This window comes from Hemitrygon akajei, unplaced genomic scaffold, assembly GCF_048418815.1.
Source record: "Hemitrygon akajei unplaced genomic scaffold, sHemAka1.3 Scf000118, whole genome shotgun sequence".
Taxonomy (NCBI): domain Eukaryota; kingdom Metazoa; phylum Chordata; class Chondrichthyes; order Myliobatiformes; family Dasyatidae; genus Hemitrygon; species Hemitrygon akajei.
Window position 1 is genome coordinate 34,284 of NW_027332004.1, and position 72,089 is coordinate 106,372.

The 72,089-nt window shown below is 44.3% G+C and overlaps 1 protein-coding gene across 2 annotated transcripts; it reads right to left on the bottom strand.

Annotated features, from left to right (window-relative positions):
- Positions 1-15,386: 15,386 nt before the first annotated feature.
- On the bottom strand, positions 15,387-48,033 carry LOC140723537 (uncharacterized). 2 transcript variants are annotated; one of them, XM_073038110.1, is made up of 4 exons: positions 48,016-48,033; positions 41,450-42,912; positions 17,574-17,863; positions 15,387-17,237 (listed from the first exon to the last, which is right to left on the bottom strand). In XM_073038110.1, the coding sequence occupies exons 2-4, from the start codon at positions 42,507-42,509 to the stop codon at positions 16,104-16,106; spliced, it is 2,484 nt and encodes an 827-aa protein (XP_072894211.1). In that variant the 5' UTR covers positions 42,510-42,912; positions 48,016-48,033; the 3' UTR covers positions 15,387-16,103. The 2 variants fall into 2 exon arrangements, with proteins under 2 accessions (XP_072894211.1, XP_072894212.1); XM_073038111.1 differs by lacking the exons at positions 41,450-42,912; positions 48,016-48,033 and adding an exon at positions 19,694-19,751 and having other exon boundaries at positions 15,387-18,235.
- Positions 48,034-72,089: the final 24,056 nt, after the last annotated feature.

The following is a 72,089-nucleotide window of genomic DNA, read 5'->3' on the forward strand; positions in this document are numbered from 1 at the left end:
CATGCCTAGTGCAGAGTAGAGAGTCAACTCAGGCTAGCTGGATCCTGCCAGTGATTCTGTTCCAGGACAGTCCTTTAAATCCTCCCCTGTTGTTCCACTCTCTCTCTCTCCCTGTGGGATGGGTTCCAGTCACCACTCTGTGGGTGAAGAGGCTTCCCTTGAATTCCCTGCTGACTGAAGAAGACGAGCTTACTGCAGTTCTGTCTGAGATGTTCTTCACCCCTCTCATCTCTGGACTGAAGAAGAATGACTTTGGTAGTTAACCTCCTTATTCACGACTGATTTCCACATTATGTGTCATTTTCCCTGCTTCTAAAAGTTGTTGAAAACACCCCTGTCCTTTAAAGACTGAAAGCAGAATGGAAAACCATCTGTTGGATGTTCAACGAAGCAGGGTCAGAAACCCGAGGGGTGTCTGCACAGGGCAGAGTTTGGGGCCCTGGATTATGAACGTACGATGATGAGAAGGGAAGCAGCAGCGGGGCGTGGCAACGAATGACAGAGTAGCAACATTTGGAAGCTGATTGATAGAGAAAATCTTTTGGTGGTTTGACTGATGACACAAACTATACCCGTGTGACATCTGTGTGTTGGGAATGGTTTCATCTATTGAGGGTGTTATTCCCGCTTGTTTATCCTGTAATATTATATCCGGATGGTTATTATGGATTGTCCTATCTGAAACATTGTATTGATAATCATATAATTTGTAATATTTTGACTCTAAAACCGGATCAGGCTTGAATTTCTGGAGCCTTTAAGAAGTGATAGAGGGCATTCATGAGTTTGTATTTTAAAGATTTTGGTAAATGATATTTGCCACTTGATTGTACTTTTGTAAGTAATCAGATTGAATTAAACTGCTGCAGGAGCCTGGAATGTCTTCGATTGTCTTTGGTTTCTCTTGGCATTTTCTGCACTTACTGCTTTGTTTGTTTGTTGGTAGAATGAAGGGATAGTAAATGTAAAAACAAACCCCCTGATGGGAATTGTATAGAGACCTCCAAACAGTAGTAAGTATGTGGTCCACAAATTACAAAGGGAGATAGAAAATGCGTACCAAAAGGGCAATATTACAAGATCACAAGACAAAGGAGCAGAAGTAGGTGAGTCTGCTCCGCCACTCCACCTTATGTTAATAAGAGGGTTAAAAATGGACCCAAGGCAAATTCATGTTTGATAGAGCTATTTAGAAAAAAGAAAAGTATAATTCAGATAATGGTAGTAGAGTAATTTCGAGCGTGTACATTAAAACAAAATGGGACAAGGAATGAGGAATATTTATATCTGAGGAAGAATGGACAATATTATGGAGTTATCAATTGAGGTGTACCAGTTCACAGAAATGGACGGAGTTTGGATGGAAAACCTTGATAAGATATTTTATTACACCCTCTCAGAAATCCCATTATGATAGTTAACTTCCTGTTTGCTGGAGTAATTGTGGAAATGAAAATGCAAACCATTATCATATGTTCTGGGATTGCCCTGTTGTCAAAGACTATAGGAGTGGGATACACACTGCCCTGAAAGACATTTTAAATGTGACGTCCCCATAGAAAGTAAGACCATATATTTTGGGTATACACCTCAAGAATGCTAACAAAGAGATAAATATTTAATGAATTTTCTGCTGGTTGCTGGTAAAAAGATTTTTTTTACCAAGAAATTGTTATCACAGGACAGCCCCACCTTAAACGCATGAATGGAAGTTATAATGGACATTTACAAAATGGAGAAGATAACAGCATCTGTTAGTCATAAGTTGGAACAATTTGATTCATACTGGAAAAAATGGTTTAACTACATAACACCTCATAGACCTGATTTTATTCTCACAAATGAATGAAAATATTGTAAAAAGGATCACTGCCTACTTGTACATAGTTTTCTCCTTTCGCTTGTTCTTTCTTTCCTCTCTTTTCTATAAGTGTATACCTCAGATGAATATTATGTGGAGATTCGTGGCAAATATATATGTAAAGTACCTGAAATACATCTTATGGAAATGTTTGTTGATGATGAACATCATTAAAAAAATAAATTACAATAAAAAGAGTCCCGAGGAAGGATCTTGGCCCGAAATGTTGATTCCCATCCATATATGCTGCCTGACATGCTGAGCTCCTTCAGTACTTTGTGTGTAGTTCTCTAGATTTCTAGCATCTGCAGGCCCTCTTGCTTCCCAGATACTTATATGTTTCTTGAGAGAACAAGCTGGTAGTGGGGTTTGTGGCTCTGTTGGTAAAATATTAAATAAAATAATTAGAAAGAGGCGGCATAGGGTCTGAACGTGTAGAATCAGTGGGTAGAATGAAGGAATAGCAAATGTAAAAAAAAACTCCTTGATGGGAATTGTATAGAGATTTCCAAACAGTAGTAAGTATGTGGTCCACAAATTACAATGAGAGATAGAAAATGCGTGCCAACAGGGCAATGTTACAATAGTCATGGGGGATTGTCATGCAAGTGATTAGGAAAATCAGGATGGTGTTGGTCTCAAGAGGAGGAATTCCTAGAATGCCTACAAGATGCATTTTTAGAGCAGCTCATGATTGAGACCACTTGCGGATCAGCTATTCTGGATTGGGTGATGTAACGAACCGGAATCAATTAGGTCACTTAATTTCAAAGAACCCTTAGGGACAAGAGATCTTAATACGATTAAATTCACCCTGACATTAGAGAAGGAGAAGCAAAAGTCTGATGCGGAATAATTAGAGAGGCATGAGAAAAAATTGGTCAAAATTGATTTGAAAAGAACACGGGCAGGGATGAAAACAGAGCAGCAATGGCTGGAATTTCTGGAAGCAATTCGGAAGGCACAGGATATATACATCACAACGAGGAAGTAGTATTGCAAAGGGAAGGTGACAAAACCGTGGCTGATAAGAGAAACCAAAGAAAACGTAAAACCCAAGGAGAGGGCATAGAGCAAAAATTACTAGGAAGTTAGAGGATTGGAAAGCTTTTAAAAACAAACAGAATGTAACTAAAATAATTAAGAAAGAAAAGATGTAATACATCGGTGTGCTAGCTAGTAATATTAAAGAGGATACCAAATTTTTCTTCAGCTACATATAGTGCAAAAGAGAGGCGGAAGTGGTCGGGACAACTGGGGACTGCAGAAGATGGAAATTAACTCCTTAGAAGATTAGCAAAGAGGTTAGAGAGTATTTGTTAGAGAGAGTGCAATGAAGATTCATCAGACTGATCCCTGGAGTGGTGGGGTCATCATATGAAGAAAGATCAAATATGATAACCCTTTCATTTAGAGAATCGAGGAGTGAGAGGAGAACACATTGAAATGCATAACATCCTTACTGGTTCAACCAGGGATCCCAGTCTCTGAAAAAGGGGTGGACTGAAGGATGATGCTGAACAGGTAATAATGGGGTTGTGGTGCAAAGTGATGGCAGAAGAACTGAGTAAGTATTGTACGTCAATCTTATCTCTCGAAGGCACCAGCAGGAATATGGAAGTCCCAGATGTTAGTGCTCAGAATGTGTAAAGTTACATTACACGAGAGAAGATTCTTCGGAAACAGAGAGGGTCTGAAGGTAAATAGGTCACCTGGACCAGATGGTGTACACCCCAGAAATCTGAAAGAGGTGACTGAGGAGATGTGGAGGCATTAGCAATTGATTTTTTCAAGAATCGTTAAGGAAATAAAATCCTAATAAGTTTTTTCCTTCACTACTCCCCCTCTCGCAGTTTTACCTATCACCGACCACTTCTTCCACCCCTTCACCCTCACACTTCTTCCACCCCTCTCATCCTCACACTTCACTACTCCCCCTCTCGCGGATTCACCTGTCACCGACCACTTCGTCCACCCCTTCACTTCCACACTTCTTCCTCTGACGTCTCATCTTTTGTTTTCCCAGTCCTGATGAAGGGTCTCGGCCCGAAACATCGACTGTTTACTATTTCCCATATGTGCTACCTGGCCTCCTAGGTTCCTTCGGCATTTTGTGTTTGTGTTGCTTGGATTTCCAGCATCCACAGATTTTCTCCTGTTTTGGATAAAACCAAAAGCGGGGTCACGTAATACAGCAAGAAAACTGTGGGAAGTTAGGGATTGGAAAGCTTTTTGATAACTAACAGGAGACAACAAAAAACACACACAGGAGAGACAAGATGATAAATTAAGGTAAGTGAGCCAATAATATCAAGTATCAAAAGTTGCTCAGATATATAAAGAGTAAAAGAGAGGCAAGAGTTGATATTGTACCGCTGGAAGATGATAGAGCAGTTAGTAATAGAGCAAAGAAATAGCGGCCGAATGTAACAGGTATTTCGTGTCAATCATCACCGTGCAAGACACTCGCAGTATAAGACAATAAGACATAGGAGCAGAATTAGGCCATTCAGCCCATCAATCTGCTCCGCCGTTCTATAATGGCTGATCCCGGTTCTCACTCAACCCCATTCACCTGCCTCCTCGGCATATCCTGTAATGCCCTGACTGATCTGTAAACTATTAGCTTCTGCCTTAAATGTACCCACAGACTTGGACCCCACCACCGTCTGTGTCAGGGACTTCCACAGGTTCACTGCTCTCTGACTAAATAAAATCCTCTTTAACTACTCTAAAAGGTCGCGGCTCAGTTTTGACGTTGTGCCCTCCGTTATGGCTACCCCCACCATATGAAAAGTCCTTTCCTCATCCACGCTATCCAGACCTTTCCACATTCGGTGGGTTTCAGTGAGATTTAACACCCCCCCCCCCACATTTATTAAACATAGGTCAGTGCAGGAGTACAGGCCCAAGGCTGGAAACGCTCCTCATGCCTTAAACCCTTCATTCCCGGAATCATCTTCTTGAACATCCTCTGGACTCTTTCCAACGACAACACACCTTTTCTGAGATCTGGGTCCCAAATATTCTAAGTGCGGCGTAAGTAGTGTCTTATAAACACCAGTATTATCTCCTTGCTTAGATATTCTACATCACTTTAAGTAAATGCCAGCATTGCATTTGCTTTCTTTACCACAGGCTCAACCTGTAAATTAACCTTCTGGGAGTCTTGCCCGAAGACTCACATTTCCTTCTGTACTTCCGTTTTTGAAGTTTCTCCCAATCAGATTCACCATTGTTCCTTTTCCCAAAATGCATTATCGTACATTTCGAAATATTGTATTACATCAGCCACTTTTTGCCCGTTCGTCAAATTTGTCTGTGTCCTGCTGCAATCGCATTGTTTCCTCAGCACTACCAACGCCTCCACCTACCTTTGTATCATCCGCAATCCTTGCCACAAAGCCATAAGGTCCATTATCCAAATCATTGACAAATAATGTAAAAAGTAGCGGACCGAATACTGACCCCTGAAGACCACAAGTCACTGCCAGCCAACCAGAATGGGCTCCTTTTATTCCCACTCGCTGCCTCTTGGCTGTCAGCCATTCCTCGGTCCATGCCAGTATTTATTCTGATTTTTATCCTATCCAGCAGTCTTATGTGTGACACCTTATCAGATGCTTTCTGAAAATCCAAGTAAATGATATCCACCGCCTCTCGTTTGTCCATCCTGCTTATGACTTCCTCGAAGATCTGTAACAGACTTGTCAGGCAAGATTTCCCTGTACAGAACCTATGAGGTTAAGCTAACTGGACTATAATTTGCTTTCTTTTGCCTTCCTCCCTCATCAAAGAGTAAAATGACTTTTGCATTCTTCTGGTCCTCCGGGACCATGCCAGGATCCAGTGATTCTTGAGAAGTCATGACCACTGCGCCTGTTATCTCTTCAGAAACCTCTCTCAAGACTCTGGGATGTAGTCCATCTGGTCCAGGTGACTTATCCATTTAAGAAACTGAGTTTGCCTAACACTTTTCTGTTTGTAATAGCAATGACACTCTTTCTGGCACACTACTAGTGTCTTCCACGGAGAAGACGGATGCAAAATACCTACCAAGTTCATCTGCCATCTCTTCCCCATTTCTACCAGATGAGCATCATTTCCCAGTGGTCCAATATCAACTCTCGCCTCCCTTTCGCATTTTTATAATGGTTTATTGAATTGTCTAGTTTGCTCTCATATTTCACCTTTCCCTTCATATAGCATTTTTTTTAGTTGCCTGTTCTAGATTTTAAAAGCTACCCAAGCGCAGACGCCAAGTCATTGAATGTATTTTAAAGGGATGTTCAAAGATTATGGGGAGAAGGCAGGAGAATGGGGTTGCGAGAGGTAATCAATTGGACAGGAAGGAATGGCGGAGCAGACTCGATTGGCTGAGCAGCCTCTGTCTCATATCTCATGGCTCATGGTCTGAATAAGAGGCCAGTGAGGTTGCATTAGGGTTAGGGTATTGCTCGGGTATCCACGCCTGGATTATTGTATTCAGTTTTGGTCGTTCTGCTATAGGAAAGAGGACGCTAAGCTAGAATAAGTGCAGAAAAGATTTACGAGAATGCTGCCGATACTCGAGGGACTGAGTTCTGGAGAGAGGTCGGGCAGGTTGGGACTTCCACCTTGAAGTGCAGGAGATTGAGGTGACATTATGCAGGTGTTCCAAACTATCAGTGTATAGAAATATGGAATGTGCGCAGTTGAGTGAACTCAGCCTTGTCTCCTTGTAGCGACTGAGGATGAGAGGTGACCTGATAGAGGTGTATAAGCTAACGAGAGGCATTGATCGTGTGGATAGTCAGCGGTGTTTTCCAAGGGCTAAAATGGCTGCCCCAGTGGGCACAGTTTTAAGGTGTTTGGAAATAGGTACAGAGGAGATGTCGGGGTACGTTTTTACACAGCGAGTGATAAGTGCATGGAATGGGCTCCGGCAGTGTTCGTGCAGGGGGAAACGACAGGGTCTTTTAACAGCCTCCTGGATAGGTGCATGGAGCTTAGAAAAATAGAGGGCTACGGGTAACCCCAGTAATTTATAATGTAGGGACATGCTCAGCACAACTTTGTGGGCTGAAGGGCCTGTATGGTGCTGTAGGTTTTATATGTTTTTCTGTTTATTTTTCTTCCGCCCCATTTTTGTAGAATCAACAACCAGAGAGCACCGCTTTTAAGGTGAGGGAGGATTGATTTAATAGGGATCCCAGGGGAAAATTATTAATCCACTCTCCCTACCGTTTCATTGTTTAACTAAGACGATGAGTGCACTCTCAGGTTGGAGGAGCAACACCTCATATTACATCCGGTTAGCATGAGCATCGATATCTTTAACTTCTATCTCCACCTTTTCATTTCATTAACCCACACGCCAGTCTCCTCCATTCTGTCTCATCACTTCTCTCTTCTCCACTGCGGATCGTCTCCCTCTGGTTCCCCTTTACTTTCTTCCCCATTGTCCGCTCTCCTCTCCTATCAGTTTCCTCCTTTTCAGCCCTGTGCATTTTCCACCTACCACCTCACAGCGTCTCACTTCATCTCCCACCTCGCCCACCCACTCACATTCACTCTTATCTGGCTTCACCTATCACCTACCAGCTTGGACTCTTTCCACTCCCCGCACCATCTTATTCCGGCTCCTCCCCACTTCCAGTCCCGATGAAGGGTCTCGGCAGGGAATCTCTGTTTTGCTTTATCCCCTCTATAGAAGCTACCTGACCTCCTGACTTCCTCCAACATGTTGTGTCTGTTACTCTGCATCTCCAACATCTGCAGAATCTCATTGGGACAGAGAGCAGAATGCAGAGACTACATCGGGTCTCTCTAATGTCGAGGAGGCCACACCTGCAAAAGTGGAAACAGTAGATGACCCCAACAAGCACGATGTTGAAAAGTTGCCTCATATGGAAGGACTGTTTGGGACCCTGACTAGTGGTGAGGAGAGTGGTTAGGGGCAGGTCTGGAACTTCATCGACTTGCAGTCCCTGGACTCCTTCTAACCGTTGTAAACCTTTCCTTTTTGTGGACAACACTGCCGCTTGATGGTGATTTACCACAATAACCCCCTGATTTGTGGACTCCATTGTCACCAGGTGGCGCTCTGCCGCATTAACGCTGAGAGACAGAAATGTGACGCTGCAGCCTGCTGAAATATTAATTCAAGATTCAGGGTTGTTTAATTCCATTTCCAGCAGACACATGTAAATGATGTCGAAATAATTATTACTCCGGCTCCAATACAGCACAAAAACACAATAGTAACAACATATATCCACAGTTTATATACTGTGCACGGACTGATTGTATTTTCATAAAGTGACACTCGGCATAGGATGCCTGCATATAAGATGACAGACAGGAAATGATAAAGTAGAGGTGTTTGGTGGTGTGGAAGGGTGGGTTAGAGGGTAGAGATATTTATCAGCTTTACTGCTTGGGAAAAGTAGCTGTCTCAGAGGCTGGTAATCCTGGTGAGGATCCTGCGCATCTACCCACCAATGAGAGTGAGATGAATAGTCCATGAGTGGGATGGGTGGAGGTATATTGTGAAAATTAGATTGGTGCTTGATCTCAAGAGAGGGCATTTGGAAAATACTAATGAGATGCTTTTAGAATACCTTGCAATTGTGCCCTCTTGAGAAATGTTGATTCTGGATTGGGTGTTGTCCAAAGAACCAAATTTGATTAGGGAACTTATGGTAAAGGAACCATGTTGACGTTGTGATCATAACATGTTACAATTCACCCTACACTTTGAGAGGGAAAAGGTACAACAAGATGCATCTTTATTAGTGGAGTGAGGGGAACTACGGAGGCACTGGAGAGGAGATTACTAAAGTTGATTGGAAGGGGACACTAGCAGGGATGATGGCAGAATAGCAATGGCTGGAGTTGCTCCACTTGACAGCCTCAAAGTTGAAGAGAAACACATATTATTCCAACTGCATAGCTCCAACCTGAAGGCATGAATATCCATTTCTCCTTCCAGTAAAAAAATCACTGCCCATCGCCTTTCCTTCTACTTTCTCCCGAGTAACGTAACTTTACACATTCTGACCATTGACATCTGGGACTTCCATATTCCTGCCGGTGTCTTCGAGAGATAAGAGTGATGTACAGTACTTATTCAGTTCATCAGCCATCACCTTTCACTCTCACCCCATTACTACATCTCCAGCATCATTTTCCATTGGTTTGATATCCGCTTCTGTCTCTCTTTTACACTGTATGTACCTGAAGAAAAAATAGTACCCTCTTTAATATTGCTGGCTAGCTCACCTAAGTATTCCAACTTTTCCTTCTTAATGATTTTAGTTGCATTCTGTTTGGTTTTAAAAGCTTCCCAATTCTCCAACTTCTAGTAATTTTTGTTCTGTGCCCTCTCTTTGTTTTAGATGTTGTCTTTGGTTTCTCTTATCAGCCACGGTTGTCAGCTTACCTTTAGCATACCACTTCCTCCCTGTGACTTCCGAATTGCTTCCAGAAATTCCAGCCATTGTTGCTCTGTTTTCATTCCTGCCCGTGTTCTTTTCAAATCAATTTTGACTATTTTTTCTCTCATGCCTCTCTAATTCTCTTTATTCCACATCTGTATTTAGTTTCTCCTTCTCTAATGTCGTGGTGAATTTGATCAAATTAAGATCACTTGTCCCGAAGGGTTCCTTGAACTCAAATGACCTAATTAATTCCGGTTCATTACAGCACCCAATCCAGAATAGCTGATCCCCAAGTGGGCTCAACCACGAGCTGCTCTAAAAAAGCATCTTGTAGGCATTCTAGGAATTCCTCCTCTTGAGACCAACACCATCCTGATTTTCCTAATCTCCTGCATGGCAATCCCCCATGTCTATTGTAACATTGCCCTTTTGGCACTCATTTTCTATCTCTCATTGTAATTTGTGGACCACATACTTACTACTGTTTTGGGGTCACTATACAATTCCCATCAGGGATTTTTTTGTACATTTGCTGTTCCTTAATTCTACCCACAGATTCCACACTGCCCAACCCTATGCCACCTCTTATCTAATGATTTTATTTAATATTTTACCAACAGAGCCACACAACCCCACGACCGGCTTGTTATTTCACTAAACATACAAATATCTGGGAAACAGGAGGACCTGCAGATGCAAGAAATCAAGAGAAATTCACACAAAGTGCTGGAGAAGCTCAGCAGGTCAGGCAGCATCTATGGATGGGAAACAACATTTCCGGCCATGACCCTTCACCGGGACTCGTGATAACCACGTATCTGAAAAATCAACAAGCAAAAGCAACAGAAAGTAGTGCAATATTGGGAAAACCTTTGACAAAATTTATTTCAAGGCTTTAGAAAACTGCCGAACAGAGCTCAATAGTTAACAAATACAACAACGGCAATAAACACTTCCATCAATACCGACATTGACTTTTTTAATGAAAATATCTTAGTCCCATTTCAATCAGTAAAATGTACAAAGATAAGTAAGAACTGAAATGACAAGTTTAGAAAAGACTATTTACACTCAAACCCATTGAGATTAACACTACCTTGGACAGAAGGAGGAAGATGAATAACGCACATGAGAAGAAAAAAAATCTCATAAGACCATAAGACACAGGAGCAGAATCGGCCATTTGGCCCATCGAGTCTGCTCCACCATTTCATCATGAGCTGATCCAATCTGCCCTTTAGTCCCATTCCCCCGCCTTCTCACCATAACCTTTGATGCCCTGACTACTCAGATACCTATCAATCTCTGCCTTAAACACACTCAATGACTTGGCCTCCACTGCTGCCCGGGGGAGCAAATTCCACAGATTCACCACTCTCTGACTAAAAAAAATTCATCGCATCTCTGTTCTGAATGGGCGCCCTGTAAACCTTAAGTCATGCCCTCTTGTACTAGACTCCCCCAGTCACTCTCGAAATTGCATTCAGCAACGGGGATGGACAAATATCCAGCCTACAGCTTATTGAAACTTTCTCTCCAATGTGAACCCAGTCGTGTGTTACAAGGTTAGATTACTGAGTGAATGCCTTCCCATATTCACAGCAGGTGAATGGCCTCTCCCCAGTGGAACACAATGATGCAGCCTTGGTGGAGACGGTTGAGAGAATCTCTTCCCAAAGTCTGAGCGGACGATCGGCCTCTAAGTGGTGTGAACTCCCTGGCGTTTAATAGATGAGATGATCGTGTGAATGCCTTCCCACATTCACAGGTCGAAGGCCTCTCCCCAGTGGAACTCACTGGTGTGCCAGCAGATCAGATGACTGAGTGAATCACTTCTCACAATCTGAGCGGGTGAAATCCCTCTCTGCTGTGTGAACTGACTGGTGAGTCACTAGGTGAGATGATTTGGTGAATCCCTTTCCACAGTCTGAGTAGGTGAACGGCCGCTCCCCAGTGTGAACTCGCTGGTGTCTCTGTAGGTTAGATGACTGAGTGAATGTCTTCCCACAGTCTGAGCAGGTGAACAGCTTCTCCCCAGTGTGAAATTGCTGGTGTCTCTGTAGGTTAGATGACTGAGTGAATCTCTTCCCACAGACTGAACAGGTGAAATCCCTCACTGCAGTGTGAACTGACTGGTGAGTCACTAGGTGAGATGATGTGGTGAATCTCTTCCCACAGTCTGAGCCACACAACCCCATCAGTTCTATTATCCAGATCACTGACAAACCATGTGAGAAGTAGCGGACCGAATACTGACCCCTGAAGACCACAAGTCACTGCTGGCCAACCAGAAAAGTCCCCTTTTATTCCCACTCACTGCCTCTTGGCTGTCAGCCATTCCTCTATCCATGCCAGTATTACTTCTGACTTTTATCCTGTTAAGCAGTTTCATGTGTGACACCTTATCAGATGCTTTCTGAAAATCCAAATAAATGATATCCAATGCCTCTCGTTTGTCCTTCCTGCTTATGACTTCCTCGAAGATCTGTAACAGACTTGTCAGGCAAGATTTCCCTGTACAGAACCTATGCTGGCTTTGACTTATTATATCATTAGTCTCCTAGTACCCCAAAACCTCAACTGTTATCATGACTCCACGCTTTCCCAGCCACTGAGGTTAGGCCTACTGGACTAGAATTTGCTTTACTTTGCCTTCCTCCCTTCTCAAAGAGTGGATTGACATTTGCAATCTTCCTGTCCCCCAGGACTATGCCAGGATCAAGTGATTCTTGACAGGTCATGACCGATGCATCTGTTATCTCTCCAGCAACCTCTCTCAATACTCTGGGATATAGTCCATCTGGTCCAGGTGACTTATCCACTTTAAGAACCTGAGTTTGCCTAGCACGTTTTCCTTTGTAATAGCAATGACACTCACTCCTGTTCCCTGACACTCACGGATCTCTGGCACACTGGTGGTGTCTTCCACAGACAAGACGGATGCAAAGTACCAATCAAGTTCATCTACCATCTCTTCCCCATTTGTACCCCATGAGCATCATTTTCCAGTGGTCCAATATCAACTCTCGCCTCCCTTTCGTATATTTTTATAACTGGCTTATATTATTGTATAGTTTGCTGTCATATTTCACCTTTCCCCTTATAGCTTTTATTTTAAATTTGCCGGTTGTTGGATGTTAAAAGCTACCCAATTATCCAACCTACTACTCACTTTTAATACCTTATATGCTTTTATACAGTCCTTAACTTCCTTTGTCAGCCACGATAGCCTAGCCCCGCTGTTTGAGAACTATGTCTGTGGGACATATCTATCCTGTACATTATGAACTATTCCCAGAAACGTCAGCAATTTCTGCTCTAGCGTCATCTCCACCAGCATCCTTCTCCAATCCACCTGGGGAATCACCTCTCTCACGCCTCTGAAATTCCCTTTCATTCCATTGAGATACTATGCATCTTGCCTGTGCTTCTCCCTCACAAATTGCAGTAGGAATTCAATCATATTATGATCACTGCCTTCTAATGGTTCCTTTACATTAACCCCCCTCATAAGATCTGGGTTATTACACAACACCCAATCTAAGATAGCAGTTCCCCGAGTAGGCTCAACCATCAGCTGCTCTAAAAAGCCATTTCGTTTGCATTCAATACATTCCCTCTTTTGCGATCTCACGCCAATCTGACTTTCCCAATCCTCCTGCAGATTGAAGTCAGCCACTACAATTGTGTCGTTAAATTTATTACATAAATGCCAAACATTCAGCAGTACCTGGGGCAGAAGTGAGGATACATGCTTTTACCAAGGAGAGAAGGTGTTTTTGAAGCTGAAAGGCCTGAAGGTAGATAAGACACCGCAGAGTTCAGAAAGAAGTAGCTGAAGAGATTGTGAAGGCATTAGAGTCATAAAACACTACAACACAGGAAAATGCCATTCGGCCAGTCTAGTCCGTGATAAAGCATTAATCTTCCGAGTTCCAACAACTTCCACCTGGACCATAGCCCTCTATATGCTTCTCATCCAGTCACCTAAGCAAACTTCTCTTAGATTACAATCGTCCCTGCCACTTGCTCTGGCAGCTCGGTGCAGTCAGCCGGATTCTTTCGAGGAAATCTTGACTGACAAATCTTTTGGAATACTTTGCGGAAATAACAGGCAAGATAGATAAAGCAGAGGCAGTGTATGTTGTTTGCTTGGATTTTCAGATGATCTTCAACAAGGTACCCCATGCAAGGCTGATTGAGAAAGTAAGGAGGCCTGGGATCCAAGGGCACATTGCTTTGTGGATCCAGAACTGGCTTGCTCACAGAAGACAAAGAGTGGTTGTAGACTGGCCATATTCTGCATGGAGGTCGGTGACCAGTGGTCTGCTTCAGGGATCTGTTCTGGGGCCCCTACCGTTCGTGACTTTTATAAATGGCCTGGATGAGGAAGTGGAGGTACGGGTTAGTAAATTTGCTGATGACGCAAAGGTTGGGTTAGGTTGCGGGGAGATATTGATAGTCTGCAAACCTGGGCTGAGAAATGGCAAATGAAGTTCAACCCAAAGAAGTGTGATGTGGTTCATTTTCTTCGGTCAAATATGATATAGTATTAATGGTAAGCCTCTTGGCAGTGGAGGAACAGAGGGATCTTGGGGACGGAGTCCATAGGACGCTCAAAGCTGCTATGTAGGTTGGCTCTGTGGTTAAGAAGCCATACTGTGCATTGGCCTTAATCAACTGCAGGCTTGAGTTTAAAAGCCGAGGTGTAATGTTGCAGCTATATAGGACTTTGGTCAGACCCCACTTGGAGTACTGAGCTCAGTTCTGGTCGCCAAACTACAGGAAGGATGTGGAAGCCATAGAAAGGGTGCTGAGGAGATTAACGAGGATGTTGTTTGGATAGGGGAGCATGCCTTTTGAGAATAGGTTGAGTGAACTTAGTCTTTTCTCCTTGGAGTGATGGAGGTTGAGAAGTGACCTGATAGAGGTGTACAAGAAAATGAGACATTGATCGTGTGGATAGTCAGAGGCTTTCCCACCTATCGTGGTGGAGGCGGACACGATAGGGTCTTTTAAGAGACTCCTGGATAGGTACACGGAGCTGAGAAAAATAGAGAACTGTAGGTAACCCTTGGCATTTCTAGAGCAAGGACATGTTCGGCATCGCTTTGTGAGCCAAAGGGCCTGTAACGTGCTGCAGGTTTTCTATGTTTCTAAGGTGCTGCACGTGAGGCTGCTGAACGGGATCACAGCTCATGGAATTACAGGAAAGATACTTGTACTGACAAGGGAGAAGGAGTCAGAATAATGTGGGCATTTCTGTTTTGCTGTCGGTAACTAATGCTGTTCTGCAGGGGTCAGTATTGAGACCGCATCATTTCATGTTAAATCTGAATGATATGGATGACGGAATTGATACCTTGGTGACGAACATTGCAGTTGATACAAAGATAGGTACGGGACAGGTAGTTTAGAGCAAAGCGGTAGTCTGCAGAAGGACTTCGATAGGTCTGGAGAATGCCAGCAAAGTAGCAGTTGAAATACAGTGTATGCAAGTCATGTACATTTGGTAGAAGTAATTGGGCGTAGAAAAAAACAATAAATGGGAGAAACTTGAAAAAATTAGAGGTGCATAAGTGCTTGTGAGTCCTTGAGCAAGAGGCCCTAAAGGTTTGCTTGCAGATGGAGTTGATTAAGGATGACAACTGCAATGTTAGCAATATAAGAGCAAGGATGTGATACTATAGCTTTATAACGCATTGGGCAGATCACTGTTGGTGTATTGTGAGCAGATTCTGACCTGTACTTCCGACTTATTATCTGAGCAAAGGATGTGCTCGTATTGGAGTGGGTCCGGAGAAGTTTCAAAGAATGATTCCAGGAAGACCAAGAGTGGATGACCTGGATGAGGAAGTACGTGGGAAGGGATTCACTCAGTCATCCAACCTACAGAAATTTATCAATATCCACTGCTGCTGATTTCCACACACAAATAAATCAAAAGGGATTTCCCCAATCAAATCGATAGTTAATCGATCGATAGCCCCCAAATTTGTTCAAATCCCAGACGCAGGCCCCAAATCTGTTACGAACCATAATGCTTTAGAAACAAGCCAGCAGCAATTGTCTACACCTGGAGTCTGGTTTTGATGTTAAATCTATCTTTATTAGAATCTACTTGTAATATTGCAACTTAAACAAGATAAACAGAAGTTAACAGTGTTAAGTTTATAAATGTGTGTAAATATAACTCCCAAACTATTGAGCTCGGGGGAAACAAGGCTTAGAGTCTTGAGATGGTAAAGTATGAAAGTTCAGTTCAACTACAGAATAGGCGATGAGAGAGAGAGATTTGTAATCCAGGGTAAATGGCGAGAGAATGCAAATATGTAGAATTCCACAGGTTCCACGGTGGTAAAACGAGAGAACAGTCACTGTAGATTTTATCCATCATCGTTTCAAATCCACATACAAATTATCACCGAAAGTGACTTGTCACAAGGTGTATCGTCTTCAAGTGAATTACCCCAGGCAAGGGCTAACACATAAGTGGTCTCCACAGGATTCCCCAAATCCGATCCACTCCTATGGATCAAACGAGGTGACAATCACATATTCGATGTACGGTGAACGATAATTAACCCACCCTTGTGGGCATAGGAAAGTTCCAAACAGTGACCCTTGGCCACTAGTTCCCTGGTTTCGATCCTTCCATTTTTCCTCCTTTGTCTCCATCTGACGCTGAGTGTCTGTGTCCTCGGTTAAAACTAAACAAGCTACGAGCGATGTAAACAAGCTGCAAGTCAGACTGAGTCAGCATCCTGATCTCTGTCTCTCTCTCTTAAAATGACAGTCCACAGCAAAGGAAACCCAGGGATTCATAACAACGGCCAGTCCCCACTGTGAACCGACTGGTGTGCCAGTAGTTGTGATGACTGAGTGAATCCCTTCCCATAGACCGAGCAGGTGAATGGCTTTTCCCCAGTGTGAACTCGCTGATGATTCTGTAGGTGGGATGACTGAGTGAATCCCTTCCCACAGACTGAGCAGGTGAATGGCCTCTCCCCAGTGTGAACTCGCTGATGACTCAGTAACGTGGATGACTCAGAGAATCCCTTCCCACAGACTGAGCAGGTGAACGGCTTCTCCCCATTGTGAACTCGCTTATGACTCTGTAGGGTGGATGACCGAGTGAATCCCTTCCCACTGACTGAGCAGCTGAACGGCTTCTCTCCAGTGTGAACTCGCTGGTGACTCAGTAGAGTGGATGACTGAGTGAATCCCTTCCCACAGTCTGAGCAGATAAATGGCTTCTCCCCAGTGTGAACTCGCTGATGATTCTGTAGGTGGGATGACCGAGTGAATCCCTTCCCACAGACTGAGCAGGTGAACGGCTTCTCCCCAGTGTGAACTCTCTGATGATTCTGTAGGTTGGATGACTGAGTGAATCCCTTCCCACAGTCTGAGCAGGTGAATGGCTTCTCCCCAGTATGAACTTGCTGATGACTCAGTAGTCTGCATGACTCAGAGAATCCCTTCCCACAGACTGAGCAGGTGAACGGCTTCTCCCCAGTATGAACTGACTGGTGTGCCAGTAGTTGGGATGACCGAGTGAAACTCTTCCCACAGTCTGAGCAGGTGAACGGCTTCTCCCCAGTGTGAACTCGCTGATGACTCTGTAGGCTGGATAACTGAGTGAATCCCTTCCCACAGACTGAGCAGGTGAATGGCTTCTCCCCAGTGTGAACTCGCTGATGACTCTGTAGGATGGATGATCGAGTGAATCCCTTCCCACAGACTGAGCAGGTGAACGGCTTCTCCCCAGTGTGAACTCGCTGATGACTCTGTAGGCTGGATAACTGAGTGAATCCCTTCCCACAGGCTGAGCAGGTGAACGGCTTCTCCCCAGTGTGAACTCGCTGATGACTCTGTAGGATGGATGACTGAGCGAATCCCTTCCCACAGACTGAGCAGTTGAACGGCCTCTCCCCAGTGTGAACTCGCTGATGTCTCTGTAGGGTGGATGAGTGAGCGAACCTCTTCCCACAGACTGAGCAGGTGAATGGCCTCTCCCCAGTGTGAACTCGCTGATGACTCAGTAGGGTGGATGACTGAATGAATCTCTTCCCACATTCTGAGCAGGTGAACGGCCTCTCCCCAGTGTGAACTCGCTGATGATTCTGTAGTTGGGATGACTGAGTGAATCCCTTCCCACAGGCTGAGCAGGTGAACGGCCTCTCCTTAGTGTGAACTCGCTTATGACTCTGTAGGTGGGATGACTGAGTGAATCCCTTCCCACATACGGAGCAGGTGAATGGCCACTCCCCATTATGAACTGACTGGTGTGCCAGTAGTTGGGATGACTGAGTGAATCCTATCCCACATTCTGAGCAGATGAATGGCTTCTCCCCAGTGTGAACTCGCTGATGATTCTGTAGGTTGGATGACTGAGAGAATCCCTTCCCACAGACTTTGCAGGTGAACGGCTTCTCCCCAGTGTGAACTCGCTGATGACTCTGTAGGTGGGATGACTGAGTGAATCCCTTCCCACAGTCTGAGCAGGTGAACGGCTTCTCCCCAGTGTGAACTCGCTGATGTCTCTGTAGGTTGGATGATGCAGTGAATCCCTTCCCGCAGACTGTGCAGGTGAATGGCTGCCCCCTGGTGTGAACACGCTGGTGTGCCATTAGGTCAGATGACCGAGAGAATCCCTTCCCCGAAATTCAGCAGATGACCAGCCTCTGCCCAGTGTGATCTGACTGGTTTCTCCACAGGTGGGATGCCCGACAGAATCCTTTCTCACACACAGAACAGGTGAATGGCCTTGCCCAGTGTGAACTTGCTGATGTACCTTCAATTGAAATGACCGAGTGAATCCATTCCCACTGTCTGAGCAGGAAGGATGGTCGATTGAATCACTTGCTCCACTTCTTAAATATCTAGACAGAGACAACAAAACTGTTGTGCCGTGTTTGAGATTCCTGGAGACAAATTCCTTCCCGTTTTTAACCTGTAAAAGATTTACAAAATCCATCAATGGGTGTAGGACAATATTTTGGATGAGATTTCTTGAGTTGCCAAGGTTTGATTTGGTATCACACTGTTACACTGAGGTTAAACCCAAGTTGGACAGAGAAATCATCTCCTGACTCGGCAGAGTGCTGGTATCTGGAATGACCATCAATCACCATATGCGTTTCAAGTTCCAACTCCTTAAAGTGCAGGGTTACAAGCTGCAGCTGGATGCATTTCTTGTAAGTGAGGGCATCAGGGACACTACAGGTCTCCCCATCTTCCCTCCAATACCCCCTCTAATTTGTAATAACCAGTGTGTACATAAGTCTTGCACTGCATTTTTTTTTACCCAGTGACAAGATGTGCACAGTGAATTTTATATAGAGAGGTATTCATTTTCACAGCTAGTAAATCACTGTCAATAGGAACTTTGATCTCCTCTGGGTTCGATCCAGTTCATCTGCACTCTCACACAACCTATGTAGCAGGCCTGTAATGGGTAATGAAGGATTTTCTCACCAAAGATTTTGTATATTGTCCATATGTGGTTAGCTTGCTAAGTTACACTAAAAAAAGTCAGATTTCCAAATATCACTCCACTTCTTCCCACTTGCAAATTCTCCAGCAACTTTTGCAACACCAGAATACACACAAGTATCACCAGTTTCTATATTCTACATAAATATTTACCCTGAACCCTCCCCCCACTCAATGACTGACAGTGGTGAACTCAGTTTCTATATTCCCCTGAAGCCTCCCCCAATTCTCCAGCAATGTTTGCATCGCCACAATACACACATCAGACAACGACTGACAGTGGTGAACTCAGTGATGGTAATGCCAATGAATACGAAGGGAAGGGCAGTAGTCTTTCTGTCTCACTGGCGTCTGGCACATTTGAGATGTGAAGGCTACTTGCTGCCCAAGGCAAAGGTGCTTGATATCATTATGTACCCAGAGAGAATGGGTCAAAACATGTTCTCGCGGGTAGAAAAGTGCAGAACGAGAGGAGGGAGCTCAAGCAACACACACAAAATGCTGGAGGAATTCAACAGGCCAGGCAGCATCTATGGAAAAGAGTACTAATGCTGAATTCCGCCGGCATTTTGTGCGTGTTGCTTGGATTTCCAGCATCTTCAGATTTTCTCATATTAGTGATTGGGGGTAGAACAAAGGTGATTTTCTCAACTGGTGATGTAAAAGATTTTGTTCCCTTTCTCCGAGTTCCTAATCCTTGTATTTGGATAGCTGGAGCTCAGCTCTGTCTGAGAGATCCATCGGTTCCCATTCCCTTATCAACCGGAAGCTCCCCGGGGCCCGTGTACGGATCGTGGGGCTGAGAGAGAGGGACGAGAGCAGGACTGTGCCGGGATTGTTGGCCACGGTGTCCGGATTTCACAGGAATCGTTCTGAAGTCGGTGTTTAAGATAAAAACACAGAGAATCGTTCTTACCTGCACCCGACATTTTCAAGGCCTTCAGTGTACTGCGCGCGTGCGTGATAGTCGGGGATGTCCTCAGACTGACGCCTGCGCATTTCATCGGCGCTTCAGCGCCGGCGAAATTCTTAACGCATGGCCTTATGGGTAATCACGGTGCCATTAAACATTTCTGCAAGCACCTGTTCAATGTCCATACCTCATTTTTTTCGTGTGTATAGAAAAATCTGCAGCTGTTTTAACGCAGAAAGCGGCTCCTATAAGCAATATACTCAATATCAACCTGTATCTAATGCCAAAGTAAAATGCAGTTATAAAACACAGGAGATTCTGCAGTTGCTGGGAATACAGAGACGCACGCACACAAAATGCTGGAGGAACTCTGCAGTTCAGGCAGCAACTAAGCAGCGGAGTACACAGTCTAGGCATGCTGAAGGGGCTCGGCCTAAACGTTGTCTATTTATTCCTCTCCACATTTGCTGCCTGACTGTTGATTTCCACCAGTATTTTGCAGAAATTAACCAGCATTTTTTTTTCGATCAACCAGTTTCCAAATGCTTCTGATCTTTCTTTTGCAGCTTTTCCTGCTGGTCTGATTCCTCCTCCTCGTCGTAAACTCTGGACCCCATCTCTCTTTGCAGCCCCAACGCCCTGACTCAATCTGGCAACTCTTTGGTTTCTGACTCTGCACTATCAAAGATTCACTCGCTAGTCTGCTGTCAGACTTTAGAGGTGCATTGTGTTACGAGACCGCAGGTTCGTTTACTGTGAGTGTCCCTTTAAGTGCCTGAGTGAGGCGGGGTCTGTGACGTGAAACACAAAGGAGAGGGGGAAGAAAAGAGAGAGAGAGAGAGAGAGAGAGGAGGAGAGAGGAGAGAGAGAGAGAGAGAGAGGAGGAGAGAGAGAGAGAGAGAGAGGAGAGGAGAGAGAGGAGAGAGAGAGAGAGAGAGAGAGAGAGGGGAGAGAGGGGGGAGAGAAGGGGAGGGGAGAGGGGAGGAGAGAGGGGAGGGCTGATGGGGAGGGGAGGAGGGGAAGGGAGGACAGGAGGAGAGGAGGGGAGGGGGAGGCGTGAGAGGGTTGGAGGGGAGGAGGGGGAGGGTGGGGGGATAGGGGAGGAGGAGGTTAGTGGGGGGATGAAGGAAGGAGGGGAGGGGGAGAGGGGGGAGAGTGGGGAGTGGGGGAGGGGAGGGGAGTACGGGAGGGGAGGAGAGGAGGGGAGGAGTGGAGGGGGAGAGGGGAGGAGGGGGAGAGGGGACGGGGGGAGAGGGGAGGAGGGGTAGAGGGGAGGAGGTGGAGAGGGGGGAGGGGAGGAAGGAAGGATTTAGAGGGGGAGAGGGGGAGAGAGGGAGGGGGAGAGGGGGAGGGGCAGAGGGGGAGAGGGGCGAGGGGGGGAGATGCGGGAGAGGGGAGAGAACGTCAAAACCACAGTGAGCTTATCGTCTTATTCAGACCGGAGAAAATCATGCAGGTGTATAAGATGATGAGAGGCATTGGTCGTGTGGATAGACAGAGGCTTTTTCCCCAGGGCAGAAACGGCTAACACGAGGGGGAATAGGTTTAAGCTGCTTGGAAGTAGGTACAGAGGAGATGTCAGAGCTAAGCTTTGTTTAAGCAAAGAGTGGTGTGTGTGTGGAACGCACTGCCAGCGACGGTGGTAGAGGCGGATACAATAGGGTCTTTTAAGAGACTCTTAGATAGGTACACGGAGCTTAGGAAAATATGTGGCTATGCGGTAGGGTAATTCTAAGCAGTTTCTAGAGTAAGATACATGGTCGGCACAACATTGTGGGCCAAAGGGTCTGTAATGTGTTGTAGATTTCTATGATTCTATGAAATTAACGGGAAATCTCTCCTCCCACAGAGTGGTGACTAGTTGCAACCTGTCATTTCAGGGTGAGTGCGAAGGGAATGGCAGGGGTAGATTTTGATATTCTGATATGGAACAGAAACATCGGCAGGGACCTCTCTAGTGAGACACGGAATTTGATACAGAAGTGATTTCATCTGTCACAGCTCCACAATATTAAACACCAGTCTAGTTTAAGGCTAACATCAGCAGAACAGACTCCTCCAATGCTCAGTGACCAGGGTTCAGTCCTGGGTGCGATGAGCAGCCGCAAGAACTGCAGAATCTGACAGTAACAGTCCCTCATGAACCTGCAGCTGCCTTCAGTCACCGTGATGGTTAAACATTTAACACGGAGCTGATTTGAACTTCCTCCCTGATGTGAAGTTGCTGGTGTTGCAGCAGCTGGGATGATTGAGTAAAACTCTTTGCTCACTCCGGACAGAAATGTGGCCTCTATTTATTGTGAACTCACCGGAGCATCACAAGGTGGGTTAACTGAATGAGTCTCTTCGCACACACGGAGCAGGTGAACGGCCGCTTCCCAGTGCGAAGCTGTTGGTGTATCTGCGATGGCCGACTGAATCCCTTCCAAAATGAGAGCCAGTAACTGATATCTCACTGCTATCAACGTCCTGGCGATGTATCCAATCATTTCACGGACATGAGCACGTGTTCGGGCGCTCCTTGTAGCGAGTGGGACGCTGTCTTCTCCAACATCTCAGCCTCCACATTCAAGGGTCGGTGGCATTCAAGCGCTAGTGAACTGACACATACAGCGGAGTGAGTGTCGCTTTAAAGTGCCTGAGGGAGGCGGGGCTGTGACGTCACAAACGCGCTGCAGCAGAGTCAGAGAGACAGAGGGGAGAGTGGGAGGAGAGGGAAGAAAGAGAGAGAGGAGAGGGAGAGGGAGAGGAAGAGAGAGAGAGTGTGTGTGAGAGAGACTTCAGCTTGTGTCACTGCTATGCCCAAAATATTGGTTGATCATCGGCACGCAGTGCACAACGGATGTGTGACTGTCACTTCGTATCATCCATATGTGTGGATTTGCTGGAGTATCCTGTGGTATCACTTTTGTTGGCCCTTACGTGGAATCGGGGTGTTCTGTGGTAACCACTTGAAGACGATATTCCTGTCACTGTCACCTGGTGATATTTCTAAGAGGATTTCGGAACTGATCGACGGATCAGATCTTCGGCGACTGTTATTTCGTTTACCCCAGCGTGGAATGTGTGTGGAATTCTTCGTAATTGCCTTCTCTCTACATGTTTCTGTGGATTTACAAATCTCTCCTCTCACTCACTTATTCCGTGGATTTACTGAACTTTTCCACTTTACCATCTGAAGACTTTAAGCATTGTTTTCCCAAGCTTGATAGTTTGGGAGCTATATATACGCATTACACTGTTAACTTCTGTTTATTTCCTTTAATGTTTTATATTTGGAGTAGATACTGTTACGTACCCCGTGACGGGTCAAAGAACCAGCAGAAATAGAAAACACCGTGGGAGTCTGGTATTGCTATAAACTAATGCTATTTATTAGTAACTACGCGATACAGCAATATAAATGCAGATATATCAAACAGGTTAGCAATGATTATATGTGTGTGTGTGTGTGTGTGTGTGTGTGTGTGTGTGTGTGTGTGTGTGTGTGTGTGTGTGTGTGTGTGTGTGTGTGTGTGTGTGTGTGTGTGTGTGTGTGTGTGTGTGTCTTTCATATTTGGAGTAGATACTAATATAGTGGTTATAACATCCAAACCAAACTCCATTAGTATCTATTGCTGCTGGTACGCAACAATTGCAACAACCCAGCTGCCTGAGGCACAGTCCTTTAAAATTGGTGAAAATGACCCAAAACGTTGAAAAGAGGGGGGAAGAAGGAGTTTAACCAACTTCGTCCAGAGCCCTGAAGAACGTCACAACCACAGTGAGCTCATCGTCTTATTCAGCCTGGAGAAAATCATGCAGGAAATTCATGCAGATGTATAAGATGATGAGAGGCATTGGTCGTGTGAATAGCCAGAGGCTTTTTCCCAGTGCAGAAACGGCTAACACGAGGGGGAATAGGTTTAAGCTGCTTGGAAGTAGGTACAGAGGAGATGTCAGAGCTAAGATTTTTAAGCAAAGAGTGGTGTGTGTGTGTGGAATGCACTGCCAGCGACGGTGGTAGAGGCGGATACAATAGGGTCTTTTAAGAGACTCTTAGATAGGTACATGGAGCTTAGGAAAATAGGTGGCTATGCGGTAGAGTAATTCTAAGCAGTTTCTAGAGTAAGATACATGGTCGGTACAACATTGTGGGCCAAAGCATCGGTAATATGTTGTAGATTTCGATGATTCTATGAAATTCAAGAGAAATCTCCTATCCCACGGAGTGGAGACTAGTTGCAACCTGTCATCTCAGGGAGAGTGAGAGAGGAACGGCAGGGGTAGATTTTGATATACTGATATGAAACAGACTGCAGGAGCCAGTTGGGCCGAGTGGCCTTTCTAGTGTACATTGTGAGTGTGGTAGAGACAGTAAGTACCTGAGACACAGGACCTGATACAGAACTGATTTATCTTTCACAGATCCACAATATTAAACACCAGTCTAGTTTAAGGCTAACATCAGCAGAACAGACTCCTCCAATGCTCAGTGACCAGGGTTCAGTCCTGGGTGCGATGAGCAGCCGCAAGAACTGCAGAATCTGACAGTAACAGTCCCTCATGAACCTGCAGCTGCCTTCAGTCACCGTGATGGTGAAACATTTAACACGGAGCTGATTTGAACTTCCTCCCCTGATGTGAAGTTGCTGGTGTTGCAGCAGCTGGGATGATTGAGTAAAACTCTTTGCTCACTCCGGACAGAAATGTGGCCTCTATTTATTGTGAACTAACCGGAGCATCACAAGGTGGGTTAACTGAATGAGTCTCTTCGCACACACGGAGCAGGTGAACGGCCACTTCCCAGTGCGAAGCTGTTGGTGTATCTGCGATGGCCGACTGAATCCCTTCCAAAATGAGAGCCAGTGAATGATGTCACACTGCTATAAGGTCATGACAATGTATCCAATCAGATCACGGACATGGTCACGTGTTCGAGCTCTCCTTGTCGCAAGAGGGACCGTTGTCTTCTCCGCCATCTCCGCCTCCACTTTCAAGGATCGGCGACATTCAAGCGCTGGTGAACTGACAGATACAGCGGAACTAACGTGCTGTTGAGTTTGTGATTCCCGGACACAAATCCTTTGAGTTTTCTAAACTGTTAAAAGTTTACAAACCACGTCAGCGGGTGAAGGACAACATTTCCACTCAGATTATTTAGTTTCCACGGTGCCTTCTGAGAAAAACACTGTCACAACTCAAAACAATTTGGGGAGACAAGACTTCATCTTCTAACTGGCCACAGTTCCGGAATCAGGAACAATATCAAACTCTCCCGCTTCCCCTCTCTGTATAAAAATGGATCATTCCTCCCCTTCATCAGTCTGTGACTTGGTTCAGTTTGTCTGTCTCCTTCGCATTCTGAGCATGCGCCACACTCCGACTGAGATCACATTTTATTTACACGGCTGTGACTAGAGACTTTCTGATTATTATGTCCCTCCCCGGCATTTGACGGTGGTAAACTCAGAGTCAGCAATGGTATTGAACCTCAGGAGTAGGTGATTAGGCTTTTCCGTTGGAGATCGATAAACTGCGGGTAGTGTGTGGCTGGATGAGTGGGTCGTTTTCCAGACTGGAAGGAGGTAGCGTTTGGAGTACCCCAGAGATCAGTCCCTGACCACAGTTGTTCACAGTTTAATGTCCTGGGCGGAGGCAGCGAGATGAGAGATGTTCCAGTCTGCTGGTGACGCAGAAAGTGTGGAGTTGGGGAGAGGGAAGGCGATTCACATGCAATTTCGTAGCTTTGCAATCAGTGCACTGTGGGGCTGCAGTGGCGGGTTCCAATCTGCTAATTGGATTTGCTGACGGCACTGCATTGATCGACCGAATCCCAAATAATAACGAGGCATCGTATAGAGAAGAGCATCGTATAACTTGTGTTCCGTGCGTTATCTGAATGTACTTGCCCGTGATGCTGCCACAAGTCAGTGTTTCTCTGTACCTGTACCTTCCCGTCCGTGTGCACTTGGCAATAAATTCAACAGGACCTGAGAAATCTCAGTGAGATTTCATTAGTGATGATCATCTTGGCAGCTCGGTAGGTCGAATGTATGAGACAGTACACTGTTAAATGCAAAAACCCTGAACAGTGTTGATGATCAGAGGGATCTTAGACTCCAAGTTCATCGCTCCCCTGAAAGAGACTGCACAGATTGATCGGGTGGTTAAGAAGGCAAATGGCGTGGTTGTCTTTATTAGTTGAAGCATTGAGTTCAAAAGTCGGGAAGTTGTGTTGCCGGCTGTTCCGAGACTGCGGTCGTACTGTGACTGTTTCTTTAAGAGCGCCGGCGTGAGGAGGCGGGGCTATGACGTCAGTCACAGGCTGACAGCGCTGACTGTGGACTGAACCATAAGAGAGAGAGAGCGATCTGCAGACGGGCAGTCGGCCAATCTAAAGAGAGAGAGAGAGAGACTGGAAAAGCTGATCGCTTCAGTTAGTCGCAGCTGAGGCTTGGAACTCTCCTATGCCCACAAGAGTGGGTTGATCATCGGTACACACGGAACCACAACGAACGTGTGTGGCTGTCACTTCGTATAATCCATAGGAGTGGATTTTGGAATATCTTGTGTTAACCCTTGCCTGGGTATGTTGTGTGGTAACCCCTGGAAGACAGTATTCCTGTGACAGATCACTTTCGCTGAGAACTCGTCTGTGACGGATTCAACGGATAAGAACTTCGTCAGCGGTTATTTTGAAGTAACGGCCTTTTCTCTACGTTTCACCCCTGGATTACAACTATCTCACTCCCATAATTTATTCCGTGGATTACTGAACTTTCCTAATTTACCATCTCAAGACTCTAAGCTTTGTTCCCTCAGTCTCGATAGTCGGGGAGTTATATTTACACATATACACACATAACACTGTTAACCTTTCCTTTATTTCGTTAAGTTACTATATTATAAGTAGATACTAATAAAGAGAGTGGTTTTAACATCTAAACCAGACTCCAGTGTGAACTCGATTGTTGTTGGTTCGTTTCTAAAACGTTACGGTTCGTGACACAGTTTTATAAAACTAGTTAGACCACATCTGGAGTGTTTCATACAGTTCTGGTCGCCCCCATTCTCGGAAGGATGTCGGGGCTTTGGACAAGGCGCAGAAGTGGTTTACCAGGATACTGCCTGGATTAGAGGGCATGAGCTATAACGAGAGGCTGGACAAACTTGTGTTGTTTTCTCCAGAGCGGCGCAGGCTGGGGTGGGACTGGATGGACGTTTATAAGATTACGAGAGGACAGACGATATATTTTTCCCGGGGTTGAAATGTCTAATACATTTGAGGTGAGAGGAGATATGAGCGACAAGTTTGCTTCTTTCCACAGAGTAGTGGGCAGCTGGAGTCACTGCCTGGGGTGGGAGACCCTCCACCGTCACGTGATCCCGTTTCCTGTTCATGTTTTTCTGCAGATCTGCAGCATCTGCGGGTCACTGCTCTACGTGTCCGTGTAGCTTCACCTTTCCCCGTTCAGACAAGGCAGTGAGATCCGGATCTGTCACGTCCTCTCGTTGTGGTGGACAATTTTTTTTTCCCTGCAATATTTTCACCATGTTTCATTCCACTGTTTTTACCTGCTGAAGTGCAGCCAATGTTTCTGGGTTTCTGACCCATTTATGTGAGAATTCAGCCTTTTCTATTTCTCTGCGCTTCTCATAAATGTGTACAGTTCAGTTAAGCTTCACTCCACAATTTCCAAAGCATCAACCCAGTCAGTCAAATAGTTCTACACAATTAAAATAGTTTGTTACATTTAAAAAATATATATTTTTGTACTATTTATATAATTTAACTACATAATATGTATATTCTTATTTTAATCCACAATTGTTAAAATCTATTGTTATTGATTAGGTTCTACTGCTGTGGCAGAGACAATGAATTTCATGACATATGCCGGTGCTATTAAACCTGATTCTGATATTGATATGGGAGACCCAACACCGGTCACCTGATCCCAGTTACCGCAGATCGTAATGTGAGATTGAAGCCCTTTCCATTTATTTGCTTTCCACAGAAATGACAACAGTTCAGTTTCCTTCTGTGGTTCAAAAGCAGAAGCTCAGTCTGTCTAATATTTCCACGTAATTAAGATGGAAAATTTGTTTATTCTCTTAATGTACTGAGCTACAGTGAAAATCTTGCCTGACGTACCATCCACACAGATCGATACATTACAACAGTACATTGAGCTGATATATGACCGAACAATAACTGTAACAAAGCATTATGGCTGCAGAGAAAGTGCAGTGCAGATAGACATATGGTGCAGGGTCACGTCGAGTTACATTGTGAGGCCGAGACCATGTTATCATTCATTTGGCTTATAACCACAGACAGGAAGCCACCCTTGAGCTTGTTATTACTAAGTGATTTAGATGCATATCATATTTTGACTGAGTTAAGTATTGTATGTAATTAGTTTTTGCTACAACAAGTGTATGGGACAATGGAAAAATATTTTGAATTTCCCCATGGGGATGAATAAATCTATCTATCTATCTATCTATCTATCTATCTATCTATCTATCTATCTATCTATCTATCTATCTATCTATCTATCTATCTATCTATCTAAGAACTGCAGGTCTTCTTTTTTTCTCACTTTCTCGTGGAACTAGACAGGGATGTCCATTAAGCCCATTATTATTTAATCTTGTATTGGAACCTTTAGCTATAACACTACGTGAAGCTAAAAATATTCTTGGTATCTCTATGAATGGAACCATACATAAGATTTCTCTTTATGCAGATGATCTTTTGGTTTTTATTTCAAATTTTGAGGAATCAATTCCTAATCTTTTGGAAACACTTAAAGATTTCGCTAAATTTTCTGGATATAAACTTAACTTGAATAAAAGTGAATTGTTTCCATTAAATGTCCCTGTTAGTATATATAATGATATTCCTTTTAGAACTGTTAATACATTTAGATATTTGGGTATTATAATTACTAAAAAATATAAAGATCTCTATAAAGGGAAAATAGTTCCTTTAATGGACTCCATGAAACAACAATTTTCTAGATGGAATCCACTTACTTTTTCTTTAATAGGTCGTATTCATGCTGGTAAAATTATTTTACTTAGATTTTTATATATTTTCCAAAATATACCTATCTTTTTAACTAAAAAAATTTCGATCAAATTGACTCACTTATTTCTTCCTTTATTTGGAACCATAAGAGTCCAAGAATTAATAAGTATCATTTACAAAAATCTGAAAAAGATGGTGGACTTGCACTTCCTGCTTTAAGACTGTATTATTGGGCTGAGAACATTAGACAATTCTGTTTTTGGTTATATTGTCTTAATAAGAACCAAAATCCATTATGGGTTGATTTGGAATTAAAAGCAGTTAAACAATTTCATTTAACTTCAATATTAGGAGCTCCATTACTTTTACAGCTCTCTAAAATTCCAAATTTAAATCTTTACCCGGTTATTAAACAATCCCTACGGATTTGGGTTCAGTTTCGTTTTTTAAAAAATTTTAAACAATTTAAGATGACTAGTTTTTTACATCGAAACTTCTCATTTATACCTTCAACAACTGACCCCATTTTTCTCCTATGGAAAAATAAAGGGATCCATTCTTTTACAGATTTATTTTGTGATGGTCCATTATGATCTTTGAAGAGTTAATTAACACACTTTCTCTCGCCCATACACATTTTTTTGCAATATGTTCAGTTTAGACATTTTTTACAATATTTACCTAAGATTCCATGTTTACAAGAATCTGATTTGTTGGATACCATTTTGAAATTGAATCCCTTAGTGAAAGGTTCCATTGGCAGAATTTATAATTTATTTTTGTTACAAAACGAGAACCTATCACTAAAGATTAAACAGGATTGGGAGAGAGAACTTAATATGACCTTTGTTAATGAAGATTGGCTTCGAGTTTTGAAAAATGTAAATTCTTCTTCTGTATGTGCCAACAATTGTTTAATTCAATTTAAAACTGTTCACCGTTATTATTTAACAAAGGAGAGACTATCTAAAATATTTCCTAGTATAGACAAATGCTGTGATAGATGTAAAACTGAAGTAGCTACTTTTCACATATGTTCTGTTCATGTTTTTCATTAAAATCGTTTTGGAAATCTTTATTTTCAGCAATTTCTAAAGCTCTGAAAATTAATTTACAACCTAATAGATTGACTGTTCTATTTGGAATACCTCCACATCAGATTCAGGGTATTTCATCTTCAGATCAACATGTAATTGCATTTGTTACACTACTGACAAGAAGGACTATTTTATTAAAATGGAAAAATATTTCTTCCCCTACATTAATTGAATCGTTTTCTCAAGGAATGTTATGTCTTAGTTTGGAAAAAATAGAAGTAGAACTTTTGATCCTCGATTCGATTTTGAGAGAAGATGGGGTTCTTTTGCCAAATATTATCATTTAATTTGAATTATGCTATATGGTTTCCATCCAATTTTTTTTTATAAATAGGAAATGGCGGTTGATGATTCTTTTTTAAAAAATTTAGATGATGGTCAAACGTATTGCTCCGGAGGGTTCATTCCAAATGGGTTCCCCCCCCCCCCCTTTTTTGTGGTTACTGGGTTCTTTTCCGAGTTAGATGGTGTATTTTTTCCCTTTATATATATATATATTTCCATTGTTATATTTTACGATCAGTTTTTTCAGCTTTATTAATTGTATACATATTAATCTATTGACGTTTTGTATCAATTTATAGCTGTAGAACAGGGGTGTCAAACTCATTTTAGGTCACGGGCCGGATTGAGCAAAATGCAGCTTCATGCAGGCCGGATCTGTCGGACGCGTGCGAACACAGCTTTCGTTGCCTCCGTTTTTTCAGCCTGCTCTCATGTGTCTCAGTCTCTGCTATAACTACAAAGTGTTTCACTTTACAAATTCCGTTTCTTATGAAGAAGACTGCCGAGCAAGACTGCCGAATAAACACAAAAAAACCCTGAAAACCTGGTACCTGAATAAACTCAGCATTAGCCATATCATACGCCATAGGCGCTTCGATTACTGGGGCCAGCTTGAATAGTAATTAGATATTATCTCGCGGGCCAAAGATAATTCCACCGCGGGTTGGATTTGGCCTGCGGGCCTTGAGTTTGACATATATCCTGTAGAAGATTATGTATCAATAAAAAAGATTCTAAAAATTAAAAATGAAACTGGCAAAACAATCACTAGACATATGGTGCAGAGTCACGTCGAGTTACATTGTGAGGTCGAGTCCATTTTATCATTCAATTGGCTTGTAACTGTAGACAGGAAACCGACCTTGAGTCTGGTGTTACGCGCTTCAAGGCTTTTGTGTCTCTTCCCCGATGGGGGAGCGGGTTTGCAGCAAGTATGTCCAGGTTGTGAGGATCTTTGAGTACATGACCTGCTTTTCCGAGGCAGGGGAAGTGTAGGAAGAGTCCATGGAGGGGAGGCTTGTTTCTCTGATGTTCTCTGTTCTCCAAAGTTCTCTGCAGTTCCTTGCAGTCATGGGCAGAGCAGTAGCCGTACGAAGGATTAAAGTATCAACAAGAAGCTCAGAGACCTCGGCCTTCACCCTGCCTTGTGTAGCTGGATCCTGGACTTCCTGTCACATTGCCGGCAGGTGGTAACAGTGGGCTCCCTCACCTCTGTCCCTCTGACCCTCAGCACACAGGGGTGTCTCCTTGCCGCCTCCTTTACTCTCTGTATTCCCATGACGTGTCGCCACCCACAGCACCAATCTGCTAATTAAATTTGCTGACGACAATACACTGACTGGCCTGATCTCAAATAATAACGAGGCAGCCTACAGAGAAGAAGTCATCACCCCGACACAGTGGTGTCAAGAAAACAACCTCTCCCTCATTGTGACAAAAACAAAGGAGCTGGTTGTGGATTATACGAGGAATGGAGACAGGAACCAAATTCAACATTTCCAACTCTGTTATTGACAAAATTGACATTTTAATATTGATCATGACACAGTGTATTTTATATATCGTTATTAACATAAAACATATTTATAGATTGTTTCTGACAAAGAATCGTATAATTTATGTTCCGTGTGTTATCTGAATGTACTTGCCTGTGATGCTGCCACAAGTCAGTGTTTCTCTGTACCTGTACCTTCCCGTACTTGTGCACTTGGCAATAAATTCAACAGGACCTGAGAAATCTCAGTGAGATTTCATTAGTGATGATCATCTTGGCAGCTCGGTAGGTCGAATGTATGAGACAGTACACTGTTAAATGCAAAACCCTGAACAGTGTTGATGATCAGAGGGATCTTAGACTCCCTGAAAGAGACTGCACAGATTGATCGGGTGGTTAAGAAGGCAAATGGCATGGTTGTCTTTATTAGTTGAAACATTGAGTTCAAAAGTCGGGAAGTTGTGTTGCGGTTGTTCCGAGCCTGCGGTCGTACTGTGACTGTTTCTTTAAGAGCGCCGGCGTGAGGAGGCGGGGCTATGACGTCAGTCACAGGCTGACAGCGCTGACTGTGGACTGAACCATAAGAGAGAGAGAGCGATCTGCAGACTAAAGAGAGAGAGAGAGAGAGAGAGAGAGAGAGAGAGAGAGAGACTGGAAAAGCTGATCGCTTCAGTTAGTCGCAGCTGAGGCTTGGAACTCTCCTATGCCCACAAGAGTGGGTTGATAATCGGTACACAGAACCACAACGAATGTGTGTGGCTGTCACTTCGTATAATCCATAGGAGTGGATTTTGGAATATCTTGTGTTAACCCTTGCCTGGGTATGTTGTGTGTAACCCCTGGAAGACGGTATTCCTGTGACAGGTCACTTTCGCTGAGAACTCGTATGTGGACGATTCAACGGATAAGAACTTCGTCGACGGTTATTTTGAAGTAACGGCCTTTTCTCTACGTTCCACCCTGGATCACAAATATCTCCCGACGATCATTTATTCCGTGGATTACTGAACATTCGTACTTTACCATCTCAAGACTCTGAGCTTTGTTCCCTCAGGCTCGATAGTCTGGGAGTTATATTTACACATATAGGCACTTAACACTGTTAACTTTATTTCGTTTAAGTTTCTATATTATAAGTAGATACTAATAGAGAGTGGTTTTAACATCAAAACCAGAGTCTACTGTGAACTCTATTGCTGCTGGTTCGTTTCTAAAACGTTACAGTTCGTAACACAGCTTTATAAAACTAGTTAGACCACAACTGGAGTGTTTCATACAGTTCTGGTCACCCCCATTCTCGGAAGGATGTCGGGGCTTTGGACAGGGCGCAGAAGAGGTTTATCAGGACACTGCCTGGTTTAGACGGCATGAGCTATAACGAGAGGCTGGACAATCTTGTGTTGTTTTCTCCAGAGCGGAACAGGCTGGGGTGAGACTGGATGGACGTTTATAAGATTACGAGAGAAATAGATAGAGTGGACATACGATATATTTGTTCTGGGGGTTGAAATGTCTGATACATTTAAGGTGAGAGGAGATGTGAGAGCCAAGTTTGCTTCTTTCCACAGAGTAGTGGGTAGCTCGAGTCACTGCCTGGGGTGGGGAGGGGGGGGGGGGGGGAGACATCAATCCTGTCACGTGATCCCGTTTCCTGTTCACGTTTTCCGCAGATCTGCAGCATCTGCGGGTCACTGCTCTACGTGCACGTGTACCTTCATCTTTCCCCGTTCTGACAAGGCAGTGAGATCCGGATCGGTCACGTCCTCTGGTTGTGGGTGGACAATATGTTTTTATCTGCAATATTTTCACCATGTTTCATTTCACTGTTTTTATCTGCTGAAGTGCTGCCAATGTTTCTGGGTGTCTGACCCATTTATGTGAGAATTTAGCCTTTTCTATTTCTCTGCGCTTCTCATAAATGTGTAGAGTTTAATTAAGCTTCACTCCACTACTTCCAAAGCAACAACCCAGTCAGTCAAATAGTTCCACACAATTAAAATAGTTTATTACATCGTTTTTTTTTCATTTCGTACTATTTATATAATTTAACTATGTAATATTTATATTATTATATTAAATCACAATTGTTAAAATCTATGGTTATGAATTAGGTTCTACTGTTGCCGCAGAGACAACAAATTTCATGACACATGCTGGTGCTATTAAACCTGATTCTGATATTGATATGCGAGACCCACCACCGGTCACCTGATCCCAGTTACCGCAGATCGTAATGTGAGATTGAAGCCTTTTCTATTTTTTTGCATTCCACAGAAATGACAACAGTTCAGTTTCCTTCTGAAGTTCCAGAGCAGAAGCTCAGTCTGTCTAATATTTCCACACAATTAAAACGGGGTATTTGTTTATTCTTATTACGTACTGAGACACAGTGAAAATCTTGACTGACGTACCATCTACACAGATCGATACATTACAACAGTACATTGAGCTGATATACGACAAAACACTCACTGTAACAAAGCATTATGGCTGCAGAGAAAGTGCAGTGCAGATAGACATATGATGCAGGGTCACATCGAATTACATTGTGAGGCCGAGTCCATTTTATCATTCATTTGGCTTATAACTGCAGACAGGAAGCCGTCCTTGAGCCTGGTGTCACGCACTTTAAGGCTTTTGTATCTCTCCGCCAATGTGGGAGCAGGTTTGCTGCAAAAATGTCCAGGTTGTGAGGTTACTTGAGTACATGGCCTGCTTTTCCGAGGGAGGGGAAGTGTAGGAAGAGTCCACGGACTGGAGGCTTGTTTCTCTGATGTTCTCTGCCCTGCAAAGTTTTCTGCAGTTCCTTGCAGTCATGGGCAGAGCAGTAGCCATACAAAGGCATGAAGTATCCACAAGGAGCTCAGAGACCTCGGCCTTCACCCTGCCTTGTGTAGCTGGATCCTGTCAGATCGCCGGCAGGTGGTAAGAGTGGGCTCCATCTCCTCTGTCTCTCTGACCCTCAGGACACATAACCCACAGGGTTGTCTCTTTGGCCCTCTCCTTTACTTTCTGTGCACCCATGACTTGTGTTGCCACCCACAGCTCCAATCTGCTAATTAAATTTGCTGACAGCACTACATTGATTGGCCTAATCTGAAATACTGATAACAATCGATCAAATGCCTCCTGACAAGGCTCGGTCCAAACAAAGTTTTCACCCTTCTTCAGGAGATTAGTCAGAGGAAGAGCGATAGCATCAAAGTTCTGACAGAACTTACAATAATATCCATCCATTCCCAGAAACCTTCTAAGAGCCTTCTTAGCAGTCAGAATAGGAACTTAAGAAATTGCCTGGACTTTTGCCCGAACAGGAGCCAACTTGCTTTGACCTACAACATAGCCAAGACAGGTCACCGTGTCATAGCCAAATTCACTCTCAGACAAGTTAACTGTAAGGCTGGCCTGGGAAAACCTGTCAAACAGCTTTTCTACTGCAGAGATATGCTCTTCCCAAGTGTCACTCCCTGTGACTAAGTCATCAATATAGGCATCTGTGTGTTCTAACTCTCGAATTTCAAAATCATTCTCTGGGATGTTCCTGGAGCATTTTTATATTAAGATATTGTATTCACACAAACCAGATAGTGTCACAAATGCAGAAATTTCTCTACATCTGTCCATCAATAGAACACACCAATACCCTAACAACAGATCAATCTTTGTAAGAAATTAGCTATTCCAACCTTATCATTGTTTTTGTTACTGCATTTTCCTTCCTATAATCAGTGCAAAATCTAACACTACCATTAGGTTTGGGCACAATAACGCATGGTGACTCCAATCTGATGCTGAAGGACTAATAATACCATTTTCCAGCATATATTCAATTTCTTCCTCAGCCAATTTACACTTTTTTACGTTCATGCGATATTGGTGTTGTTTTATCGGTTTAACCAATATCTACATCATGTATTGCGACCGTGGTTTGCTTGGGAATATCGGGAAATAATTCTTTAAACTGCAGAATTAATTCCTTCAGCTGTTGTTTTTGCTTTGGCTGCAGATGAGCCAACTTGTTATCAATGTTTTCTGAAACAACCGAGTTCATTAGCCTAACTGGGACCACGTTTGGCTTGTGAAAATTCTCCGACGAGTCAAATGCTTCATTCTCAGGCTTGCCAGTTTCCTTTGTTATACCATATAACCATATAACAATCACAGCACGGAAACAGGCCATTCCGGCCCTCCTAGTCCATGCCGAACTCTTAATCTCACCTAGTCCCACCTACCCGCACTCAGCCCATAACCCTCCACTCCTTTCCTATCCAATTTTACCTTAAATGACACAACTGAACTGGCCTCTACTACTTCTACAGGAAGCTCATTCCACACAGCTATCACTCTCTGAGTAAAGAAATACCCCCTCGTGTTTCCCTTAAACTTTTGCCCCCTAACTCTCAAATCATGTCCTCTCGTTTGAATCTCCCCTACTCTCAATGGAAACAGCCTATTCACGTCAACTCTATCTATCCCTTTCAACATTTTAAATACCTCGATCAAATCCCGCCTCAACCTTCTACGCTCCAATGAATAGAGACCTAACTTGTTCAACCTTTCTCTGTAACTTAAGTGCTGAAACCCAGGTAACATCCTAGTAAATCGTCTCTGCACTCTCTCTAATTTATTGATATCTTTCCTATAATTCGGTGACCAGAACTGTACACAATATTCCAAATTTGGCCTTACCAGTGCCTTGTACAATTTTAACATTACATCCCAACTTCTGTACTCAATGCTCTGATTTATAAAGGCCAGCGTTCCAAAAGCCTTCTTCACCACCCTATCTACATGAGACTCCACCTTCAGGGAACTATGCACTGTTATTCCTAGATCTCTCTGTTCCACTGCATTTCTCAATGCCCTACCATTTACCCTGTATGTTCTATTTGGATTATTCCTGCCAAAATGTAGAACCTCACACTTCTCAGCATTAAACTCCATCTGCCAACGTTCAGCCCATTCTTCTAACCGGCATAAATCTCCCTGCAGGCTTTGAAAACCCACCTCATTATCCACAACACCTCCTTCTTTTCTTTTCAAATCTTTTTATTGATTTTTAAGAAGAAACATAAGTAATATATAAGTACAAAACATTTGAGAGTACACAATTAATAGATTCATTAACAATCAGTTATGTATTAATCAATATATAAAGTCTCCCAAACTTACAGTATTAATGTAAAGGATTTAAAAAGAAAAAGAAACCCCCCCCCCCAAAAAAAAAAGAATTGGAAAAAAAACACAACTAAGGAGAAAAAAAAACAACTAAATGGGCAATTGTATAATGTTAAATACATACAGTGGTGCCAATGACTCCAAACCTCCATTTATACAATTCAGGATAGTAACAATAAGGTTCAGGATCAGACCATTTAATTCGTATGAAAATGTTGAATAAATGGTCTCCAAGTTTCCTCAAATTTAACTGAAGAGTTAAAAACCACGCTTCTAATTTTTTCTAAACTCAAACAGGAAATGGTTTGAGAGAACCACTGAAATACAGTTGGAGGATTAATTTCTTTCCAGTTCAGTAAAATAGATCTTCTAGCCATTAGTGTGACAAATGCAATCATTCGTTGGGATGAAGCGGATAGACACATATTATCTATCATTGGTAGACCAAAAATTGCAGTAAAAGGATGTGGTTGAAGATTAATATTTAAAACTCTTGAAATGATATTGAAAATATCCTTCCAATAGTTTTGTAAACAAGGACAAGACCAAAACATGGGTCAATGAAACAATATCAGAATGACATCTATCACAGGTTGGATTAACACAAGAATAAAATCGAGCAAGTTTATTTTTAGACATGTGAGCTCTATGCACAACCTTAAATTGTATTAGAGCATGTTTAGCACAAATAGAGGATGAGTTTACCAATGATAAAATTTTTACCCATTGCTCAGTAGATATAGGACAATGCAATTCTTCCTGCCATTCCTTCTTAATTTTTTCTGATATATCTGGCTGTACATTCATAATCATATTATAAATGATAGCTACTAAACCCTTTTGATAAGGATTAAAAGTTAAAATTCTTTCTGTAATGTCCAATGGACATTCTTTCGAAAAAGACTTATATAGAAAATTTCTAACTTGTAAGTATCTAAAGAAATGGGTTTTAGATAAATTATATTTATTAGATAACTGTTCAAAGGACATAATGTTATCATCCAAAAACAGATCACGAAAACATGTTATACCTTTTGTTTTCCATAAGAGAAAAGCTTGATCTATAGATGATGGTCGGAAGAAGTAGTTAGATATTATAGGACTTGACAGCATAAACTTATTCAAGCCAAAAGATTTACGAAATTGAAACCAGATTCGTAATGTATACTTAACTATGGGATTAGTTATCTGTTTATTCATTTTGAGTAACGAGAAAGGAAGTGAAGATCCTAAGATTGAGATCAATGAGAAATCTTGCACAGATTTACATTCCAAATTTACCCATTGTGGGCCAGCAACTGTAGTCAATTCTTGTGTCCAAAATATCAAATACCGTATATTAACTGCCCAATAGTAAAATCTTAAGTTTGGTAGAGCCAAGCCGCCCTCCTTCTTAGGCTTCTGTAAATATTTTTTACCTAATCTAGGATTTTTGTTCTGCCACAAATACGCAGATATTTTAGAGTCAACCATATCAAAAAAAGATTTAGGGATAAAAATTGGTAATGCTTGAAATAAATATAGAAATTTAGGTAGTATCATCATCTTAATGGCATTAACTCTGCCTACCAAAGACAAAGATAGTGGGGACCATCTATTAGCAAGTTGCTTAATTTGATCTATTAAGGGTAAAAAATTAGTTTTAAACAAATCTTTATGTTTTTTAGTAATTTTAATACCTAAATAAGTAAAATTATCTGTAACGATTCTATATGGTACATGATTATAGATTGAAATATGCATATTTAATGGAAAGAGTTCACTCTTATTAAAATTCAATTTATAACCAGAAAAATTACTAAATTGAGCAAGCAAAGAAGAAATAGCAGGAATAGATCTTTCAGGGTCAGATATATATAATAACAAATCATACGCATATAATGATACCTTATACATCGTCTCTCCACAGGTAATGCCTAAAATATTGGGTGATTCACGAATGGCTATAGCCAAGGGTTCTAAAGCAATGTCAAATAATAAAGGGCTCAAAGGACAACCTTGCCTTGTACCCCGAAATAACTGAAAAAAAGGGGATCTTTGATTATTGGTAAAGACCGAAGCTAAAGGTTTATGATATATTAATTTGATCCATGATATAAATTTTGAACTAAAATTAAAATGTTGCAATGTATTAAATAAATATGACCATTCGACTCTATCAAATGCTTTTTCAGCATCTAAAGAGATAACACATTCTGGGATTTTAGATGCAGAGGTATAAACAATATTAATTAATTTTCTAATGTTAAAAGATGAATAGCGATTTTTAATAAATCCAGTCTGATCCTCAGAAATAATCCGAGGCAATATATTTTCTAATCTAATAGCCAAAATTTTACTAAAAATCTTAAAATCCGTATTCAGCAAAGATATAGGTCGATAGCATGCACATTCAGTAGGGTCTTTATCTTTTTTAAGAATTAAAGAAATAGAAGCTTCATAAAAAGATTGTGGTAGTTTACCTATACTTAATGCATCTTTAAAAATTTTACAAAGCCAAGGAGAAAGTATAGAAGAAAGGGATTTAAAAAATTCTACAGAAAAATCATCTGGACCTGAAGCTTTACCCGAGTTCATTGAAAAAATAGCCTTTTCTATTTCAGACTCCGTAATAGGTGTATCCAAAAATACACTATCTTCAACAGTTACTTTTGGAATATTCAATTTCCCTAAAAATTCGTTCATTATAGAAGAGTCCTTAGTACATTCTGATTGATATAAGGAATTATAAAAATCTTGAAAGGCTTTATTTATCTCTTTATGATCAATCGTCAAAGTACCATCTTGTTTACGAATCCTAGCAATTTGTCGCTTATCCGAAGCAATTTTCAATTGATTAGCTAGTAGTTTACCTGACTTATCTCCATATGTATAAAATTGAGCTTTCGATTTAATTAACTGACTTTCAATCGAGGAGGTTAATAATAAACTATGCTCCATTTGAAGTTCCACTCTTTCTTTATAAAGTTCTTTACCAGGAGTTGATGAATAGATCTTGTCAATTGCCTTAATTTTATCAACTAATGTTAATATTTTGGAATTAGTTCGTTTCCTAACTCCGGCAGAATATGAAATAATCTGTCCACGAATATATGCCTTAAAAGTGTCCCACAAAATTCCACTAGAGATCTCTGCTGTAGAATTTATTGAGAAAAACAAATCAATTTGCTGTTTAATAAAGTTAACAAACTCAGAGTCCTGCAGTAAAACAGGATTAAGCCTCCAACTTTTAGTACTAATATATGAATCCGTCACCTTAATAGATAACTTCAAAGGTGCATGATCAGATATAGTAATGGAGTCATATTTACAATCCATAACATCTGTAAGTAAATGCTGATCAATGAAAAAGTAATCAATTCTTGAATAACTGTGATACACATGGGAAAAGTATGAAAACTCTTTGTCATTAGGGTGTAAAAAACGCCAAATTTCACAAATAGCTGAATCAATCATAAAGGAATTAATAAGAGAAGCCGATTTATTCGGAAAAGTTTGAATGGGCTTGGATCTATCCATCACAGGGTTTAAACAACAATTAAAGTCCCCGCCCATTATCAATCTATATTGGTTCAGATTGGGAAAGGAAGTAAATAAGCATTTAAAAAATTCAGGACAATCAGTATTAAGAGCATAAACATTAACTAAAACAACTTTTTGATTAAAAAGTAAACCAGTAATAAGCAAAAATCTACCCTGCGGATCTGAAATTGTTTCATGATGTATAAAAGCAGTAGATGAGTCTATAAAAATAGAAACACCTCTCACTTTGGCTTGCGAATTTGAGTGATACTGTTGGCCCTTCCAGAACCTAAACAACCGCTGACTATCCATCTTCCTTACATGAGTCTCTTGTATAAAAATAACATTAGCATTCATTCTATGGAATACTTTGAATACTTTTTTCCGTTTGATCGGATGATTTAAACCATTAGTATTCCAAGAAACAAAATTAATAGTCTTAACCATATTGACAATATATATTACAGTTAATACATAAGTTCGAAAGAAAAGTGAACTCATGAACCCGGAAGAAGGAAGTAAGTTCAAAAGGAAACCGGAAGTCACAGCACTGCAGCCATTTTTGTAGTTTCATATAAGCCCATAAAATAAAACTAAGCGAAAAGCAAGCGAAAAAAAAAGAAAAAAAAGAAAATTCCCCTCCCACCACCCTCGAAACCCCAGGAAAAAAGCCAAAAAAGGCAAGCGAGCGAGCTAATACTAAAACTACCCCCATGTCTCAAGACGGCAACTCGAACGTAATAAAGTTAAAAAAAATACAAACAACCCACATTATAAAAAGGGTTGATACTACAAAAGTTAAGATATAAAATTAGTGTTATAAATGTATATAAACAAAAGAGTTAAAAGAAAAGAATTAAGACAATAAATAGAAGTTTAAAACTTTCAAATACATCAAAACAGTTATGACGCTCCAAATATCCTTCCATTTTTCCTCATTCATCTCCGTCTGACTCTGAGTGTCTGTGCCCTCAGTTAAAAATAAACAAGCTGGCAGTGATGTAAACAAGCTGCAAGTCAGACTGATTCACCTTCTTAATCTCTCTCTCTTAAAATAACAGTCCACAGCAAACAAAACCCAGGGATTCATAACAATGGCCACTCCCCATTGCGAACTGACAGGTGTGCCAGTAGGTGCGATGACTGAGTGAATCTCTTCCCACTTTCTGAGCAGGTGAACGGCTTCTCCCCAGTGTGAACTCGCTGGTGTTTCTGCAGGGTAGAAGAGTCAGTGAATCTCTTCCCACATTCTGAACAGGTGAAAGGCTTCTCCCCAGTGTGAATTCGCTGGTGTCTCTGTAGGGTGGATGACTGAGTGAATCCCTTCCCACAGTCTGAGCAGGTGAACGGCTTCTCCCCAGTGTGAACTCGCTGATGTCTCTGTAGGGTGGATAACTCAGTGAATCCTTTTCTACAGTCTGAGCAGGTGAACGGTTTCTCCCCAGTGTGAACTCGCTGGTGACTCTGGAAGTGAGATGACTGAGTGAATCTCTTCCCACAGACTGAGCAGGTGAATGGCTTCTCCCCAGTGTGAACTCGCTGATGTCTCTGTAGGCTGGATAACTCAGTGAATCCCTTCCCACAGTCTGAGCAGGTGAACGGCTTCTCCCCAGTGTGAACTCGCAGGTGTTTCTGCAGGTCGGATGACTGAGTAAATCCTTTCCCACATTCTGAGCAGGTGAACGGCTTCTCCCCAGTGTGAACTCGCTGGTGTTTCTGCAGGTCGGATGACTGAATAAATCCTTTCCCACATTCTGAGCAGGTGAACGGCTTCTCCCCAGTGTGAACTCGTTGATGAATCTGTAGTTTGGATGACTGAGTGAATCTCTTCCCACATTCTGAGCAGGTGAACGGTTTCTCCCCAGTGTGAACTCGCTGATGACTCAGGAGGTGGGATGATTCAGTGAATCTCTTCCCACAGTCTGAGCAGGTGAATGGCTTCTCCCCAGTGTGAACTCGCTGATGTGTCTGTAGGGTGGATGACTGAGTGAATCCCTTTCCACAGACTGAGCAGGTGAACGGTTTCTCCCCAGTGTGAACTCGCTGGTGAATCTGGAGGTGGGATGACAGAGTGAATCTCTTCCCACAGACTGAGCAGGTGAAAGGCTTCTCCCCAGTGTGAATTCGCTGGTGTTTCAGCAGGTCGGATGACTGAGTAAATCCTTTCCCACATTCCGAGCAGGTGTACGGCCGCTCCCTGGTGTGAAATCGCTGGTGAGCCATTAGGTCAGATGACAGAGTGAATCCTTTCCCAGAAATTCAGCAGATCACCAGCCTCTGCCCGGTGTGGTGTGAACTGATTGGTGTGTTCACAGGTGGGATGACCGACTGGACCCCTTCTCACACACAGAACAGGTGAATGGCCTTGCCCAGTGTGAACTTGCTGATGAACCTTCAATTGTGATAACCGAGTGAATCCATTCCCATTGAGCAGGTGAACGGCCTTTCTCCTGTGCAAAATGATTGTCTTGCCAGTTGGTCAAAAGATCGAGTGAATCCCTCCCCACAGTCTGAGCCGGAAGGATGGTCAATTGAATCCCTTGCTCCTTAAATATCTAGACAGTGACAACAAAACTGGTGTGCCGTGTTTGAGCTTCCTGGAAATGAATTCCTTCTCGTTTTTAACCTGTAAAAAGATTTACAGAATCCATCAATATTACAGATGAGATTACTTGAGTTGCTAAGGTTTGATCTGGTATCACACTGTTACAGTGAGGTTCTACCCAAGTTGGACAGAGAAATCATCTCCTGACTGGGCAGAGTGCTGGTATCTGGAATGACCATCAATTCCCTGATGCTCTTCCTGTCTCTATCAGAATGGGGCATTTCTGCCATCTCCAATTTGTGACCTGGCTCAGTTGGACTCTCTCCATTGGTATTATTCCCTGTTCCCACTGAGCTGCATGGGTGCCTGGCCCCACAGTAACTGAAACACTCTCACGCAAACAATCTTTCTTGACATGCAGCTGGGATCTTCTTTTATGTATTATTAACTTAAAGTGCCACAGTTTTAACGCCATATAAAAATTCCTGCTGAAATGACTGGTTGGTCCACACAGCTGTTAAAAGGACTTAGAGTGAATTTTTGTATTATTTCAGGTTGTTGTCACAGTCATAGAAAATTTCAACACAGAAACAGGCCCTTTGGGCCATCCAGTTTGTGCTGAACTATTTAAGCAGCTCACTCCCACACCTCTACCATCCAGGTACCAACATAAACCTCTTAAATGTTGAAATCGAGCTCGCATGCACCACTCGTGCTGGCTGCTCATTCCACACCCGGATGACCGTCTGTGTGAAGAAGTTTCCCCTCATGTTCCCCTTAACATTTCACCTTTCACCCTTAACCCATGGCCTCTGGTTGTCGTCCCACCCAATCTTCGTAGAAAAAGCCAGCTTGCATTAACACTATCTGTGCCTCTCTATCACAATCAAATCTCCCCTCAATCTTCTGCATTCCAAGGAATAAAGTCCTGATTTGTTCAATCTTTCCTTATAACCTAAGTCCTCCAGACATGGCAACATCCTTGTGAATTTTCTCTGAAATCTCTGAACTTCTTTTACATCTTTCCTGTAGGTAGGTGACCAAAACTGCACACAATACTTCAAATTAGGCCTCACCAATGTCTTCTAGAAGTCAACATAACATCCATCTATTGTTATCAGTACTTTGATTCATGAAGGGCAATGGGCTGAAATCATTCTTTCCATCCCTATCAACCTGTTATACCACTTTTAGTGAATTAAGGACTTGTATTCCCAGGTCCCTTTCTTCCACAACACTCCTCCGTGCCCGACCAGTCACTGTGAAAGACCTCCCTTGGTAGGTCATACCAAAGTGCAACAACTCACACTTGTCTGCATTAAATTCCATTTTCCATTTCTCAAACCATTTTCCCACCTGATCCAGATCACACTGCAAGCCATGATAGTCTTCTCGCAGTCCGCTAAACCCCCAGTCTTATTGTCATCCACAAATTTGCTGATCCAGTTAACCACACTATCATCCAGATTACTGATATAGATGACAAACAACAACAGATCCAGCACTGATCCCTGTGGCACACCACTAGACACAGGCCTCCAGTCAGAGAGGCAACCATCTGCTACCACACTCTGGCTTCTCCCAAAGACAGTGTCTCATCCGATTTACTGTCTAATCTTGACTGCTGAGTGACTGAACCTTCTTGACCAACCTCCCATATGAGACTTTGTCAAGTGCCTTGCTGACGTTCATGTAGACAACATCCACTGCCTTGCCTTCATCCACTTTCCTGATAACTTCCTCGAGAGACTCTATAAGATTGGCGAGAGCCATGCTGTCTATCCTTTATCAGTCCACACCTATCCAAATATTTACAGTATATACTTGGTTCCTGCACACACATTCCAATAACTTTCCCAGTTCTGATGTCAAGCCCACCAACGTATAATTTCCTAGTTTATTTTTACAGCCTTTCTTGAACAGCACAACAACGTTGTCTGTCCTCCAATCCTCCAGTACCTCACCTGTCACTAATGATGATTTAAATATCTGTGCTTAGGCCCCAATAATTTCTGCACTTGTCTTCTGCAGGGTCCTAGTGAACAACTTGACAGGCCCTGGGGATTGATCCACACTAATTTGCCTCAAGACAGCAAACCCCTCCACCTCTGTAATCTGTACAGGGTCCATGAAGTTGATGCGGCTTTGCCTCACTTCTATAGACTCTGTGTTCATCTCTTGAGTAAATACGGATGCAAAAAAAATATCTCCCCAAGTCTATGTTATCCTTTCATATGGATTACCATTCTGATCTTCCAGAGAATTATTTTTTTCCCTTGCAATCTTTTTGCTCTTAACAAGTCTGCAGAATCCCTGAGGATTCTCTATCACCTTGTATGCTGGGGCAATCTCATGCCTTTATTTCTTTCATAAGTGTTCACTTGAATTTCCTGTATTTCATAAGTACCCCATTTGTTCCTATCTGCCTGTACCTGGTATGCACCTCCTTTTTATTGTTCTGGGAGAGGAAAGCCAAAGGGGTGAATGATCTGCATGGTGGGAGGTGGGGGTAAGGAGGGTTAAACTAAAGTTGCAGGGGGAATGGGAGCCTGAATGGTAGTGGAGTGTTTGTGGAGACAGATGTTGTTCAGTCCTCAGACAAAGTCAGGAATGAAAAAGTTGAGCATGGTACAGTGAATATGCTGAGCCCTGTATATTTCAATATAAGGAGCAGCGTAGGAAAGGCAGATGTGTTCAGGACATGGATCAACACCTGGAATCAACACTAGGATCTGGCAACTGTGGATTGGGACAGGCTGCTTTATGGCAAAGGTGTGCTTGGTAAATGGGAGGCCTTCAAAGCAAAATTTTGAAAGTAGTAAGCGGGTATGTCCGAATAAAAGGTAAAGATAGAAACTGTAGGGAAACTTGGATTGCAAGAGAAATTGAGACCCTGGTAAAGCACAAAATGGAATTGCATAACAGGGATAGGCAGTCAGTTTCTTATGGAGTATAAGAAATGCAAGAGAACACATAAGAAATAAATCAGGATGGCTAAAAGATGGCATGAGGTTGCTGTCACAGAAAAGGTGAAGGATAATCCTCAGGGATTCTAGTGATAGATTAAGAGCAAAAGGATTGCAAGGCACAAAGTTGGTCCTCTGGAAGACCGGAATGACAATCCACGTGTGGAAACAAAGCAGATGGGGGAGATCTTAAATATTTTTCAAACTCTATTTACTCAGGAGATGGACAAAGGGTCTATGGGAGTGTGGAAAAGCGGCATTAACCATTTCAACCCTGGGGGAAAAAAACACTCCTCTGGCCACTCACACGCTCAATACCCCTCATCATTTTATACACCAAAAAATGTCTCTAAATATAAACAAGGAAATTATACATTGCACAATCTACTTTCCACGATTCAGTACATTTACACGGACAGGTGTGTAAAAAGGGCCCAACGAATATCAGGGACAAACAGGCCCAATTCACCCCATCCACAAACTGTTCCTGCTGCTACCATCCAGGAAATGGTACCACAGCAAAAGGAGCAACAGGCTCCGGGACATCATCTTCCACCAGGCCATCAGACTGATTAATTCATGCTGATACAATTGCATTTCCATGTTATATTGACTGTCCTATGAGCAAACTATCTATTATAAACTACTATAAATTATACATTGCACATTTAGATGGAGATGTAAGGAAAATATTTCTACTCCTCATGTTTATGAAGTATGTATCTAATAAAGTCAATTCAATTCACCCTCTCCACTATCTGTTCTGTCATTCTGGCTCCCATTCCCCCTACAGCTTATTTTAACCACATCACCCCCTCCCCTGCTCACTACCACTAGCAAGCCTTACCACTAGGATATTCGTCCCTTCTTGTTCTGTTCCTCTAACTAACGAATCCCCTATCAGCCTTTTGACTTTCCTCTGCCAGGTAATTTCCCCCAACAGCTTCTAAAGTGGTCCACCTGTTGTTGTGTGAAATGGCCACAAGAGTACTCTGCGATGGATATTTAACCTCATTCCCCTTCCTGATTCTCACCCAGTTTCATCTGTCCTGCAGCTTGGGAGTAACTCACCTCTCTTCATGTCATATCTATCACCCCCTCCAACTGCTGGATGATCTGGAATTCACCCATTTCAAGTTGCAGCTCATTGAAGTGCAGAGTTACAAGCTGCAGCTGGATGCACATCTTGTAGGGGAGGGCATCAGGGACACTGGAGGTCTCCCCTCCTTCCCTCCAATACCCCTCTAATTTGTAATAATCTCCCCTCTAATTTGTAATAACCAGTGTGCAGATAAATCTTGTACTGTGCATTTTTTACCCAGTGACAAGATGTGCACAGTGAATTTTATATAGAGAGGTATTCATTTTCACAGCTAGCAAATCACTGTCAATAGGAACTTTGATCTTCTCTGGGTTTGATCGAGTTCATCTGCACTCTCACACAACCTATGTAGCAGGCCTGTAACAGGAAATGGAGGATTTTCTCACCAAAGCTTTTTCATATTGTCCATATGTCGTTTGCTTGCTAAATTATGCTTTAAAAAGTCAGATTTCCAAATATCACTCCACTTCTTGCCACTTGCAAATTCTCCAGCAAAAAATGCAAACAGGCATCACTAGTTTCTGTATTCTACATAAATATTCCCCCTGAACCCTCCCCCAATGACTGAGGGTGGTGAACTCAGCGAATGCAATCCCAATGAATATGAAGGGAAGGGCAGTTCTCTGTCTCACTGGAGTCTGGCACATTTGTGATGTGAAAGCTACTTATTGCCCAGGGCAAAGGTGTTTGATATAATTACGTACCCAGAGAGAATGGGACAAAACATGTTCTCACCGGTAGAAAAGTCCAGAGCAAGAGGAGGTAGAGGAAGCAACACACACAAAATACTGGAGGAGCTCAGCAGGCCAGGCAGCATCTACGGAAAAGAGTACTAATGCCGATTTTCTCAACTGCTGATGTAAAAGATTTTGTTCCCTTTCTCCGAGTTCCTAATCCTTGTATTTGGATAGCTGGAGCTCAGCTCTGTCTGAGAGATCCATCGGTTCCCATTCCCTCATCAACCGGAAGCTCCCCGGGGCCCGTGTACGGATCGTGGGGCTGAGAGAGAGGGAAGAAGGCAGGACTGTCCCGGGATTGCTGGTCACGGTGTCAGAAATTCAAAGGAATTATCCCAAAGTTGGTGTTTAAGTTAAAAACACGGAGAATCACTCTTACCTGCAACCGCCATTTTCAAAGGCTTCTGTGTACTGCGCGCATGCGTGAAACTCAGGGGCGGCCTCAGCCTGACGCCTGCGCAGTTCATCGGCGCTTCAGCCCCGGTGAAATTCTTAACGCATTGCCCTATGGGTAATCACGGTGCCATTAAACATTTCTGCAAGCACCGGTCCAATGTCCATACCTCATTTCTTTTTATCGTGTGTATAGAAAAATCTGCAGCTGTTTTAACGCAGAAAGCGGCTCCCATATGCAATATACTCAATATCAACGTGTATCTAATGACAAAGTAAAATGCAGATATAAAACACAGGAGATTCTGCAGTTGCTGGAAATACAGAGACGCACACACACAAAACGCTGGAGGCACTCTGCAATTCAGAGAGCAACTAAGCAGCGGAGTACACAGGCTAGGCATGCTGAAGGGGCTCTGTCTAAACGTTTTCTATTTATTCTTCTCCAAAATTTCTGCCTGATCTGTTGATTTCCACCTGTGTTTTGCATAAATTAACCACCTTTTTTTTCGATCAACCAGTTTCCAAATGCTTCTAATGTTTCACTTTTAACCACATCCTGCTGGTCTTATTCGTCCTCCTCCTCTGGACCCCATCTCCCTCTGGAGCCCCTGACTCAGGCTGGCAAATCTTCGGTTTCTGACTCTGCACCATCGAAGATTCACTCGCTAGTCTGCTGTCAGACTTTAGAGGTGCTTTGTGTTACGAGACCGCAGGTTCGTTTACTGTGAGTGTCGCTTTAAGTGCCTGAGTGAGGCGGCGCTGTGACGTCAGACACAAGCTGCGGCAGCCTGAGGGAGCGGGAGCGGGAGAGGGAGACAAGCTGTTGGAACTTCAGCGTGTGACTGCTATAGGCTGCAGCTCTTCCATGCCCAAAAGGTTGGGTTGATCTGATCATCGGCACGCAGTGCACAACGGATGTGTGACTGTCACTTCGTATCATCCATATGTGTGGATTTGCTGGAGTATCCTGTGGTATCAATTTTGTTGGCCCTTACCCGGAATCGGGGTGTTCTGTGGTAACCACTTGAAGACGATATTCCTGTCACTGTCACCTGGTGATATTTCTAAGAGGATTTCGGAACTGATCGACGGATCAGATCTTCGGCGACTGTTATTTCGTTTACCCAGCGTGGAATGTGTGTGGAATTCTTCGTAATTGCCTTCTCTCTACATGTTCCTGTGGATTTACAAATCTCTCCTCTCACTCACTTATTCCGTGGATTTACTGAACTTTTCCACTTTACCATCTGAAGACTTTAAGCATTGTTTCCCAAGCTTGATAGTTTGGGAGCTATATATACGCATTACACTGTTAACTTCTGTTTATTTCCTTTAATGTTTTATATTTGGAGTAGATACTGTTACGTACCCCGTGACGGGTCAAAGAACCAGCAGAAATAGAAAACACCGTGGAGTCTGGTATTGCTATAAACTAATGCTATTTATTAGTAACTACGCGATACAGCAATATAAATGCAGATATATCAAACAGGTTAGCAATGATTATATATGTGTGTGTGTGTGTGTGTGTGTGTGTGTGTGTGTGTGTGTGTGTGTGTGTGTGTGTGTGTGTGTGTGGAAATAGGAAAGCCAAGCTTCTTCACGCCTCGGGGTGAATGGATACCGTCTTACGGTGATGAGTGAAGTTCGGTTCAGTTCGTGGGATTAAGTCGAGTAGTAATGGAGAGAGAAAGAGGGAGAGTTTTGAGTCTTCAGGTAAGCTAACGCCGTCGATAGTCCCGTCGTCCTCCGAAATCCTTTGGAAGTCACCGACTGTGACACTACAAACGGGACCGTTCTTCTGTGGTGGAGTTATTAACCCAGGCGAGGGATGGGCACACGAATAACTCCCCACCGGTCACAGCCTTTTCACACTGCGAGAGCCACTGATCGATCTTCCAAAGCCCAGCTTTTTCTGTGGACACAACAAAGCTCATTCAGTGTCCAAAACCATGTGTCTGGAGGTCTATCAGCGGACCTCCTACTTATCTCACCGTGCTGAGCCCCAGCTGTCCATCAAACAGTTCCTCCCTTCTCTCTCTGTAACACAGAAGCTGACAGTGTCCTTGTAAAAGTGTAAACAACTTGCAGATAAACCATAACACCATCTCCGAGCAGTGTCTCTCTCTCTCTCTCTCTCTCTCTCTCTCTCTCTCTCTCTCTCTCTCTCTCTCTCTCTCTCTCTCTCTCTCTCTCTCTCTCTCTCTCTCTCTCTCTCTCTCTCTTTTCAAAAACACAGTTCATAGGGGGTCATTCAGGACCCCGTCACAATACTAATGAAGACAGTGGGTTTTTTAAAAAAAAATTTTTATTAGTTTTTCAGAACATTTTACAAAATTAAAAACCCCAAATCCCAATGAGGAGCATTAATACAGAGCAAGGTTAAGCATACAATAACAATATGCTACAAAGGAAGAGACTTTAACAAAAAAGCACCTAAATTAAAGACAAGTGAGCTTAGTGTCCTCCCCAAGCCCCACAACACAAGAAAAAAACAACAACTCCAGACCAACCACCACACAGTACAAAGAGTATAAGTCAGGACAGTCAAACTCCCAGACTGTGAATACACTTAGCAACAGAGGATAATAATGCCTACTACCAGAAAAAAAAGGGAGCTGAAAGCAAGGGACCGAAAAGAAGGGAAAAAAAAAGAAAAAAAAACCCTAGTCAAGAGGAAGGTTATGAAAGTACTCGATAAAAGGTCCCCAGACCTTATGGAACTTTAGATCCGAATTAAGAACTGAATAATGAATTTTTTCGAGGTCCAAGCAGGCCATAATGTCGTTAAGCCATTGCGCATGAGTGGGCGGGGCAACATCTCTCCATCTAAGGAGCATCAAGCGTCTCGCCAGGAGAGAGGCAATGGATAGTATTCGGCATTTGGTCAGACCCAGACATAAATCTGTCTCGCCCCAAAACCGAACAGAGCAATTAAGGGGTTAGGTTCTAGGTGCTGATTCAGAATACCCGATAATGTAGTGAGGACATCTTTCCAGAATTTCTCCAAACTAGGAAAGAACCAGTACATATGGATGAGAGAGGCCACGCCCCTCTTGCATTTATCACAGAGCGGACTAATGCCAGGGTAGAATCGAGGTAGTTTAGATTTAGACATATGGGCTCTATGAACAATCTTAAACTGTAAGAGGCAATGACGAGCACAAAGGGAGAACTGAGTTCCAGCTCTCCTCGGATAAGGAGATATTTAAATCCTGCTCCCAGGCCATTTTAATTTTATCCACAGGGGCCCGTCGTAAGACTGCTAGTTTATCTCGGATAATTGAAATTAAACCTTTACCTAGTGGATTAATGGAAAGAAATAGGTCCATAGCATTTTTCGCAGGCATTTCAGGAAAGTTAGGAATTAAAGGAGCAGTAAAGTGTCGGATTTGGAGATATCTGAAAAAGTGAGTGTTAGGCAGGTTGAACTTAACGGAGAGCTGCTGAAAAGAAGCGAAGCGATTATCAATGAAGAGATCTTCAAAATGTCTAATGCCAAGATAGTGGTTTTAACATCGAAACCAGACTCCACTAGTGATCTATTGCTGCTGGTATGTAACAATTGCAACAACCCAGCTGTCTGAGGCACAATCCTTTAAAATTGGTGAAAATGACCCAAAACGTTGAAAAGAGCAGGGAAGAAGGAGTTTAACCAACTTCGTCCAGAGCCCTGAAGAACGTCACAACCACAGTGAGCTCATCGTCTTATTCAGCCCGGAGAAAATCATGCAGGGAATTCATGCAGGTGTATAAGATGATGAGAGGCATTGGTCGTGTGGATAGCCAGAGGCTTTTCCCAGGGCTGAAACGGCTAACACGAGGGGGAATAGGTTTAAGCTGCTTGGAAGTAGGTACAGAAGAGATATCAGAGCTAAGTTCTTTAAGCAAAGAGTGGGGTGTGTGTGGGATGCACTGACAGCAAGTGATAGAGCCGAATACAATAGGGTCTTTTAAGAGACTCTTAGATAGGTACATGGAGCTTAGGAAAATAGAGGGCGATGCGGCAGGGTAATTCTAAGCAGTTTCTAGAATAAGTTACATGATTGGCAGAACACTGTGGACCAAAGCGTCTGTAATGTGTTGTAGATTTCTATGATTCTGTGAAATTCAAGGGAAATCTCATATCCCATAGATTCTTCTTTCTCTGCTGTTTAAACTCCCAGTTACGGGGTACATAACAAATCTCCTATCCCATAGAGTGGTGACTAGTTGCAACCTGTCATCTCAGGGAGATCAAGGGGGAACGGCAGGGATATATTTTCATATACTGATATGGAACAGAAACATGGGCAGGGACAAGATGGGCCGAGTGGCCTGTCTAGTGTACATAGTCTTTTAACTGGCCACAGTTCCGGTATCAGGCACAATATCAAACTCTTTGCTTCCCTCTGTGTATCAAAATGGATTATTCCTCCCATTCATCAGTCTGTGACTTGGCTCAGTTTGTCTGTCTCCTTCGCATTCTGAGCATGCGCCACACACCCACTGAGATCACATTTTATTTACACGGCTGTGACTAGAGACTTTCTGATTATTATGTCCCTCCTGGCATTTGACGGTGGTAAACTCAGAGTCAGCAATGGTATTGACCCTCAGGAGTAGGTGATTAGGCTTTTCCGTTGGAGATCGATAAACTGCCGGTAGTGTGTGTCTGGATGAGTGGGTCGTTTTCAGACTGGAAGGAGGTAGCGTTTGGAGTACCCCAGAGATCAGTCCCTGACCACAGTTGTTCACAGTTTAATGTCCTGGCGGAGGCAGCGAGATGTGAGATGCCCCAGTCTGCTGGTGAGGCAAAAAGAGTGGAGTTGGGGGAGGGGAAGCTATTCACATGCAATTTCGTAGCTTTGCAATTAGTACATAGTGCACTGTGGGGCTGCCGTGGCGGGTTCCAATCTGCTAATTAAATTTGTTGACCACACTACATTGATCGGCCGAATCCCAAATAATAACGAGGCAGTCTACAGAGAAGAAGTCATCTCCCGACACAGTGGTGTCAAGAAAACAACCTCTCCCTCATTGTGACAAAAACAATGGAGCTGGTTGTGGATTACAGGAGGAATGGAGATAGGGACCAAATTCAACATTTCCAAGTCTGTTATTGAGACAAAATGCACATTTTAATATTGATCATGACACAAAGTATTTTATATATTGTTAATGACATAAAAAATATCTATAGATTGTGTTACGTACTCCGTAACTGGGTTAACAGACCAGCAGAAATGGAATGATACGTTGGAGTCTGGTGGTACTATAACTAAAAGTGTTTATTAGTAAACTAAGCAATACAATATCAAAAATGCTGATATACATATAAAACTGGTTAGCAATTATAAACATAGAAGTATAGGAATAATAATCAATAATAAGAAACAAGCTCCATCAATGTCTAGGGGTAAATGAATTGTCATAGAAGAATATAAAGTTCAGTTCAGTTCGTCCTGAGGTAGTTGTTGTGTTGCAATTGTTGGAGAGAGAGAGAGAGAGAGCGAGCAAGAGATTGAGCAGCTGCAGCAGGCAAACCTTCTGTTGTCTTCTTATTCTGTTGTACCGTTGCGGACATTCGGTTATGACCCCTCCGTTCTCGGCTAGACCGTTCTTCCGTGGTGGACTCGTCACTCTGGCATGAGTGGACACACACACAAGCCCCCACCGGCCCTGCCGTCACACTGTGAGCTTTGTGACCGATCTCCTGATTCGGTCCTCTAAGTCCCCACCTTCCTGTGGGTGCACAACACTCTTTCAGTGTCCACTGGTGTGTCTGAGGGTGTCTCCACAGACCCGTCTTTTAACCCCACTGACGGGGTATCAGCCATCCATCAACTCAATATGTCTATGTCCATCAAACTAGGCCACTTCTGCTGTCTCCTCAGGAATGTTAACGAACAAAGAAACGTCCTTGTAGCGAAAGGTAAATAATCCTTGAAGAGCCAAAATAAAATAACTCAATCGTTTTTCTCTCTCTTATCTGTAGCAGATGTCTCTACCTCTGTTCTTCACCTTCCTCTCTCTCTTTCTCTCATTAGCAGCATAGTTCCTGGGGGGGGGGGGGGGGGGTTTAGCTCTGAACCACATTTCCAACTGGTTTGTTCAGCACTCATAACATTGTTACTGACAGAGAGTTGTATAATTTGTGTTCCGTGTGTTATCTGAATGAACTTGCCTGTGATGCTGCCACAAGTCAGTGTTTCTCTGTACCTGTACCTTCCCATACTTGTGCACTTGGCAATAAATTCAACAGGACCTGAGAAATCTCAGTGAGATTTGATTAGTGATAATCATCTTGGCAGCTCGGTAGGTCGAATGTATGAGACAGTACACTGTTAAATGCAAAACCCTGAACAGTGTTGATGATCAGAGGGATCTTAGACTCCAAGTTCATCGCTCCCTGAAAGAGACTGCACAGATTGATCGGGTGGTTAAGAAGGCAAATGGCATGGTTGTCTTTATTAGTTGAAGCATTGAGTTCAAAAGTCGGGAAGTTGTGTTGCGGCTGTTACGAGCCTGCGGTCGTACTGTGACTGTTTCTTTAAGAGCGCCCCGTCCCTTTCAATGTGCGACAGTGACATCGACAAGGTAAGTATCCTTGGTGACATCTCAACTTGCTGGCATTTGGAGTTGGATGAAGCAAAGTAGGAAGAGAAAGAGACAGAGACATAGAAGAAGAGGGAGAAGGAGAGAAGGGAAGTGGGAGAAAGACAGAGAGAGAACAGGCTGTGGTGGTATTGAGAGAGACAAACTGAGTTAGAGAGAGCAACAAGAGGCTGTTGGAGTGTTAGCGAGACAGACTGAGGAGAGATGGGAGGGAAGTGGCGGAGGCAAGAAACAGAGGGTAGAGACGGGGGCGACAACCAGTGAGGGATGGTGGAAAATGGGATGGACGTGGGTGAGAAATAAACGGGGAGCAAGTGAGGGGGCAGAATGAGGCGTGGGAGAGAATGACAGAGGAGAGGAATTGGAGGGAATGAGGATGGAAGAGAAATGGGGAGTTAAACTGGGATAGAAACCAGGGATTCAGACGGGGGAGATACTCAAGGGAATGTGATGGGCTCTTTGATATCTCTGTTGATCAGTGAGAGAGAAACGGACAGGGATCGAAAAGGGCCACTCATTTTAAATGGAGATATATAGAAATTTCTAAATTTCTAAATCTTCCAAGTAAATTCCTGTAGGATCAGCAAAGTGTCTATCTATCTATCTGTCTGAGTGTAGGCGGTGGGTGGGTACATTTGACGTGGAGATAGACGGGGATGGGAACAGAAGCATAGATCAGACACGGCCGTGTTGAATAAACATAATATCATAAGTCTTCCTCCTCATCTCTCTTCTGAATTGATTTCCCTGTAGTCTTGAGGGTGTACCCCTGGTCCTGGGCTCCGCATTATGGGAAACATCCTCTCCATAACTCCGCTTTTCAGTATTCGGGACCCCACCCCCACCCCCATAATTCTAAACTCCAGCGGGAACAGGCACAGAGACATCAAATACCATGAGCTGTGGTCTTGTTAAGCAGCTTCAGCTGCAGCACCTGGTTCAAGAGCATCTGGAAATCCAAACAAACAACACCCACCGCCTTTCTTATTTCACCAAAGGATTCCAACAGAATTGTCTGGGAAGATTTCTCCTGAGGAAAACCATGCCGACTTTGGCCGTACAGGGGAGGACTTAAAAGAACTGTCATGGAGGAGGAGGAGAAGATGGCGGCACAACGCAGCACACACGGCCTCTCTGGAGAATGATATCTGTTACTTGTTAAGTACAGCTTTGTATCTGTATATTAAGTATAATATTATTGTATAATAAGTATCCTGATTTGATGGAGACAGATGTGAGAGCGTGGAGGAACATCTGGAGAAACTTCTGAAATGCCCACTTCGATGCCGCTGCTACTGTGCGGTCCAGAATCTCCGGAGGAGAAGGCCTCCGAGACCTCGGCTTTGCTTGTTTCGGCGGCCGGGACGAGGTCGAAGGCGCTCGGCAGAGGATGGCGCTCAGGAGACTGTATGGCAGGCTCGAAGTTTTCGGACAGACTCAGAGTCTGCTGTGGTCCGGTGCTTCGAAGGCATCAGTTTGTCAGTGCCTGGGAGTTTATGGCAGGGAGAGTTTCTCCCTTTTGCTGCCTGATATCAGGACTATTGGAGTCGATCAGGACATGAGACGTTTTTTTTTAAACCGTACCCATGGTTTACTTTTATCAAATTATGGTATTGCTTTGCACTGCTGTAACTATATGCTATAATTATGTGTTTTTTTTTTGTCAATGTGAGTCTTTGGTTTGTCCTGTTTTTTGTGTGATATCACTCTGGAGGAACATTGTATCATTTCATAATGCATGCATGCATTTCTAAATGACAATAACCGAGGACTGAGTGTCCTCATAATCTAATGGAACAGAATCACTGGCAGGGTCCAGCTGGCCAGGGTTGACTCTCTACTGTACACTAGGTGTGTAACAAATTCACTTAAGTACCAAAGACAGAGTTTAAAATAAACTGATTTATTTGTCTCAGATCCAGAATATTAAATTCCAGTCCCACTAAAGGTGAATGTGCAGCAGAAGAAACTCCTCCCATGCCCAGTGACCAGGGTGCAGAACCGGGTGTGGGGAGCAGCAGCAATAATTGCAGAGTTCAGCACCTACAATCACTCTCGAAATTGCATTCAGCAACGGTGATGGACAAATATCCAGCATGCAGCTCATTGAAACTTCCTCCCCAGTGTGAACCCGGTAGTGTGTGGTAAGTGTAACATGCTGTAAGGTTTCACTGCTGATGTAATGACCTCTCTGTAATGTTTCACTGCTGAGGCAATGGTTTCTCTGTAGCAGCAATGCTTGGTTAAGACCAGAGAAAACAGGGTTTTGGAGTGCAGGGCTATCCGATGAGAGAAACCTTCTTTCTTGTGAGTCTGGAAGAGAGATTTTCATGGTCTTTTGCTGGGGAGAGATGAGAAGACGTGAATGGAGAGAGTGGGCCCTTTTTCTTTTTTTTGTTTACTTTACTTTACTAACCCTATAGTCAAAGTAAGAATTATAAATCTCAATTGTTTAATCACATATTGTGTACTGTTTGTAATTTTGGGGTACTGATTTGTAACAGGGAACACATCACACAGCATCCACCCAAACAAAATTTCTTATGTTTGGCCGGGCTGGGGGGTGATCAACTCCGAAATTAAGCTGCCAGCCAAAGTGAGAGTTACATAAGGTTAGCTGACTGAGTGAATCGCTTCCCACGTTCACAGCAGGTGAACAGCCTCTCCCCAGTGTGAACTCAATGATGCACAATTTGTTGATCTGGCTGAGAGAATCTCTTCCCAAAGTCTGAGCAGGAGATCGGCCTCTACCCAGTGTGAACTCGCTGGTGTCTCTGTAGTTGGGATGACCGTCTGAATCCCTTCCCACAGTCCAAGCAGGTGAACGGCCACTGCCCGGTGTGAATTGACTGGTGTGCCAGTAGGATGGATGATTGAGTAAATCCCCTCCCGCATTCTGAACAGGTGAATGGCCTCTCTCCAGCGTGAACTCGTCGATGTACCTTCAGTTTAGATGAGCATGTGAATCCCTTCCCACAGTCTGAGCAGGTGAATGGCCTCTCTCCCGTGTGAACTGACTTGTGTACCAGTAGGTCAGATGACTGTGTGAATCCCTTCCCACAGTCTGAACAGTTGAATGGTCGCTCTCCAGTGTGAACTGACTGGTGTCTCTGTAGTTGAGATGACCGAGTGAATCCTTTCCCACAGTCTGAGCATGTGAATGGCCTCTCTCCAGTGTGAACTCCCTGATGTATCTTCAGGTCAAATGAGCAAGTGAATCCCTTCCCACAGTCTGAGCAGGTGAATGGCTGCTCCCCAGTGTGATCTCGCTGATGTACCTTCAGGTTATATGACCAAGTGAATCCCTTCCCACAGTCTGAGCAGGTGAACAGCCTCTCCCCAGTGTGAACTCGCTGATGTACCTTCAGGTTAGATGAGCAAGTGAATCCCTTCCCACAGTCAGAGCAGGTGAACGGCCTCTCTCCAGTGTGAACTCGCTGGTGTACCTTCAGTGCTGATGACCGAGTGAATCCTTTCCCACAGTCCGAGCAGATGAATGGCCGCTCCCCGATATGAACACGTTGGTGAGCCATTATGTCAGATGACTGAGTGAATATTTCCCCACAAATTCAGCAGATGAGCAACTTCTGCCCAGTGTGAACTGACTGGTGTGTCCACAGGCGGGAAGACTGACTAAATCCCTTCTCACGCACAGAACAGGTGAATGGCATTGTCCTAGTATGAACTTGCTGATGTATCTTTAGTCGAAATGACCAAGCGAATCCCACAGTCTCAGCAGGAAGGATTATCGAGTGAGTCCCTTGCTCCAATTATTAAATATCTCGATAGAGACAGCAAAGCTGGTGTGTTCTGTTTGAGATTCCTGTAGATAAATTCCTTTTCATTTTTAACCTGTAAAAGGATTCACAAAATCCATCAATGGCTGTAGAACAACATTTCAGATGAGATCACTTGAGTAGTCAAGGTGTGATCTGGAATTACACAGTTACAGTGAAGTTCAACCCAAGTTGGCATCTTCTAACTGGGCACAGTGCTGGTATCTGGAATGAGCATTGAATTCTCTGATGCTCCTCCTGTCTCTATAAGAATGGGGCATTTCTGCCATCTGCAATCTGTGACGGCTCAGTTTGACTCTCTCCATGGGTATTATTTGGTTTCCACTGAGCTGCAGGGGTTCCTGGCCCCACAGTAACTGAAACACTCTCACACAAATAGCGGGCAGTGCATTCCATGCACCCACCACTCTCTGGGTAAAAAACTTACCACTGGCATCCCCTTGGTATCTATTTCCAAGCACCTTAAAACAATGCCCCCTCATGTTAGCCATTTCAGTCCTGGGAATAAAACCTCTGGTTATCCACAAGATCAATGCCCCTCATCATCTTATACACCTAAAAAATGCTCTAAACATAGACAAGGTCATTAAACATTGCTTTGAGGATTTGTTGGATGTATACAGAATTATGAGGGTACAGATAGCGTAAAGGCAAGCAGCTTTTTCCACTGAGGTTGTGTGGGATGACAACTAGAGGGCATGGGTAAGCAGGGAAGGTGAAAATTTAATGGGAACATGTGGAAAAGCTCTTCACTGAAATGGTCGTGTGAGTGTGGAATGAGATGTCAGCACAAGGGGTGCACGTGAGCTCAGTTTCACCATTTGAAAAAAAGTTTGGATGGGAGCCTGGATGGTAGGGGTATGGCGGGCGATGGTACCAGTACAGGCAGTTGCAATAGATACCTTAAATGTTTTTTTTTAGCATTGATGGGCCAAATAGCCTGTTTCCGTACTGAACTCCTCCATGTTTCTGTGACAGAGAAGCTGGCCAAACTTGTTTGGAAGGGAAAAGGTAGGAGTGACAATACAGTAGCAATAGCTGGAGTTTTTGGGAGCAATTCTGGAGCTGAGTGATCGATATCTGAGGTTTGAACAACATCTGACGTGTCAAGAAAACAAACTCTCCCTCATTGTCACAAGAAGAAAGGAGCTGATTGTGTACTACAGGAGGAATGGAGACAGGCTAACCCCTATTGACATCAATGGATCTGGGGTTGAGAGGTTGAACAGCTTTAAGGTCCTCAGCATAAACATCACCAAGGATCTCAAATGCTCTGTATGTACTGGCTGTGTTGCAAAAAGAGCACAGCAGCACCTCTTTCACCTCAGCTGGTTGAAGTTGCTTGTTGTGGGCCCCAAATCCTAAGAACTTTCTACAGAGAGACAACTGAGAGCATCCTGACTGGGTGCAGCACTGCCTGGTATGGGAACTGTACTTCCCTCAATCGCAAGACCCTGCAGAGAGTGGTGCAGACAGCCCAGTGCATCTGTGGATGTGAACTTCCCACTATTCTGGAGATTTACAGAGACATGTGTGTAAAGAGGGCCCAAAGGATATTGGGGACCCAATTCACCACAACCACAAACTGTTCCTACTGCCACAATCCAGGAAACAGTATCACAGCAAAAGGACTAATAGGCTTTGGGATGTCATTTTCTACCAGGGCATCAGAATGATTAATTCACACCGATACAATTGCACGTTGATGCTATATTGATTGTTCTTTTTATAAACAATATATTATAAATTACTATAAATTACATGTTGCACATCTAGACGGAGAGTAACGTAAAGATTTTTACTCCTCATATGTATGAAGGATGTATGTAATAAAGTCAGTTCAATTTGACCTAATGCACCCTCTCCACTATACGTTCTGTCACTCTGGCTCTCATTCCCCCTACAACTTATTTTAAGCACATCACCCTCCCACCACACTAGCTCCAGCAAGCCTTAATACTAGGATATTAGTCCCCTTCTTGTTCCATTCCCGTAACCAATGAATCCCCTATCACTTATTTGACTTTCTGCTGCCAGGTAATGCCCCCAACAGTTTCTAAAGTGGTCCACCTCGCTGTTGTGTGGGATGTCCACAAGAGTACTCTTCGATGGCCTTTTAACCTCAGTCACCTGCCTGACTGTCACCCAGTTTCCTGTGTCCTGCACCACTCTTCATGTCACATGTATCACCCCCTCTGACTCCCAGCTGATCCAGAATTCAACAATTTCAAGTCCCAGCTCCTTCAAGTGCAGGGTTACAAGCTGCAGCTGGATGCACATCTTGTAGGTGAGGGCATCAGGGACACTGAAGGTCTCTGTACCTTCCCTCCAATACCCGCTCTAATTTCTAATTTATGTGCACATAAATCATGTATTGTGCATATTTTTTTCCCAGTGACATGTGCACAGTGATTTTTATATAATGAGGTATTCATTTTAACAGCTAGCAAATCACTGTCGATAAGAACTATGACTTCCTCTGGGTTCGATCAAGTTCATCTGCTCTCTCACACAAACTATGTAGCAGGAGTGTAACAGGTAATGAAGGATTTTCTTACCAGAGCTTTTGCAAATTGTCCATAAGTGGTTAACTTGCTAAATTATGCTTTAAAAAGTCAGATTTCGAAATATCACTCCACTTCTTCCCACTTGTAAATTCTACAGCAACTTTTGCATCGCCACAATACACACAGGTATCATCAGTTTCTATATTGGACATAAACATTTCCCCCGAACCCTCTTGAGGAATTAAGGATATATATTTAAAAAAATCATTCTGAACCTATGTAACCTCTGGCTAAAAGAATAATTGGGACTGAATAGGAATATTTGAACCGATGTAAACACTGTCTTCAGTGGTTAGCCAGGACAGGCTCATAACCAGTTCTCTGTGGCTTGCAGAGAGACACACTGAGAGATGATAACATTATACACTGCACCCTCGTTAGTTGGTAACATTATACATTGTACCCTCTTTTGAGTAAAGGGAGGAGGACTCACTGTCAGGAACGTGGCCAGATGGACCCAAACACAGGTAGCAGACACTGAGGTACTAGGGGGAGGACAGGATGGGGATGCCATGGCATTTGAGGGTAGAGCTAGGGTTCAGGTAGATAGAGTGTCAGGCAGGCAAAGCGGAGCGGGCTCCCGGAGTGCAGGCAGGCAGGCAGAGCGGAGCGGGCTCCCAGAGTTCAGACAGGCAGGCAGAGCGGAGCGGGCTCCCGGGGTTCAGGCAGGCAGTCAGACAGGTCCCCCGGGGTTCAGGCAGTCAGACAGGTCCCCCGGGGTGCAGGCAGTCAGACAGGTCCCCGGGGTTCAGACAGTCAGACAGGTCCCCGGGGTTCAGGCAGTCAGACAGGTCCCCCGGGGTTCAGGCAGTCAGACAGGTCTCCGGGGTTCAGGCAGTCAGACAGGTCCCCCGGGGTTCAGGCAGTCAGGCAGGTCCCGGGGTTCAGGCAGTCAGACAGGTCTCCGGGGTTCAGGCAGTCAGACAGGTCCCCGGGGTTCAGGCAGTCAGACAGGTCTCCGGGGTTCAGACAGTCAGGCAGGTCCCCGGGGTTCAGACAGTCAGACAGGTCCCCCGGGGTTCAGGCAGTCAGACAGGTCTCCGGGGTTCAGGCAGTCAGACAGGTCCCCGGGGTTCAGGCAGTCAGACAGGTCTCCGGGGTTCAGACAGTCAGGCAGGTCCCCGGGGTTCAGGCAGTCAGACAGGTCCCCCGGGGTTCAGGCAGTCAGACAGGTCTCCGGGGTTCAGGCAGTCAGACAGGTCCCCGGGGTTCAGGCAGTCAGGCAGGTCTCCCAGGGTTCAGGCAGGCAGGCAGAGCGGAGCAGGCTCCCGGAGTTCAGGCAGGCAGGCAGAGCGGAGCGGGCTCCCGGGGTTCAGGCAGGCAGGCAGGCAGGTCCCCGGGGTTCAGGCAGGCAGGTCCCCGGGGTTCAGGTAGGCAGGCAGGCAGGTCCCCGGGGTTCAGGTAGGCAGGCAGGCAGGTCCCCAGCGTTCAGGCAGTCAGGCAGGTCCCCCGGGGTTCAGGCAGTCAGACAGGTCTCCGGAGTTCAGGCAGTCAGACAGGTCCCCGGGGTTCAGACAGTCAGACAGGTCCCCCGGGGTTCAGGCAGTCAGACAGGTCTCCGGGGTTCAGGCAGTCAGACAGGTCCCCCGGGGTTCAGGTAGGCAGGCAGGTCCCCGGGGTTCAGGAAGTCAGACAGGTCTCCGGGGTTCAGGTAGGCAGGCAGGCAGGTCCCCAGGGTTCAGGCAGTCAGACAGGTCCTCTGGGGTTCAGGCAATCAGACAGGTCTCCGGGGTTCAGGTAGGCAGGCAGGCAGGTCCCCGGGGTTCAGGCAGTCAGACAGGTCCCCCGGGGTTCAGGCAGTCAGACAGGTCTCCGGGGTTCAGGCAGTCAGACAGGTCCCCGGGGTTCAGGCAGTCAGTCAGGTCTCCGGGGTTCAGGCAGTCAGACAGGTCTCTGGGGTTCAGGCAGTCAGACAGGTCCCCGGGGTTCAGGAAGTCAGACAGGTCCCCGGGGTTCAGGCAGTCAGACAGGTCCCCCGGGGTTCAGGCAGTCAGACAGGTCTCCAGGGTTCAGGCAGTCAGACAGGTCCCCGGGGTTCAGGCAGTCAGACAGGTCCCCCGGGGTTCAGGCAGTCAGGCAGGTCCCCCGGGGTTCAGGCAGTCAGACAGGTCCCCGGGGTTCAGGCAGTCAGGCAGACAGGTCTAGGTGGCTAGATAGGCTGGCTGAGAGCCCTCCCTGGGCTGGCCGCATATATCCCGGGTAGGGCCACCTCCCAGGCAGAAACACTGGAGGCCTGGGCACGACGCGAACCCCTAGGCAGGTGCGGGGCACAATCCCAGAGTTCGGGCGGAAGAGAAGGGCGGAGCAGAAGAGAGCCCTCCCTTGGTGGGCTGCATATGTCCCGGGTAGGGTTGCCTCCCAGGCAGAAACACCAGAGGCCTGGGCATGATGTGGACCCCTAGGCGGGTGTGTGGCACAATCCCAGGGTTCGGGCGGAAGAGGAGGACGGGGCAGAACACCTGCTGGGCAGCGGCAGACTGGCCGGGCCTGCCCGGTGGAGGCAAGGGGTAGGAACGGGCATAGGTCCAGGGTGACCAACACAACAGCCATGATAACAGGAAAATCGGGAACGGCCGGCAGATAGCGCGACCGCGCGAACAAAACAAACGAGTGGAGAAGTGGGACCAGCGCATGGGAAGAAAGGTGGGGGAGCGGACCAACCTGGCAGTACTGGTACGGGGCAGAGAAGCGGGACCAGCGCATGGGAAGAAAGGTGGGGGAGAGGACCAACCTGGCAGTACTGGTACAGGGCAGAGAAGCATGATCAAGAGTAGATCTGAGCCCGGGCAGGATAACAGAATGCAGAGAAGAGTTCAGAACCAGCAAAGAACAGGAAACAGAACAAAATGACCATGCCCCTGTTCCCAGACCCAAGACCCCTTATAAGCACCTGCAGCTCAATGAGTTACAGGTGTGCCTCCTTGAGCCAGGAGGGTCCTAACTAGTTGACAGGTGACGGGAGGGACTACTGCAGGACCAGGAGTCCGGAGCCCTCGGACTGGATCGAGACCCGGAACGCGAATTATGGACCGGACTGGACTCTGACACTCACTGATAAGGACAGGAGTAAACATCTGTCTGTAATTAAGTCAGGGCCTTGCAAAGGGAATAACTGATAAGGACTGGACAGTACATCCATCTGTAATTAAAACCTTAATTTAGCAAACTCTCTTATCTAATTAAGTTTGGAACCAACAGACTTAGTGGGCGTACCAGTTCAAATAACATCTTGCAATAGGAATGTATGGGGCTTACTATGTATAAATATACAGCTGTAACCTGACTAAGTCAGTCCACTTGTCAGATGGTGGCAGTGCTTACGTGCCTTCCCTTTGACAACAGGGTCTCAAACTCCTGCAGGCAAATGTGCAATAAACTGTGGTGATGATAAGAAGCTGGTCTCCCGAGTTTTATTCAACTTTAACATTTGGAGTCACAAACAGGATCCCAATACAGGGAGTGCCAAGCAGACGGGCTGAGTAAGCGGCTGGACCACTCTGGGGACTGCGGAGACCGACTCCATGCCCAATAGTTATTTTACCTTTTGTCGCTCTCCTTAAGTTCCTTTGGAGTTGCGGTCCCTCTCCCAAGGCTGATCACATACCTTGAGGGGATCCGGAAAAAATCTGTTGGGAGACTCGTTTAAGGTAGGCAACACATTACAAAGTGGGCAGGAGGCGGCTCCCAGTAAATTTTACTAAGTGGGCAGGAGGCAGACGTGCCTGGTAAATTTATCAAATGGGCAGGAGATGCCAGCCGGGTCAATTTATCTGATTGTTAATTGAGCAGGAAGCTTTGTGCCAGGTAAATTACTTAGAGAACATGGGTTAATTGCAGTCGATTGATACGAATGGGCCAGCAGCAGCCCTGCACAACTTTGTGTGAGAGTTTTCCAGACAAGGAAAAAGATTTGTGAATGTTGAGTGCAGCACTGAATAGGAAATTGGGGAACAAAATGTGGCCACTGGGGAGGGTGGGAACCTGGGATATTACCTCAAGAGAACAAGCAGTAAATTTGATGTGGAAAAAGAACTGTGGATTGAAGAGGAATTTGTTGAAAAGGGAATGGAATGAAGATGTAAAGTGGAACATTATATTATCAGCAAGTTGGAGGAATAATACATGTGACAAAGGGATAGAGGTATGTACTGCAGAAGGAATGCCAAAGGTTGGGAGACGCTAAAAGCGGAGTGTGAATGGGGGGATGGGCGCCGAAAATTAGAGCAGGAAAAACAACGTAAGCAAACCAAGGCTGGTCCAGATAGGAAAGAAGGGCAGGAACGTCAGTCTAAAGTTCAAACTTATAGGGAAACAAGGGATCACGAACCCATGTCTGTCATACTGACTCAGTTTGGGGACAGTGACCGTGATGAGGAATGGGCACCCCCCGACCCCGTACCTCTCCTACCTTACCATGGGCCAAGTGCACCCAGTGTTCATGAACCCCAATCCTCCCAGTACTCAGATTCGGTGGCCGCTCGGGTAAAACAGCGGGACAGGGAAGGGGGAGGGGGGGTCACTTTACCCTGAGATCCCGAAAGGGAATACAGAGGATTATTTCGAGACAGGGAGGGAAGAATCCAATAAAATCCCAGAGTTAATGGCTCCACAAAGACAATTCCCACACGAATGCTGCCCAATCCACAAGCAGGAGGGACAGCCCTCAGTGATTCCTGTGTATGCACCCTGGAAGCCTCGAGAAATGATAATGATCATGAATCAGGCCCCAGATAGAAAAGAAAAACCAGCACAGTTTGCTCAGTGTGTCCGCAGTTCTACACAAATGTTTAATGCAACCCCATAAGATTTATTCAGTCTCTGCTGCATAATTCTCTCAGCTGATGAGGGGCGGAAATGGAAGGCAGAACTGAGAAACCAAACCTATCAGGAGTTACAGGCAGGAAAACATAACGAGTATGAACAGACAGACCAGATCATTCAAGCCCTGGAAAGGGCTGTCCAGCAACCTGTAAACATCACTAAAGTACTTGAATGCAAACCTAACCTTGGGGAATCAGGACCAGGCTATTGGGAGCAATTTGTGGCCTGCTATGGCACTTTCGCAGGAGACCAAACATTTAATGATGGGAATCTGTCCCCCCAGTATAATACCTTACTGCTCCAATGCTTACCAACTAAGTTAGCCAACATGATTAAAACAAATAATATGGATTGGACTGACAATGACCGAAATCGAATGCAACGAGCTTTGACATATCATTAGGACCCAACTTTCGAATCCCAATCAACCCCAAAGGGAACTAATATTAAAGGTGAATATGCTCAGCCGGAAGAAGGACGCGAGCGGGCTATATCTGGGGATCAGAAATGGGAACAAAAACCTACCAAGGGACAGGTGGGGACAACAACCTGTTTAGAAATTGACAAGCAAGGATTCTTCCTACCGTGAGTACCATCCCTCAGGAAGAGCCCAATGTAATATTGACAGTTGCTGGAATTCCAATTCCGTTTATGATTGATATGGGGCAACCACAACTACTCTCGATCAGGAAACAGTATCGGAAAAGGGATTCCAGCTATCAGACACAACAATCACTCTGTCAGGGTTCAGAGGCACGGAACATACGTATTCACGTACCCAGCCACTGCAGGTGGAATTCCAGGGAAACCAGTGTCAGGTTTCATTTACAGTCACCACCAGATGGGGGTGTAATCTATCAGAGACAGACTTGCTCTGTCTGCTGGAAGTTGAGATTTTATGCATGGACAAGGGTATCACCCTGGGACTAGTGAACAACCGACAGCTTCCCCAGTTTCCGAATCCTCAGTGGTGGGCACTTAATCTGGACTCCACCACGTTTGAACCACTTCTGCCAGCGGCCGACCCCTACGTGACTTTGTGCTATGACCCTACGGGGTGCTCATTGAGGAAAGCCAATATCATGCACCCCACGAGGGAGAGAAGTTCCCAGTCACGGTGATTGGAGAGGTTAAAGGAAGAGAGGGCAGTGCATTACTGGCTGAAGTTCTGGATTTCCTTTGGAGACAGGCAGGACTGGTGTTTCCCCAAACCAGTGTTAGGGTTTGCCCTGGGTTCAAGTCAAAGAGCCTAGGGTTCCTTGCCTACACCCTGATGAAACAAGCCTCCAGCACCGAGGGAGACTGGCAAGACTTGGCTGCAGGCCAACTCCGATACTGGAAGGACTTTGAGGTGAAGACGGGACATCTGGTAAGACATTCTTTTAAATTTGACTGAACCCAGGACGTTCTACCCCATAGCTGGGCAATTTCAGGCCACGAGGTCAGCAGCACCAATGACCCCCCCCCCCCCCCACTGAGCAGATCACCGTGAAAGAAGGACAGACTCTCCCATCCTTTCTGCAATACCCCCTCAAGCCCGAGGCAACGTTTTCTGAGGATGGAAGCTCTTTTGTGAATCCAGCAGGGAAACGATGCGATAGTGACGGACAGTGAAGTAATTGAGCAGGCCTCTTTTGAAGCGGCTGTCTCGGCCCAGAAGGCTGAGCTGTTTGCTCTGACTCGTGCCTGTATCCCAGCAACAGACTAAAGTGGGAATGTTTACACACACTCCCGTTATGCATTTGGGATTGTACATGACTATGGGGATCTCTGGAAACATGGGGATTCCTGACTTCCTCTGGCCACCCCATTAGTAATGCCACCTTTGTAAACAACTTACTCACCGCTCTACAGCTACCTCGAGTTTTGACCATTATTAAATGTGCAGCCCGTACTGGGAAATTAGTTGATTACAGAACTGATTCAGAATTGGCTTGCCTGCAGTAAGCAGAGCGTCAAGGTAGAGGGAGTACATTTGGATTGGAGGGTTGTGACTGCTGGTGTCCCACAAGGATCGGTTCTGGGACCTCTACTTTTCATGATTTTTATTAATGACCTGGATGTGGGGGTAGAAGGGTGGGCTGGCAAGCTTGCAGATGACACAAAGGTAGGTGGTGCAGAGGATTGTCGAAGATTGCAGAGAGACATTGAATGGTTGCAGAACTGGGCTGAGAAGTGGCAGATGGAGTTCAACCTGGAGAAGTGTGAGGTGATACACTTTGGAAGGACAAACTCCAAGGCAGAGTACATAGTAAATGGCAGGATACATAGTAGTGTAGGGGAGCAGAGGGATTTGGGGGTACATGTCCACAGATCCCTGAAAATTGCCACACAGGTAGATAAGGTAGTTAAGACAGCTTATGGGGTGTTAGGTTTCATAAGCCGAGGGATAGAGCTTAAGAGTCACGATGTAATGATGCAGCTGTATAAAACTCGAGTTAGGCCACACTTCGAGTACTGTGTCCAGTTCTGGTCGTCTCACTATAGGAAGGATGTGGAAGCATTGGAAAGGGTACAGAGGAGATTTACCAGGATGCTGCCTGATTTAGATAGTATGGATTATGATCAAAGATTAAGGGAGCTAGGGCTTTACTCTTTGGAGAGAAGGAGGATGAGAGGAGACATGATAGAGGTGTACCAGATTTTAAGAGGAATACATAGAGTGGACAGCCAGCATCTCTTCCCCAGGGCACCACTGCTCAGTACAAGAGGACATGGCTTTAAGGTAAGAAGAGGGAAGTTCAAGGGGGATATTAGAGGAAGGTTTTTAACTCAGAGAGTGGTTTTTGCGTGGAATGCCCTGCCTGAGTCAGTGGTAGAGGCAGATACACTAGTGAAGTTTAAGAGACTACTAGACAGGTATATGGAGGAATTTAAGGTGGGTGGTTATATGGGAGGCCAGGTTTGAGGGTCGGCTCAACATTGTGTGTCGAAGGGCCTGTAATGTGCTGTGCAATGTTCTATGTTCTATGTACATGTGTACTGTGATGACAGAGTTTTAGTGAGAAAGAACCCAGTGAACATACCTGTGTCCATTATGACTCTGACTGTCATTGGTTGATTGTCGTCTGCTTGTCTGCCGTCCGGGTAGAAGAAAGCACCACCTGCTGGCGATGAACTGAATTACACAATAAAACAGAGCATGTCAGTTACTCTGCCCTTCATAATTTAAAACACTTCTGTAAGATTGCTGCTCAGTCTCCGACATTCCAGGGAGTAAAAACATAGAGCGGACATTCTCTCCCCAGAACGGAGATCTCTGGCCTTGACAACAGACTCACAAATCCCTGCACTCATTCCACTTTAACCAAGCCTTTTCAAACATATAGCGGGCAGAACCATACTTTGTACTCCAAACACAGTCTCACCAACGACTTATACAATGGCCCAAGCCTTTACAGTTCGAACGACCTGGATGCAATCCCCGCCGCTGCCAGTAAGAGTTTGCAGGTTCTCACTGTGATCGCATGGGTTTCCTCCGGGTGATCCGGATGCCCCCGTCCCCACACAGTGGCAGGTTATTTTGCCATTGTAAATTGTCCTGTGATAAGACCAGGATCAAATCGGGGGACTTAATAAGCAGCACGGCAATAGTCGGGCCATAGCATCACCACAAATCCTTACAAACGTGCTCTGTTTCCAGTGCTACCTAATGCCATGATCGGGCTGGAGTTAACCAGAGGCCCCGTGACTCAGCCCCATTCGGCAGAGCCTGATCCCGCTTCCAACGGCATGGAGCCACTCACAATGTTTCTTATGAATCCGTATTTGTTGCACAAAAGGAGAAAACCAAAAATAAAATTTTCCCGCAGAGGGCTATAATGTACACTCTAAAAATATTGTGACATATTGCGATAGCCTTGTCAATTGGCTCGTCTCTCAATACGTAGCTGCAAAACTTCAAAAGATACTTACCTTCACCCAATTGACAGATCTTATTCTGGGGTCTATGACACTGTACCCATAACAACCACAAAATGCTGGCAGAAATCATAGGTCACACAGCATCTACGGAGAATAGGCAGACGACGTTTCAGGTCGAGAGATTCCTCTCCATCGATTATGCCAGGCCTGCGGACTTCCTCCAGCATTTCGCGTGCGAATCTCTTTTTTCCACATCTGCTGGATCTCTATTGTTTACTATCTCCGGATCCCCCTTTTCACTGCTGTTAAGTATATAAAATCACACTTATTGTGCATTAATACTACCTCTATATCTTGAATTGAGAACATTCGGATTCCTTAGTTAACATCTACGCAGATTTTTCCCCTTTGAGCTGCTGTTCTTTCACAACACTGTGTAATCTGTAATAATGGACATCTAGACCCGGTCTTACAGTCACATCTCTGTAGCACTGTTCGGCCGGCCTCAGTTATGATGCTTTCAGAGTAGTAAAGAAAACAATATTAAAGTTTTCCTTTGGATACCAGAAGGGCTTAGACAATGGACATAATTTACTTGGATTTTCGGAAGGCGTTTGATAAGGTGCCACACACTAGACAGGATAAAATCCGATTGCGTTATAGAAAAGATACTGTCATGGAGAGTGGAATGCCTGCCAGGCAAGAGACAACATGTGGGAATAAAAGGGGGCTTTTCTGGCTGCCTGCCCATGATTACCGGTGTTCCTCAGGGGTCAGTAACGGGATCGCTGCTTTTCACATTGTTTGTTAATGATTTAGATAATGGAATTGATGGCTTTGTGGCAGTGTTTATGGATGATAGGAATATAGCCGGAGGGGAAGGTGGTGCCAAGGAAGCAATGTGATTGCAGCAGGAATTAGACAAATTGGAAGGATGGGCGAAAAAGTGGCAGATGGAATAAACTGTTGGGAAATGTATGACAATGCGTTTTTGGTAAAAGAAACAATAGCACAAACTATTATCTAAATAGGGAGAAGTTTCAAACATCAGAGGTGTAGGGGGATTTAGGCGTCCACGTGCAAGACTCCCAGAAGGTTAATTTACAGGTTGCGTCTTTGGGAAAAGGTAAAAACAATGTTGGCAGTTATTTGAAGAGGAATAGAATATAAAAGCAAGGAGATTATGCTGAGTCTTTATAAGAGACTAGTCAGGTCACATTTGGAGTAATTGCCAACAGTTCTGGACATATCTCAGCATGGATGTGTTGTTATTGGAGAGTCCCGAGGAAGTTCACGCATATGATTCCGGGAATGAAGGGGTTAACATAAGAGGAGCGTTTGACGGCTTTGGGCCTGTACTCACTGGAATTTGGAAGAATGTCTGGGGATCCAATTGAAACCTACTGAAAGTTGAAAGGTTAGTTAGGATAGGATTTCTCTGATGGTGGCGGTATCCTGAACTAGAGGGCACAGCCTTAAAATTGAGGGGCAACCCTTTAGAACAGAGGTAAGGAAGAGTTTTTTTCATTGCCAGAGAGCAGTAAATCTGTGGAATACTCTACCATGGACTGCAGATGAGGCCAAGTTCATGCAGATATTTAAGGTGGAAGTTGATCATTTCCTGATCGGTCTGGGTATTAAAGGAATTGGCAAGAAGGCAGGTGTGTGGGGTTGAGTGGGATCTGGGATCAGCTATCATGGACTAGCAGAGCCGACTCGATGGGCTGAATGGTCTGATCCTGCTCCTCTGCCTTATGGTCTGAGGTTCAGGGGCTTGGAGATGCTGGATGTGGTGATACATTGGTTTGGCCATCAGCTTCGCGGGAGAAGCCAGCAAATGATGAAAGATGGTTGAACCCTCTGTGACTGGAGACCAGTGGGTAGTTGGATGGCCCAGGGACCGGTGCTGGATCTATTGTTGCTTATCATCTATGTCAACGCCCTGGATGATTTAATTGCGGCTTTAGTTCGGCGACAGGTAATTTACATGTGTTATGGGCGGTTTGCATTAAATTGATTTACAATGACTGTAGTCAGAGCTTTTGTTGTGAACATACCACGCAGAAATTGACCACTCAGCCCATCGGGCTTTCTGCGCACACAGTGAAATCATGGTTTTCGTTCTGTAATACCACCTGCCGCTTTCTGTAACTGTTTCCCCATCCCCACCTCCAACTGTTCTCTATGTATCGAGGCCTAAAGCAAAATCAAAGTCTTTGCTTCTACATGACGCTGAGGAGATCAGCTCGAAACACCCAGAATAAACACAGTCACAAACAGGAAAGAACACACATTCATCTGAAATGACAAGTTTGGAAACGGAACCCGTGTTGGCAAAACAGCTTTTCACACGCTGGCTTTGAAATCGTAACCTCTGGTTCGAGAACTGTTTTTAACCTTGACATAAATTG

Coding starts and splice junctions, on each gene's coding strand:
- LOC140723537 (XM_073038110.1), bottom strand. CDS start 42,509: ATGGCTCACCAGCGATTTCACACCAGGGAGCGGCCGTACACCTGCTCG. Junction 17,864..41,449: donor GCCGTTCACCTGCTCAGAAA/GTGGGAAGAGAT, acceptor TCACCTGCACAG/TCTGCGGGAAGGGATTCACT. Junction 17,238..17,573: donor CTCAGTCATCCCAACTACTG/GCACACCAGTCA, acceptor TCCACCCTACAG/AGACATCAGCGAGTTCACAC.